The following is a 72,089-nucleotide window of genomic DNA, read 5'->3' as shown; positions in this document are numbered from 1 at the left end:
CAAAAGCGAACCCTTGTAATATGTCAATGAACGTCTCCTTCTTTTTCTAAAAACGTTCATCGGAAGATACCAAGACCTTGTTGATAAATATTCCGTCTTGAAGTATATATTCCAGGTACTGGCATTGTTTATCATCTTAATTACGTGTTATAGTGTTCTTTTATTTGTCTTTGTAAATTATCAACCATTAAAGTTTAGCCCATTTTTGGTAATATCCTTTTGGCGTGGCTCAGTACTTATACATCCCGCCATTGTGTTATTGTGCTATGGTAATATTTTGTATTCTTGTCTTTCAATTTTGCTTAATATGTGCTTTGTCTTTCTACCATTTTGTTTTTCTTTGTTGACATATTTGTTTGTTTTTCTAGTGATTAAGATTTTAACACAATGTTGACTGATGTACCCCTATTTTTGACATTTTGACATATTATATCTGTTTGTTTTATTCACACATTGTTCAAAATATAATGGAATCTTATGCGAGTGTCATACAAGTGAGAGGTTAACTAGTAGCTAGTTTTAAAACCAGGTCTAATCCACTATTTCATACATAAGGAAATCCTTGTACAAAGTCAGGAATATGACAGTTTGCTTTCCATTCGTTTGATGAGTTTGAGCTTTTGATTTTGCCATTTGAATTTTCCTTGGAGTTCGGTATTTTTGTTATTTTACTTTCCTTAAAGATAATCTTAAACAATTCTGATTTATGTCGCATCTTATATAATCCTGTTTGAATTTGAAAATATGATATGCCTATTGAATATATGACTTTCTCAATAAGGTATTTTTATACACTTCCATGTGAAATGTACTATTTCACCTTTCTTAGATCACACTAAATATGGCAAGGTATACAATAGGACATAATAATAGATCCGACTAATATTATGAAATATTAAAATCTAAGATCGAGAAAACATGACTTACGTGAGTGGAGGCATAGTCATAGGAAGTTGAAAAAATTAAGGTCAATCAAAAAATATTTTAGTAGATAATAAATACTCTGTTCAGGACTGCGAGAACAAGAAAATACTTCAGATGTAATTCATCAACTCATTTTTTTTTTGTAGGTATGCAATGTTTATAAACGGAAAGCAATCAATCTATTATGCGTCAATAAACTCATCATAGATACCAGGATTAAAACTTGGTGAGCCAGACGCTCGTTTCGTCTACAAAAGACTCATCAGTGACGCTCGAATTAAAAAAGTTAAACAGTCCAAATAATGTACGAAATTGAAGAGTATTGGAGACCAAAAATTCCGAAAGGTTTTGTCAAATACTGCTGATGTAATCTATTCCTAGGGTAGAATATCTTAAGTATTTCGAGAAATTCAAAGTTTTGAAAAAATTATGAGCATATCAATGATAATTCATGTCAGTACAAAAGTGCTGACTACTAGGCCGGTGATTCCCTCGGGGAGGAAACCTCAACTAACAGTGGCATCGACGCAGTGGTTGTAAATAAACTCATCATATATACATCCAGGATAAACAATTTGTACTCCAGACACGCATTCATCTACAAAAGACTCACCAGTGACGCTCAAATCAAAATAAATAAAAAGGTCGAATAAAGTACGAAGTTGAGGAGTATTGAAAACCCCAAATTCGGAGACGTTTTGCCAAATACAATATTTCTATTCTGAATAATTCCACAAACAAATAAATTTTGTTTTATTTGCATATCTACAAATTCTTTTACCTGAATGGTCCACCAGAATATTTCCCTTGGTTTTACATTTATATATAGACGATGTTGCCAAAACTACATTTCGTAAATTTTGTAAACATTATGTCGATTTTACATCCAAATGCGATGACACGAGTTGGGATACAAGAAAGTTGGAATTAAAAGAAAAAGTAATAAATGTGTTTTGTCTAGAATTATAAATATTATTCACATTTTGTCCTGATTATTTGTGTGTAAAATGTACACAGACACTTTACACAAAAGTTTAATTTTTTTAGCTAATTGTGTTTAATCTTAATACTTTAGACAGATGAAAGAAGCAACCACGGTAACAGAAAGTGTAATCCGTGTTTAAAACATTTTTTTTTCTTGTTTCGCTTGGACTAGGAAACTACTACAATTAACAATGATTGCATATTTGGTACATCCGCTACAACATGTTAAGAGAAGGTTAATTGGAGGCCAGTTTTGAGGCTATAGATTGTTACAAAACCCACCTTTACATATACTTTTATGATTGTAAATGTCCAATGTATTTTCATTTCTTGATCAATTTATTTCATCTGCGCTCTTGGAAAATGAAATTTATCTCAAAGGTCGCTATCAAACATTTTATTTTACCCCGTATCTAAAACAATAACCCAAACTAACAAATCAAAAAATACAACCAAAGACACAAACATAGATAAGGAAAAGTTCTGCCGGAACTCCTACCACCCCCAAAATAACCATCGGTTACATATCCTTCTCGTAACTGCATTGTTATGCAAATTTGGTTGATTGAACCTTATAGTAGTATCAATTAAATGGTAATGTGTACTTTTCAAAAATCATGTAAAAATCAATCATCTCATAAAATTTCGATACATGTATTCTGCATGCATAATGCAAATCCGCTTGTCAATTGTCTTCATATAGTTTAAATTGTGTACATGAATAAAACAAAACTCTATTGTAATTTTCCACTCATGAAAGTGTAATATTATTCAACTGAATATTTAAAAACATTGAACGTCTAGCAACGATATCTGGACTTGTATTTAGCATAAGGTATGTGTTTATAAATATAGATAAAGTCATATACATAACTTGCACAATTATTCACAATACCTGATTATCTTTCGATGACAGTTTTAACATTTACGATGATTATATTATCATAATAACTTTGTGGTAAAAACCATCCATGTCCGACTTGGGATATGAAAAATCTAAATTTACCCATGAAATATTTTGGAATAGTAATGCATCAACATTACTTCAGTTCCATTTTTTAAATCTTTAAATAAATATGATTTGTACCGGCAATTTTAAAATTGTTTCTTTTTCCCCAACATATAATATGTAATTTTGTATCTTTAAAAAAGCATAACTTTCCATTGCTTTTCATCATTGATCCATGACATTTAGCTACTCAGAGGAAACAGTAGAAGCCCGTCAAATTAAAAAAAAAATAATTGAAATCTAGCTCGTTCTTTGGCAAACGACGATAAATACTATCTCGAGAAAAATCTGGCAGCGAGTTATAGTTCTTAAATTGTAAGTGTAGAAGGCAGATAGGTTGATTTTCCTGTAGCGTTATGGGAAGTAACGTTTAAAACAGACAGCTTGGTCGTGTATCATAATAGATGACTTGTGTACTTATTGCCTTAGACCCCTTTTACTAGATTTCAAAATTAAATCCGGAAGGGGTTACCTGCAGCGTCTGTTGCTATTATCAAAATGTTATTTTTCCAACTACCCAACTCACCATATATTTCTCAAAATTCGTTCCCTTAATGTGTCCACCCCACTTCTGTTTTTATTTCGATATCATCTATGCTCTTTTCATGTTTTCCGTTCGATATAGCTAATCGGTACTGCTGATAGGGTTGATGTGTAATGATTTGTAAGAAGTGAATTAAAAGTGTGGACCGAAGCTCAATTTTTTTGAGGTCCTTGATACTAAAAATGTGCGCACGGTCAACATTACGTAACGTAACCAAAGAACCTTAAATGACTGCCATTTTTGATTGATGACAATCGATGCGGATTGTTCCACGTTCTCTGACACGTGAATTCAAAACTACAGTGTTAGGATTTTTTACATCCTAGACTTCTAGACTGATGAAAATGAGGTATTAGAAAAGCTAACCATTGGCAAGTCGATGTTAAAAATTAAAAAAAAAAAAACATTTTTGAACCATACATATGAGCTTTTGGGAACACAGTATTATATGCAAAGGATTTTGATAAGGTAGGGCACACGTTTTTACGCCGATGAAAGTAAAATATACATTCGTTAGTTTTAGTTTTATATTTCACTTACTATATTTGTTTATTCATAAGGCCGCTGACACTCACTACAAGTAAAAGTACTTAACGATTAAATAATGAATGTTCTAGACGCTTACACTTAACCAAATTTAAAATGTACAACAGAAAATCGTACATGCACTCCTAATATACTATTGAAAAAAATTATCAGATTTGATATTAACCAAACGTAAAATGAAGTCTTAGTAAGTCAGGATTTGATCAACTATTTCCTACATAAGGAATTGCCTGTACCAAGTCAGAAACATGACAGTTGTTTTCTATTTGTTAGATGTGTTAAGCTTTTTATTTTGTCATTTCATAAAGGACATTTCGTTTTGAATTTCACTTGGAATTTGGTATTTTTGATATTTTACTTTTCTCATGTTTATGGTAAGATTAAATCAGTTTTCATTGTCTGTAATAGTCTATTTGCTAATTTTATATTAGACCCTGTAGTAATGGACCAATCTGTTCCAGTTGTTTCCCTTAGAATCGACATACATTTATGTTGATAATGAAAATCTAGCAGAAAATTATATGTGTATAATGTGTACAGTCTGGAAGTAAATCAAGTCTTTTCAGTACATGTAAACTCCTTTTTTAACAGGACGAAGACGAAAACACAAATTGTAAAGATTTTTATTTTTATTTCCAGACTTTGCCCCTGAGAATGCACTGATTAGGAAATCTTTATGCGCGACTTTATTCTCAAGTGAAATTAAAACATTTTACAGTGTCTTGTCTTACTGTATTGTATTAAACACAATTCTAACGATTGACGATATATAGTGTTACTTCTTTATTGTTCAGAACAAACATTTTCTATTTGGTTGGCAGTCATGCTCTGTTCGTTTCAACATGGGATGTTCGTTTCAAAAGACAATTATTTCTAACAAACAAAGAAAAGAATTTAAACACTGTATTACACTGCATCTTTACTATAATTTATACAAAGTACTTATACACACTATAGTTATTTGTTTTTGTTAAATAATCAAATTTTTATTTGTAAAACAAAAACAACATCAGTTCACATGTAAAACTTAAATTATAATTATAAATCAAAAATATGAAACCAAAGATAAGAAGTCCGATATTTTTAACATTTTAAAAAGCTGTGAACCCTAAATAAATAAAAAAATAGTATTAACGATTTTTGAACGTAATTCTTTGTATTGAATTGTTACAGAAAGCCAGAGAATGAAATATGTGCAGGTTGTCTTAGGGAAGGTAAAAATAAAAGCGCGCAATCTTGGTGCAGTAATTGCGGTGAACCTGTTTGTTTGAAATGCGCAAGATCTCATAGAAAATTATTGTTTCCTCATAGAGTTGTACCAATCGAGAATGTACAAGGACTGAGTTCAGAGATCAACGATTTGTTACAAAGTTGCAACACACATACTAATGAGAAGTTTATCCTATTTTGATGCCAGCACGATAAAGTGATTTGCGAAACCTGCCTATCGGAATCACATCAAGAGTGCAAGTCTATAATGTCAATAGAAAAGGCATCGAACGGCGTAAGAGATAGCGATGTCATTTCAGATCTTCAGAAACGATTGTGTAACTTGATTGAGGTATCAGAGGGGGTATCAAGAAGTCAAACGAAGAATCAAGATTATGTGAAGGAAAGTAATGACGAAATGAAAATTGAGATATCTAAGATGAAGACAACATTGATAGAACACTTAAACAATTTGGAGGAAAGGTTGAATAAGAATTTAGATGTAAAATATAAAGAATGTCAAGAATCAATTGTAAAGGACAGATAAGATATTCATTCTACTTTAGAATCAGCAACTTCCTGCAAAAAAGATATAGATTCTCTTCTCCCTTATGGAAGTGAAATTGATTTGTTCAAGGCTGTAAAATATGTGGACGCTATAACTAACGAACTAGAACTGAAAATCCGTGATGTTCAATCCGCAGGTTTAGTAAGATTAGAATTGCATAAGCCTAAAGATGTGTCAAACATGGAAGCATTTTGCCCATCATAAGGCAAAATCACTGTTGAAAATCCGACGGTTCTAGCAACCGCTACATTAGATATCAACAAACAAGGCCAGGATATCGTCAGTTCTCAGGGTGAAAAAAAAGTTATCTCTAATTTCTTGTTTTATGGTAGATATATTTGGCAGAAATTTTAAAATATCTTATGGATGCTTGATTCCAGGAAAAGATTACTTCAGTCATTTGTTGACAAACAGATGCTTTCCATTTGCAACTTAGATGGATCAGATGTTAAATCAATCGAGTTAGACTATGAGCCCCATAGTTTAGCCTTGTATGACAACAATTTAGCTCTTATTATATCATGGGATGGATTATTTATTCAAACCATTAATTTGATATCACTAAAACCCGAAAAAAAGATTTATATAGGGAAGAACTGTTGAAGGATCACCTGTTCTGAGGGGAAAATATGGTTAAGTGCTTTTCAAGACTGTTTAATAATGACTAATCTCAATGGTGATATTTTGAAAAAGATAAATACAAAAGCGAACCCTTGTAATATGTCTATGAATAGAGCTGGAGACGTATTTTTTACCAGACACTAAACCGGGAACTTTTGGGTTTGAGGGGCAAACAGCAGGGACGTTTCTAATGTCACTTGGTTGCGTCATGTAAGTGGTATTGCAGTAGGTGATTCCAATTGCGTGTATGCGTCCCAAAAGGAACCAAGCAACATTTATAGAATAAATGAAGAATGTAATGATGATGGTGAAGACACTGAAAATCTGTTAAAAGAAGATAGCGTAATCGAGAACCCGTCTTCACTATCGTATGACATTGAAACAAAGAATCTAATGATAATCAATGAAAACGGAAAATCTGTTCTGATATATAAAATACATTGAGTTTGTTCACCAATTCGTTTTTCATTATTGCATCAGTTATTGACAAGTAAAAATAGCATGCTGGTATGTTTTTTTAAACATACGTATTGTTGATCGGTATCTTACCTTAACTCGAAACAATCAAATTGCTGCACACAATTAGAAGACACTGTTTATATCAACTGAAAGGGGCTGGCCTCGAAAAAAGAAACATTTAGAAGGAAACTTCATAATGTAACAAGCATGCACCATTTGTTTACTTTATCATGTGTATCTTCTAAATTATTCAGCCCTATACAAATAGTTAACACTGTTGCGGCAACTATTATCTCTAATTTTGTGCTTTTCTTACATTTCTTGAGCGACGTGAGAAAAATATTTCCCATCACCAGTGAAATATCTGTTCTCAACAAATGATTGGTATACATTTATTTATGACATTAAATTTTCTTGATTTGTTCTGAATTTCCTATTGTGGTGTCCTCAAATAAAGGCGATAACGCCTGATGACTTAACATATAAAGAACACAAATTTCTGCAAATCTTTGAAAAGGAAGGACAAAAATCATTAGAGAAACAGATTCTACCACTATAACTCGTCTATTACGATATTTCTCCACTCTCAACAGTTACAATTCAATTATTTAAAAAGCTCAGTGAGCCTCAGGCTTTAGATATTAAAATTCAACTGTCTCTAGTGGAGAAATACCGTAACATACTTGTTGCAGTGATGAAAATTTTATGTTACACTTTATCTGCCATTCTTACCTACGAGGTGTAAAACTGACAGTTGATGAACACTCACTAACGGAATAAAAGAAAAGGTGTACTAGTGAAAGGAGCATAAAAATGTGTTCGGTTCAACAGGGTGATAAGTTAGATAGCAACAAAGTTTGGTTGAATACAGACTTATAAATAATAATAAATAATAAATAAAAACGATAAAAAAACTTAATTGAAAGTTTCCATCAGAGAAATTATTATTGTTAGCATAACATATTGTGTCATATATTCCTGCATATTCTAGACGAGAACTATTTAAAATAATTCAAATTGGTTCAAGTAGGTTTCTAAAGTGGGTCGATTGGAAATTTTTCCCACGAGGGCGCTGGATCGTTACATGTACACAATAAATAAAATTATATAAACGCCTGAAAAGTGTACACAACAACACCAATAACAAAAAAAAAAGGAACTATAAATGTAATTATCTATAAATATTTCGGATAACAGATATCTTTCATCAGTAAATATGATTGTGATGTTGAATGAATCATATATCAGTCTACTTAGATTAAACTATAACAATCTTGAAATTTATACAACAAAAAAGTCAAAACGAACATCATTGCTCATTTTGATGACAATACAGCTTTCTGCTTCGTTGATTTACCGCTCTCAAGTGCCGTTTTTTTTTGTCTGTATTTGTGTTGTTTATTTTGGTCAGTCTTTTCATTATTACACTAATTGGTGTTGATTGCAATTTATTAGTGGTTGTAAAAACTGATAGCCTCATTGACTTTAATGGCATTAAAGCTCAGAATGCCGTGTAATGTATCATATCTGGTAATGTTTTTTTGTATGTCTTCGTGCGATTTCCACATTATTTCCAGGGGATCCGTTATTTTTCATATTGTTTAACTGTTTGCACTACAAGAACATCTGGGTTCACCTGTTTTTATACGGAGCCTCGTTTTTCTCAAATGCCGTTAGTTTGTAATGTAAATTTATGTTGTCTTTCTTTGTTTTTGTCTATGTGTGTTGATTTCCTTTCAGTTTTATTACGCTTCGGTATTATACCTTAAAACGTTTATATTTTGCGGCTGATGCGGAATTTCGTAAACTATTAATAAATGAAAACCAACTATTGTTATCAAAATGATTGAGTTGCTTTTTGTATTATTCCCTAATAAAAGCAGGCGGAAACCCAATTGAAATTAAACAAAAGAAATGGAACTCTTTGTTAGAAGGGTAAAAAAGGCGAAGTTGGTAAATTTGAATTGTTTACATTTACATTTACATCTGTTTCTATGGGCTTTAAAGGTTTAATTAATGTGCCTAATTTAGGATTTTATGCACGTTATGTATGTGTTTTTACTTAAATTATTGAATTGAGCTTCGAGATATTTGTAAACTTTTAAATTATAGACAGATTTTCACAAAACAGTCGATTGTGGTACAAATATAGGTGCAAATTCTCGTGGATCTTTTTAGTGCATAAGCATAAATTCCGCAGAAAAAAATTCCAAAGATTGATTTATCCTTTTAAAGCATCAATTTGCATCTCTGCCCCCGGTGACAGTTTTTTGGAAAAAAATCCCCAAAATGGGCAATGATTTCATCGAAAAGAGAAAGTCGAGTACACCTTTTTAGGTTCAGGCGTGTTTGAGTTAACTATTCTCTCTTGAAAATGTATAAAAGAAAAATATTTGATACATCATCTCGCTTCAGATTCTATTATTTTTATATATTTAGGCTGTAGGTTGATACAATAATATTAAAAATTTACCGTACTAAAAGGTGAAATATATGGGTCAAGTGAAATACCTTTCTAATGAGTCATAAAAACAGAGAAGGTGTGTTCGAATAACAAATTTTTACTAAAAGTACTTGACGACAAACTTTTCTGTTGGATCTTAAAAATGCATAAATTCAAAAAAATTTCAGTTTTTGTGTTAGTTATCCAAGGTAATTATTCTTCAACCTCTGAAAATGTTTAGTCTGCCCTTCCACGAAATATTTAATTAGAATTTTTTAATATATTTTTGAACTTTCGAAAATTCCCCCCGACAACCGATCAGACAATATTTTTAAGTTGAAAAAATGCATAAAATAAAAGTACATTAAATGATGCTCAAAAGCTAGTAGATACATTTGTCTTTTAAAATACAACTGGCATATAAGGATCGTATTGATACTATGTGGATAAATTTATCGGTTTTCTAGGGCTAAATTGACAGCGCGTCATCACTACAATGGCTTCCATTTTTACGATTATAAAAATTAGATGGCGTAATGGGGAGATACTTTTAACGAAGCAGTATTCAGAAATTAACGTGTTGGTACTCGTTACGCCGGAATCATAATTGTTTCTGTTTATGCCCACACCCACCGGAGGCGGCATTAAGATTTACCTTTGACCACCCGTTCGTCCGACCTGGTTTTGGTTTCCGCGCTTAAAACCGAAGTAAAAAGTCGAAGACGATTATGAAAAGTTTAAAAAGGGATAAATGCAGTAAAAAAATATTACTTAAGAAATAATTCCTTCATATCATGCTCTATGCTCATTTTAACATTGGTAGGCATTACATTTGATTATATTTTACACTGATCGTTATGTCGATTCTAATAGGACAAATACAGTATTTTTATTGGTCAAAGTGCACGAAAATACCCTAAAAATGTTTGGCTGTTCTCGTTCCTCCCCATGGATACTGTACATTACATTTTCATATTTAATTAGTTTAAAAACTAAAAGCAGGGTAAATATATGTTGTTTGATAAACAATATATAATAAAAGTTTATGTAAGCTGCTAAAATATATATACTGTATTAGAATAACAATGAAAATAACGAAAATATAAACAGTAAATGTGTGCGCATGTGTCAAACATATTTTGTGCAAATAGAACACGGCGTTGTTTCCAAAGCGTAATAAGGACGTCATATTAGAATGATAAATAATTTATGCTCTTTAAGTCCATTGGTCCATATGCACATCAACAAATAAAAGAAAGTTTTGTTTTATTCCTATATTATAAAATTGAGAATTGAAATGGGGAATATGTCAAAGAGACAACAACCAGACCAAAGAGCAAATAATAGCCGAAGGCACCCGGAATATGATAAAGACGCATTAATACAATAAACATATTAGAGCTGGGACGACTTTTAAACATATCCGTTTATTTGGAAAAATCAAAAGAAATAAATTTGTGAATGTAAACAAATGGCAATGCACTTGTGGGTAATAATGTAATAATAAGGATGGCTGGATCGTGATGGAGCTTCATCGAAAGAAAAGTCCATGAGCGCGGTAGCAGAACTCTAAACAACGGCTGATTTTCTTTCCACGCCGGCTTCGCTAGGCACTGCGAATTCTCTGTGACGTCAAGGAACAACGTCACAGCAGAAAACAATATCGGCTTTAGGCCGATCCTTGGCAGTCAAAGGTACTGTTTCTGCATCGGCCAAATCGGCCCTATGGCAGAAAGGAGGTTAAGCAGAGACATATATACACATATGTATATATGTCTCTGGTTTTAAGCCTATTATTATCCGGTCACTGTAAGAATACGCATCTACAGTATTGGACCCTTATTATAATCAAGGACATTAATGCACTAGAACGCGTCCAGAGACCAGCAGTGAGTTTCATTAGTGGGGAGTATACTAGTATAAGGAGACTTATGAACGAACTATAACTTCAAACACTTGAAAACAGACGTCGTCACAGTAGACTACTGTTCTCTACAAGATGACCGGGGAGTTGGTAGCAGCTGTCCCACAAGATTCAGTATTAGAAAACGTCAAGTAAAATCCAAACAATTTAGTGACTATAAAACAACAAACGTTGTAGACAAATTTATACAAAACAACAGCCGGTGTTTCAAAGTTCCACCTAGTAAATCTGACCAATATAAGCAGTTATTCTTTATAAGAACAATTTCCGATTGGAATAAACTACAAGATGTTCTCGTGTGGGTCAAGACAATAGAGAGCTTTAAAACTTCGGTTCCTCTCACATCGGTCAGAGACATATATACGCATATATGACTCTGCATCAGTGGACTAATTTTCCAGCGCCTCTCTTCCGTTGCCATTGATGCCATATACTGGTCGTGCAACGTGCCTATTCAGATTCAGAAGCGTTAACTTAAGTAAGGGCGTACATTTGTCCACATAAGATCATGATAAATCGCCTGCGATTGCAAGGCCTTCTTTCTATTTTTAAATGAAGGCGTCACGCAAAAAAAAAAAATGGCTGTATATCTATATATGTCTCTGTTGGACTTTAGGTCAGATCATGTGCAGATTCAGGATTTTGAAAAGGGAGGGGGCATATAAAAGAGAAATATAAAAAATAACACACCATGTCCATCAAAAACAGAGACGTGCCTATTGTACATATATAGAAACACGATACTTGACCTTCCAACAAATGACCCTGACTAAAGTTACAGCACTCAATCAAAACAAAAAACAACTCTTCTCTTATATAAAATCAATTAGAACTGACAACAGTGGCAAAATAATCAGTATATTGATGGTGGCCGCATAATGGTAGAAGTAGAAGTAGAACAGTGGAGTTGCTCCGCTAACAAAAGAGAGCTAATTAATAACCGATACTTAACAAAAGGCCAACATGTTAAATGAACAATTCCAATCAGGTATCACCACCGAAACTGAAAATGATGTACCTAATACAGGGGCGACCCCCCATCCAGTCATACCATCTCTTTCAATCACTACACCAGGCATAAAGAAACTTTTACACAATATTAATCCACACAACATCAGCGGCAGAATACTTAAACGAATACAAAACATAACAGCAACAATTCTTACCATCATTTTCCAGAAATCACTCCAAACTGGCTGTATACCATGATCAAATTGAAAACTGCAAATGTTGCACCAGCAAACAAAAAAGGTGAAAAATACAACGCAGTTATATAATTACAAACCAATCTCTCTCCGGCACTTGCATCAGTTGTAAACTAATGGAACATGTCATAAGAAATCACCTAATTAACCATCTAGAAAATAACAACTTACTACATGATCTCCAGCACGGCTTCAGACACTAGATCATGTGAAACACAACTACTGTCCATCGTACAAAAACTTGCTTCAAATTCAGACAATAACACTCAAACAGACTTAATAATTATGGACTTTGCCAAAGCCGTTGACAAAGTCCCACACCAAAAACTCTTATACAAACTTAATTGTTTATGGTATACCAAGGATTTATATAGTAAGCTCTGATATATAAATCCTTTGGTATACACAATGAAACATTAAACTTGATCTCCGCCTTTTTTATCAAATCGCACACAACCAGTAGTCCTGGATGGAGAGTTATCAGCTGTTGCTCCAGTTACTCCTGCATGGTGTCCCACAAGGAACAGTACTGGGTCCTGTTCTTTTTTCTGGTATATATAAATAACCTACCAGAATATTTGAAATCCAGTAAACTCAGACTGTTCGCAGACAACAGCTTCATATACAAAACTATCAAAAAGATTGTGATAGCCTTCAGGAAGATCTTGATGCTGCAAAGAAGACTGACTGATGGCTTTCCATCATGACAAATGTACAGTTCTCACTGCTTCAAACAAGAAAACTCCCATCAAACATAATTACATTCTTCACAGTCATACCTTTGAATCCGTCTACTCAGCAAAATATCCTGGCATTTCTCTTCAATCTGATTTGAAATGGACTCAACATACAAACAATATTATCGCAAATGCAAAATAATGGCCTTGGCTTTCTTAAAAGAAACCTCAAACTATCCATCACAAACATTAAGTCGTAGGCATGCAGAGCACTTGTCCGTCCAAAACTAAGAGTACACTTGCTCGGTTTGGAACCCTCATACTGCTGATGAACAATGCAATAAACTTGAGATGGTTTAGCATACAAACATATATATAAATGTTTAAATACAATCAAGACCATATTGTTTTACCATGTTTGAACATGTTAGAATTTAGTCATAACCATGATGATTTTTACTGAAGTTAAAATTCAGTGAATGCTATTTTTACTAATGTTACAATCCAGTTCTTAACATGCTTAATATAATATTGGAATCTAGTATGGTGTGTGATATTGTTTAGAATTCAATCAAATTTATTATTATACCCCCGCTTTAAAAAAGGGGGGTATACTGTTTTACCTCTGTCTGTCCGTCCGTCCGTCTAATGAATATTTGTTGTCGCATCTTTCTCAGGAACTACATTATAAGGATTTCTGAAATAAGGTTTCAGGGTTTATATATGTCAGCTATACCGTGTGATGCGTTTTCAGATTCATCACTCAACAACTTCCTGTTTACCGAACACTTACATATTTTTACACTATTAGAATTATCCAGTTGTGGCGGGGGTATCATTAGTGAGCAGTAGCTCACAGTTTCACTTGTTTTTTTATGGCAAAGATTGCATAAAATGAAGTAATAATCATTATGTCACTAAGGCTTGATAACAATATTTTCCAGGCCTCATATCTACCTTTGGGACTGCAATCAACACAATGCAGCAACTTAATGATCAGTGAAATTCATGCTCGTTTTCCTTATAAAGACATTTATATTTTATCCTTCAAGGTTGATTGTCATTGAAATGTTGGGAGACAATTACAACTATGCACAACACCATCTTAAGAATTACTATGGGTTCATTTATTTTGGTGGGTAACCAATTTTTTGTTGATTGAGGAAAAATTAAATTTTTGTGTATATTTTATTTCATGATTTTGCCAATTTCTTACTATGCAGGCCTTAAGCAATTTTTTTTTATATTTTTGAACATTTAAATTTGTGGTTTAACTATACCCATTGTTATTCCAAGAATAGTAATGATTCTACAGTACTTCTAGTTTTCTTAACAATGGTAGTTTACATATATTTAAAATGTTTTACATCACTTACATTTTCTGAATTACATTTTAGTTATGACTTATATTATGATTGTATAAGGCTGTTTTTAAATTATCTTAAAATTCAAAATGCCACAACGTGTTTTTTTATTTTGTAAAAACAACAATTAAAAGTGAATTATGTATGTGATTTGCCTTGCTATTCATAGCTTAGTATTTGAATTCGGTTTTTTTCTAAATGACCTGTTAAATGTTAACTTCTTCATTTAATTTGGTCTCTGGTGGAGTAATGTCTCATTTGCAACCACGTTTTTTATATTCACACCTCTGTTGTTTTTGAAATCAAAAGCTTTATAATTAGCAAGTTTTTTTTGCAGTTGTGTAAGGCTTTTAGCATGTTTAGCAGATTGAATGATTTGATGATGAATCTCAAAACATAAAAGTTTATGTTTATTACACCTCCTTTGAAAATACCATTTAAAGATCAATATCTTATAAAAGATTACAGAACTAGGATGATTTTAATATTTATTATTTGCTATCAGGGCCTCGGAGGGTGAGTAATCTAAGTAGTTCAACTTCTGTGTCACTAGCCTGTTAACACTGAGGTTGCGAGTTCCAATCCCGCACTTGGCAGGTGTGTTCCACTCCAATCTTAATTGACAAGGATTGTCAGTTTTCTTACCGAATGTGCGTGGTTCACTCGAGCACTCCTGAATCCTACACCAATAAAAACTGACCACCACAAAATAGCACAATAGTGCTGAAAGTGGCTTAAACACCAATCAAGTAATCAATTACTAGTTACCATGGTTATGTTTTGCAAAGATTACTCTTTTGTTGGAAAGCTTTTAGCAGATAAAATTGTTTGATGATGAATCTCAAAATATTGAATTTTATATCATTTACACCTGGTTTAAACATACCATCTACTCAAAGATAATTTTTAGAACATTGTTCCCTCGATTTTTTCAAGGTTGTATACTGTCTGTTATGATAAGGGCTATTCGATTAAAAAAATTATTGGAGGGTTGGAAGGGAATTTTTATGTTTCGACATAGGTCATAGTCGTTTATGGATGTCCTTTAATGTAAGCAAAATTGCACACACAAAAAGTATGTTGGTTGTGAGGAGATTTTGGAAGCCTCTTTTTACCCTCCCACATTTCTTTTAATGTAATTGTCCTAAAAAAAAATCCAGATGAAATTGATCTTTACAGAACATCTGTCAAACTTTGTTTTGTCAAGTATGCAGTCTATTATCTAATCTGTAAAAGATAATGGTAGTGTTTTTAAATGATTTGTAAACTACATGTAGAACAATCTGTTACCAGTTAATTTGTGTGTTTAAATTCTTGCCAAATTACACTACATTTGAAAATAATTTTGAAATTTCTAATTACAAATCAGCATATATGTTTGCACTATTGACAACTAATTACTTGGTAACATTGAATGGATTTCTATTATTGTAAATTCAGAAATTATTGCGATGTTTTTATTATTGCGAAAAATGCGACAGGGTTATATAATCGCAATAATCTTAACTCGCATTTTGAAAAATTTTTATATGAATTAAACAGTATTTTTCTCAATATCGCAAAATTTAAAATTGCATTTAAGTCTAAAATGACAAGATCACAATAATGAATGCACACAATAATTTCTGAATTTACAGTATTGTAATAGATCAGCAGATTTTTCTATCAACCTCAACATTTAAAAATAAAAATGTTTTCCATTCGTTTGATGTGTTTGAGCTTTTGATGTTGCCAATTGTTAAGGGACTTTCCGTTTTGAATTTTCCTTGGAGTTCGGTATTTTTGTTTTTTTCACTTTTTTTGTAACTAGGTAATGAATTTTCAGTTGTATTTTTGAATACTGTGTAAATTTAAGCTATAAATTTTTTTTTTCTCAATGTTGTATAAAATCAAAATATTATTTAGTTATCTTTCTTTTATATTTTCACATGTGCACTAAATATATTTTATAGTTTGCTTTTTTTTTCTCCACAGATAAGTGTTAAAAATTGGACACTGTCATGTCAGCACTATAATATTAAGTATATAGGAGTTTTAACTGTATGTAGTCAGCAGCAGTTTTACATGCTACATACTCTATGCCAAAAATATTGCCTTCGGAAACTGCCAACTTCAGATTTCATTGAAAGCCCTGTAGGTATAAATATATATTAAGTGACTTATAGGTCTAATGGGCTGGGTGTAACATTGACTATGTAAACGTTGTGATTGTGCTATATTTGATGAAACATGTTAACAAGTCAATTAATAATCAAAATTACTTACTTACTTTTTTATCTTTTTACCATTTTTAGAGACGGTGTTTAATAAAATATTATACAATGTATTTATACTCACAGGTGAGACATATCTCTGTATCAACAGTTTATATATGTATTATCAAAGAAAATGTGATAATCTGAAAACATATATTGGGTGATGTAATGTTTTGTCTTTAAGACATATTAGAAGATTAGGTGTATATCTAACATTGTTATCTACAATATTCAGAGTATGTATATAGCCTTTGTTTTCATGTTATATTTGTCAGTGCCAATTGTAACCCGAATAATTCAGTCCCTCCCCGTGATCGAGTCTCCCACTCGCGAGGGCCTGAATTCTTTATACAATAAAAACGCGTCACGAATCCAGCATTTTGATTGGTGCTCTCTGTGAGAGAGAGCCAATCAGCTAATAGCTTAATGTTATCGAGATAGGTAAATCCCGAGCTAATTCCGAATGAATATTTGACGATTTTTAATTGACAAGGCCTTCAGGCGTTAATGTAGCCATCGTAGAGCAGTGGAATATAACGACTGAATTATTCGGGTTATGCCAACTGAAGAGGAACATATGGTTTACAACAACCAAAGAAAGCTTTTTGAATTCTGACAAATGTTTAACTCTGTGTTACAATTTGAGCTTCCTAACAATGATGAAAATTTTCAAATTAGTTGTTCCAAAGAATAAATTGGACTTCAGTTGTAATAAAAACTAGGCAATTTTTCATGTCTGCTGATAATTCTATTTTTTCTCTGACTGAATAATATGAAATTTTTTGACAATGTCACTACTAAAACTAACACATCTCAATGTAAGCTCCCCTTTGATTTTTATGATTTTGATGATTTTCTGATTACTTATTCCAGAAATATTAAACTTTGATTTTCAGATTTATCATTCCAGAGTTGTGGGACTTTAATTTTCAGATTACTCATTTCAGAGTTATGGGATTTCAATCATAAAAAAACATAGGCAATTTTTCATATGTCTCAAGGCACAGGAAACTTGTAGGACAATCATCAAAATACTGTTCACGCCTTTAAAATTTATAAACCTAAAATGAATGTTTTCTAGTGGCACACTTTTGTCTAGTTTATTGCATGTGAACCCAGCAAGTTGCAGTTGCAAGCAAATTGCCATGTCTTGCACCTTACTGTGCCAAGTACAGTTAGGTTTTCTTTTTGTCCCCGCGTAACGCGTTGCGGGGGACATGGAAATACCTGGCGTCAATCCATGTGTTCCTCTGTACAGTCTTGTGAGCGCTCTCACAGGTACAATTCTTGCCAGATTTTTATAAAATTTATAGTATAGGTTAATATCAGCAATATCTCGGACAAGTTCTATAATAGTGGACGATTGACTTTTTTAAAAGAGTTATGCCCCTTGGAAATATTAAATTTATGGAAAATGGCCTCATTAGCGCTCTCACAGGTACAATTCTTGCCGGATTTTTATAAAACTTATACTATAGGTTAATATCAGCAATATCTCGGACAAGTTATATAATGGTGGACTATCGACTTTTTTAAAAAGAGTTATGCCCTTGGAAATTTTAAATTAATGGAAAATGGCCTCTTAAGCGCTCTCACGGTACAATTATTGCCAGATTAATATAAATTATACTATAGGTTAATATTAGCAATTTTTCGGACAATTTCTATAATGGTGGACAATCGACTTTTTTTAAAAGAGTTACCCCTTTGGAAATATAAAATATGTGCAAGGCGTGGGACATTGGAACTCTGTTCTTTTATTTTTCTCTTTTTTTAACAGTTTGGTTTTCAAACAATATTTTCATACAGTAAATTCACAATATAATATTATGTCTTTTTTTTATAATGTGAAAAGTTAAAAGGGTTTCAGATCACATTAACATTTGAATTTCAATTATGTATTTTTGCAATTAAAATATCTCTGATTTGTATTTATAAAAATGCACATTTCAGTCCACTTTTGTCAATTCAAAGTTTCTAGCATCAACTTCTGATTTTAAAATTATTTGTTAGTTTCCTTGTCAACCTGCTTCATGTTCTTAAGTTGTATATTGTGTGTCAGAGCTTTTTATTCTGATATGCAGAAAAGGGTCAAGACAGATTTTTTTTTAATGTTGAATCTTCCTGAATATGCATGAAATAAATGCCACTGAACATTAAACAAGCAACAATCAATCTGTTGTGCATCAAAGTTATATATTATGTGCACAATTGATGTCCATGCTTCATGTTTCAATTTTTATTAGTATTTTCATAATTGTATGTAAAGAAAAGTACTGGTGTTTTTTGTACATAAGATTTATTTAATATATTATTGTATTCAAGATCTATTCATTTTTAAATTCTAATAAATAGATTTGGGATATAAGCGACAAACGTGTTATGTTTGCAGCCTGCCCACTTTGACTGAATTAGTACAAATATGTATAAGATGTATAGTCAGCTATAAAAGGCCCCGAAATGACAAATGTAAAACAATTCAAACGAGAAAACTAACGGTCTAATTTATGTACAAAATAATGAACAAAAAACAAATATGTAACAAAGCAACAAACGACAACCACTGAATTACAGGTTCCTGACTTGGGACAGGCACATACAGAATGTGGCGGGGTTAAACTAGTTTGAAGGCGCCAACCCTCCCCCTAAACTGGGACAGTGGTGTAACAGTACAACATAAGAACGAACTATAAAAATCAGTTGAAAAAGGCTTAGATGGATACAAATAGAAATACATCTAACAAAAACACAAAGTGGACGTGGACGGATACTTGTACATCCAAACAACAAAAAGACACTTAGCACAGATCTGAGAGTACTCGCAGTTACTGACAGCTAGTTCAAAGCCAATAACAACTAATAAAAAAAATCATGCATCTAAGACTAAACTATCAATCAGTACACATCCAACATCCAATGGATTTAGTGTAAAGACGTCATAAACAGTCAGAGAAAAACATGACCTTGTGCAATGCCAAGATACAGGTATCGACAGATTGTAGAGCCATGAATGTGCATATGTATATAACAATAATATTTAGATTTTAATTTAATGATAACACAATCAATATTAACACCAATAAAAACAATATTCAAAGATCTAATTACAGTGTTGAATTGGTAACCTTTTCGAATAAGTTTATTTAAAGGATCGCTAAATTTACCCGGATTGTTTCTAAATTTCCGGGCTCGGAAAACAACATCTCCGTAAAAATGAGGATGTGCTATCCCGTTTGAAATAAGTTTTCTACAGGTACAACCAAACTTCAAAACCAATTTTATTATTTATTAAAAGTAAGTTCCTTTGGGTAAATTTCGGCAGTATATTTAGAAAATTCTTGATTAATTAACAAAAAATATCATCATGATATGGGTAAGTATTGTTGAATTTTTGAATTAAATGCAATTTAAACGGGTCTTTACTGAGTTTGGTCATAAACTGTGATTCATAACAGTACAAGAACAAGTCTGCTATTAAGTGGGCGCAATTGGTGCCCATAGGAATACCTACAACATGTCGATTAACTTTATTGCCGAAACGTACATAGATATTATCAAGGAGAAAATCAACAGCTTCAATCATCTCATCACACCTCCAGTGTTAGTATATCTAGCATATTTACCTTCCTCTTTTATAGAGAAGAAAAGGCTTTAAATGAGTTGCAGCAAATATATTTGCATTCAGATTTAACAAACGACCATTTAATTAAATAGGAAAACGTTTGTTTGATAAGATTGTGTGGAAGTGTAGTGTAAAGTGTAAAGTGTCAACAGAATCAAAAGGACCATCAAAAGCACGTAATTTATCTAAAACATCCAAAGAATTTTTTACACTCCAAAAATAGTTAATTCCACTATTTTCATATATTTTATGACAAAAGTTAATGATAAGTTCTTTGATAGTAGTTAAAGAACTAGTTAAAAGCACTAAAAGATTAGTTGTAGAACACTTACTAGAGGCCGAGATGAAACGATAATGTACTGATTTTTTGTGTAGTTTAGGTAACCAATACATAGTAGGGACCTTCAAATGTTCAGAAGAGGCCTTAAGCTATGATGTGGTTATGATAATATGTTTGTTTACTATATGACTCTCTGTGGAGCGCACAGTCTTGAATCATTTCTTAAGAACGTCCGTGTAGTATAAAGGGCATACCACCATCACATTGTTGGCTGCTTTGTCGGCTGTTACAAACACAAACCGCTTTGAAAGTACTTGAAGTTTGTTTCTTATTCTAGAAATAGGCGTATTATGTACTCTTTTATTTATTTCTAAATTATTTTCAAAATGTGCTATTCGAATATCCACAACATTCATGCATTTATTTAAATAAGAATCAAGAGATTTTTTATCAGATTTTTCCCTTTTACACCAATTTTTACAATATGATGAAAGAGCATCTTTTGTGACCTGACGACACTGTTTCCAATCTATTTTAGATGGAGGACGATATTTTGGTCCTTTTTTCAAAAAGTTTTTAACTTCTCAGTCTTGAACAATATTGAGGTCCCCCTTTATTACATGGTTTTCATTGGTGCCCATAGGAATACTTACAACCTGTTAATAAACTTTATTGCCGAAACGTACATAGATATTATCAAGGAGAAAACCAACAGCTTCAATCATCTCATCACACCTCCAGTATTAGTATATCTAGCATATTTACCTTTCTCATTAGAGAAGAAGGCTTTAAATGAGTTGCAGCAAATATATTTGCATTCAAATTTACCAAACGACCATTTAATGAAATAGGAAATCATGTTTTCATTATTACTAAAATTGAAATAGGTTAGGTTTCAAAATCATCAAAACTTATATTTTAAACATCTAAAGCATTATTTGTGTCCAGCATTTCTTGAAATTGCAATAATTCATTTCACATTTTTTTTCCATTGTTTAACAATACATAGCAAAAATAAGTGCACACAAAAATTTTTAAATTTACAGTAGTTGGTTCTCATTTGAAATATGCATGGAGAGTTGTCTCATTGGCACTTGTACCACATCTTCTTATATCTATGAACAAGTGGCCTTTCGACACTATAAATTCTGGTGAATTAAGAATGTCACGTTTTTCCTTCATATAAGTAAGCCATTTTGCAATACTTTCAATTTTTACCTGCATCGCCAAAGATGAAAGCAGGTCTGGTAACCGCTCCACTCCATCCAGCCGTCTGTTTAATAGTTCAAAGGAAAATTTTCGTCAATCTTTTCTTTACTAGTACTGAAGGGAATAATTCTTTGTTTTGTCTGCAGCTTGATTTTGTTCAGTTGTTACAAGTAATTAATTATGCAGCCACTTCCTGTTTGCCCATATTTACACTCATTAATTTGTACAAGGAAAATTTTCATGATCTGTTATACTTCAGTATACAATTGTTACCTCAATCAATTGCTGCAGCGACACAGGTCCAGACCCAGTATTTGTCTTGTTCTAGAAAAGGGAGGAGGAAGATACAAAAGGGATATTCAAACTCCCAAGTCAATGAAAAACTGACTATTCCAAGACCTTAAAAGAATAACGACCAAAAGACAAACAACAATATACAAAATACATCATAGAAAACTAAAGACGGTGCAACACCAACTCAACCAAAAATCTGAGGAGTGATCTCAGGTACTCTGGAAGGGTTTTAAATTTTTTGTTATCTTTCATTAATCTTCAAATGCTTAGCTAGGCCATACTGGTCAGTCTGTTTCTATAACATTTGGTAAATTACTTTAAAACTAGTGTCTGTGTCAACCATCTGCATCTTCAACAATGGATACTTTTTAGTAAAAATCATCATTAAAGGGGAATAACTCAAATAAGAGTGAACTGACAATTTAAGTCATGCTCACAAATTTGTAGATCTTATCCTGCTGATAATTTTTATGGCCCTGCAATAAAGTAGTCAGTGCCATATAGTTTTACCCTTGTCTGTCATTCCGTCATTCTGCAACAAACCATTATATGCAATTTTTTTCTAAAGGCCTATCACGTTTATGAGTTACAGATTAAGTTTAAGTTTAGTTCCGCTCTGCTAATTTTTGCAGAAATTAAGGACTTTGGACTTTGAAAAATTGTTGAAAATCACATATATACAGACTTTTTTTTCTATACGCCTTCAGATATTGGGCTGATTTTAGGTATGTGAGTAAACTATGATGAGTTACATATCAATTTAAAGTTTCGTTCCGCTCTGCTAATTTTTGCCGAAATTACAGAGTTTGGACTTTGAAAATTGTTGAAAATCACAGTTATACAGACTTTTTTCTATATGCCTTCAGATTTTGCGAGTCTACCATGATGATTACAGATCAAGTTTATGTTTCATTCTGCTGTGCTGATTTTCATGTCGTTTCAACACATCTTGTTAGATCTGCAGTACATCCACTTCTTGTTTGCTGATAGTTTGAAATTTAACTTCTCATTGATCAAGGAAATTTTTCATCAAACTAGTATTGGTCTTGAGAGCTCAGATACTATCCATGCATGTTTGTGTCCACATGTGTTGTTGAAATTGCAGATTTTTCAACTTTTTGAGACTGGGCCATTTGTGTCGTTCCGACATATCTAGTTTTTTTTTTTCTATTTGTCTATTATAGTTTTTTTAAGATAATTGGCAAAAAATGCCAAAAAATGTTAAAAATGATCATTAAAGAGCAATAACTCCAATAACGAGTCGACAGAAGATTTCGGCAATAATGGCTTATTTGTAGATCTTGTCTTGCTGATCATTTTTTAACAGTTTTGACGTTAATGGACAATATGTAGAGCTCAACATTTTCTTAGATAAGATTTTTGTAAAAGTTAACAGACGATGACAACAGACGCCAAGTAATATGAGAGCTCACTCCGCCTTTAAGCCAGGTGAGCTAAAAACTTTTCCATCAATTTCAAATTCATCTAGTTCAGCAGTTCCAAAACATTTTTGCACATGTCAGATTTTCTCTATTTGTAGAGGTTTTCAAAATAATAAGCAAAACTTGCATTGTTCTAGCTATAGCCATGTCGGCCATCTTGGTTGGCAGGAGGTCATTGGACACATTTTAAAACTAGATACCCCAATGATGATTGTTGCCAAGTTTGGTAAAATTTTAATAGCCTTGTAGTTTGAGAGATTTTTGTAAAAGTTAACGGAAAACGACAACTGATGACCGACAACAGATGCCAAGTGATGAGAAAAGCTCACTTAGCCTTTTGGCCAGGTGAGCTTAAAACTTAACTATCGTATTCAAATTCATCTAGTTCAGCAGTTCCAAAAAAGTAGAGTAACAACAGCCTTTTTGTGAGAAAAATGGGATTTATAGTAATTCTTGGTACAACAACTATGAAGTGTGTGTTAATTTTTGAAGTTTTTGATGAAGCTTGAGCTAAGTGACGGCAATAATCAGAGTTCTGGTGATAATAAAATTATTTAAGGGTTTGTCAGCTGAAATAGCAACATTAGACATTAAGCAATGTCGGATCATCATATATCATAATTGTGCAAATTAGCAGTTGTGTCTTTGTATGTATAGCCATGTGTTTTGTCTTAGCCTGGATTTTGATGAACATGTCTAAGGTTGCTGTCTTATTGAAACTCCACATCTACATTTATTCAGATGCATCATGTGTGCGCTATAAAAGAGTTAAAATATGCAATACATGTAATTTAGAAATTGGGAAATTCAAAATAAGAACCAATTGTTTTTTTTACCAATTCATAGATTCTAGAATACTTTTGGCAGAGATGGTAAGATTTGTGAAATAAGTTATATTCTGGGTTTCTATAAATATACAAATACAATGTACACATAAATATAAAAAATCAAGTTTATTTCTTATGTTCCATAATACATTTTAAATTAAGACAATGAAAATTCACAATGATTAAATAAATATTTTAACAAATGAACAACACAAAATACATGCATAAATATTGACCGTCAACTAATGGTTGGAAATTGAAAAATGACATAAAAAGTATGTCTTCTTACTAAAATATAAATACAAAAAAAGATTATATGAACAACATAAAAAAGATAAATAATACACAGTCATATAAACAAAAAATACAAACAAGAGGAAAAAAGCAAATTCTTGGATCTCTTCACTAAACTATATTGTATATCGAGTTACACCTTATTATCGCCATTGGTTTTGTGCACAGTTCGACTGTTTAGGCCTCAGATGGGACAGTAAGTATTTCACTGTGTTCATAATTCCCATTCCATTGCATTGTATAATGCATTGAAATGATAAGTAAATTTTGTGGTGAACTGCCTACTGTGAATACTATATGGTATATGAGGCCTAGGGTAACTATTTAAAAGAGATACAGTTAATATCAATAAAATAAAAAAAAAAATACCATAAAACAACCAAAACAAAAAAACAATACTATTTGCTTGACAGTGTTTAAGACTTTTTCATATATTCATAACTCTCACTCCAATCAGTTTTATGTATAATGGAAACCTTAATGCCCCTTATGATTATAGATTATTTTCATGTATGTTTGCCAGTGATAACTTTACCTTCCATCGTTTGTCATGCTGTGTACAAATAGGAGGAAATACCCCATTTGAAATGAAATATATTTTAAATTATCTTTCCCCTGGCGCACTATACGGGAGATCAATTATATGATTTATTTTTATTCATGGGGTATTTATGGCAAGCTGTTTTACTATTTATTCTAACTTTAAGATATCTCATACAATATATAAGATATCTTAAATAATCAAGTTTTTATAAGATATCTAATAAACTTTATAGATATCTTATAAATATTTTTTATATAAGATATCTTATATACTTTATATCTCATATATTTTATAAGTTATCTTATTTAGTTTATAAGATATCTCATATAGTTTATAAGATATCTCATATAGTTTATAAGATATCTTATATAATTTATAAGATATAAAGAAAACTATATGAGATATCTTATAAAGTTTATATATATCTTGATGTTACTATAAGTAGCCGTTTTCTTTTTTTGATTTTGTGGGTCAAGGTTAACCTGAAATTTAGTGTTCAACTTAGTGAAAATTTCCTAAACGTATTTACACAAAAATTTTCAAAATCATGAATTAAGGAGGTACATACCACTACAGGGAGATAACTCTGTAAAAATCAGCCGAACGTTTTAATCACATTCTATTGTTAAGAAAATATTAAGCTTCTCAATGATCAAAATAAGTGTTTGTCAAACTGCTATATATCCAATAAAATTTATCCGATAAAGTGTGTGGTTCAAGTTTTTTTTAAATTTTTATATTTTTGTCAAAGGGTCAAAGTAAATATTTTGTCAAAATTTTATGGAAATTAAAACAGCAAAATTAATTTTAGTAAAGGTGTTTGGTACCACCTCAAGTATTCACAAACTACAATTTTTCCTTTATCCACGAAAGCAGGTACCCAAAATATAAGAAATCCACACTTTACTTAGACCATGGATATTTTCAACTTGTGCTAGCCACAATCTCATGCACCACTCCTGAATTGTGAAATCACTCCATTTAGTTTTTGGGGTTGGCATCTTTTGGTCCTCTCATATTTTCCAAGCTGCTGGTATAGGTAGAGATGTTAATATTTACATAAAAGAAATTAATACGCTATACATCTGTCAGATAAAAAAATGTATTGGGCAAAAAAATCTAGTCTATGATTAAAAATGAAAAAAAAAAAAATTTTGTTTTTAATTCTAATGTTACGTTCTTCTTTTGCTTTGGCAACAAAGCCATGTTCTAATTCGAATAGAACATGGGCTGCATGTGATTGATATCACAATTGAAATTGCAACATCAGTTGTCTTTTTAACAATGCTGGAGATCAAAATTGTGTTGGTGTTGCTCACTAGGAAATCAAATAAAATCGTTCTAAAAGTAAGTTTACTCGATCTGTTCATTTTTTATTCTGAAACTGTTGATTTTACATATCGTTTCAGCTTCATCAAATCAAAATGGCTTCCTTTTCATCTGTCAGATAAAAAAATGTATTGGGCAAAAAAATCTAGTCTATGATTAAAAATGAAAAAAAAAAAAAAATTTTGTTTTTAATTCTAATGTTACGTTCTTCTTTTGCTTTGGCAACAAAGCCATGTTCTAATTCGAATAGAACATGGGCTGCATGTGATTGATATCACAATTGAAATTGCAACATCAGTTGTCTTTTTAACAATGCTGGAGATCAAAATTGTGTTGGTGTTGCTCACTAGGAAATCAAATAAAATCGTTCTAAAAGTAAGTTTACTCGATCTGTTCATTTTTTATTCTGAAACTGTTGATTTTACATATCGTTTCAGCTTCATCAAATCAAAATGGCTTCCTTTTGAATGTGTTAATAGGGTCCACTTGGAAGTACAAAAGTTCTAAATTTTCCTATTAGAATCGAAATAATTCTATCATGCCATGCTTTATTCTCATTTTAACATTGGTATGCATTATATTTACACCTCACTAACGCTCATTATAAAGATATTGACAAATATAATGCATAACGATGTTAAAATGAGCATAGAGCATGGCATGAAAGAATTATTTCTTAAATGAAAAACATTAATTTTGTTAGCATATCATCAGCTATATGTTATGTCTGGTTGACCATGTCTGGTTGACCACAATGACCCTAAAGCCAGTAGCAAAGGGCAGACAATTTATTAATTTTTTTCAAATTCAGATGAAAATCAGATGCAATATCTATTAAAATTTTTTTATACAAGGTTGGTGTAGGAAATGCCAAAAACAATAACCTCCATGGAACTTGATTTGAATGTAAGAAAAAATAAAAACAAAATAAAACTAATATGAAGAAGTCAGAGGATACCCAAGGGGCAGTCAACACTGCAAAAAAAAAATACATACAATACTGTGGTAAAAAATGAAAAGACTAGATATGTTCGGACTACATCACAACATGAATGGACCCATCTACAAAATGACAGAAAGGTGAAGTAATTTTGTGAAAATAAGACAGGACAAAATAAAAGACAAAAAAATAATAAATTAAAACATTTATATAGAATGAAAAGACAAAGTCATTACTGAAAACCAGGGGATGATTATCTGGTGTACAGTAAAGGTATACAATTAGACAGACTATACAATTAGACAGAACCAGAAATGAAATTCAGAGAGCACTTTTCATTTAACCAAATCATCCATAAAATTAAACAACCTTTTTAACTTTATCATCACAACTGGTTAATTATTACCTGGCAAATTTCAAATAAAGTGCCATGATTTTAACCAACAAAATAATTTCCAAATGTTTTTGGATTTGTTTGGTTATTATTACAAAAAAATATATACATAGTACATAAATATATAAATTGATGTTAATCAAAGTACATTTAAAAACAAGAGATTCTAAAGATTTAAAAACTAAAATATCTAAAAAAAAAGATTCCATTGTCTATCACTAACATTTTATAGTATTTGCAAGCATGAATTTGTAATGTTCTACAAATATCTAATATGTTTTTTTAGGATAATTGTTTCACAACAAATACTAAAAGAGCATGTATTTTCCCAGGATCCAATTTTTAAGGTGTTGTCTAATAATGAACAAATATGTGATAATTACTATTGCAATTTCAAGAATTGTTGCTTACAAATAATGCTAAGTTTTTATATATATATTAGTGAAACCTATCCTGTTTCAATTTTCAAAATTATTAAAAGACATCAGAAAAATTTCTGCATTTACCGTACAATGTATATATTAGACCATACAAAATAGTTCTTTAACTTCAATTCTCTAAGCAGTTAAAAAAAAAAAAAAAACGCAAAAGGAAATGCATTTTTTTAGATGTTTTAAGATCACAAGAATACACATTCAATGTTAACAGTTTGTAAATAATTGTCCACAGACATCAATTGATAAATAAAAGCATAATCTTTGGTGGTCTTGAGTACTGGTAAAGTCATTTAGAGCCTTTCTTCTATTGCACTCAGGTTTTATATGTTCCATATATATGTAGTACAAATGCAATTTTGTGAAAACAGATCTGCAAAAAAAATTAATAAATAATGAACAAGAAAGTATTTTTCCGTTTGAATTGTTTTACACTAGTAATTTTTTGGGTACTTTATAGCTTGCTGTTCGGTGTGAGCCAATGCTTCGTGTTGAAGGCCGTACCTTGACCTATAATGGTTTACTTTTATAAATTGTAACTTGGATGGAGAGTTGTCTCATTGGCACTCATACCACATCTTCCTATATCTATATACAATACTTTAAAAAATACCAAGGATTGGTGTAAAGATATATTGACAAATTTATAACCTACAAAGGCTACATAATAAAAAAAAAAAGAGCAAAGAGCATAATATGAAATGAGTATTTCTTAAACAGGGCTTGATATAACATTTGTGAATATAAACTTGTTGAATCATCCCATAAATTTTATATATAATATAATGCCACAAATTCTGATTTTTGTTCCTGTTTATCTATAAAAAAAAATTGTGATTGTTCATGTTGTTGTTCAATGGAAAAAATTGTAAAGATTATCATTGGAATTTCAGGATATTCTGTAAACATTTAAAATATTTTTTTTTTATTTTTGGCAAAACCCTATTTGATTTTCAATTTTCACAAAAATAAAAATTACACAAAACAATCTGTATCTTACAACAATCAACTGTCAGTGGTATTTTTAAACTCTGAGTTAATTGAAATGTTCCTTTGTCAAAAAGTTGTCTTTTACTTCATGGTATTTATTTACCTATATTTACAAAGATGTTTACCACTACAGATTTTTCCATATTTTACACAGATTTTAAATGCAAAATACAGATTGCAGTTTTTATTCACGAATGTACAGTTTCTGGTTCATTTCAGAAATTTTTTTTCACCAAAGTGCTTAAATGAATGGTGTTAGAGACCACATATAAAGCGTGATAGAAATTTCAGCGGCATTAGAACACCTCTCATTAATCATCTGTTTTACTGATCTTACAAAGTATGTAACGAAAGGTAATTTAAAATTATGAAAAGATGTCAGCAACAAATGCAGGATTTTGCATCTAATTTTTCAAAATGTATGAGGACTGAGGGCACGTCCCCAGACCCCCAGACCCCCTAGCAAGGTCACGCTGCACTACTCATTAACTGGAACTACTACTGAAAAATACTTTAATAAAATGCTTCGCAGAGCGCAGCCCGATACGACTGCAGTGGTCGAACCCTGAACAGTTGGGGCAAATTTGGACACAATATTCAAGCTTGATACTATCTGAATTTTGATTGTGATCAAATGTTTGCCATAATATAGGTTTCTGGTCAAAGATTTTACAAATCTAATGCGCAATACTGTGCAATTGAAGATTTCTTCTTGAAATTTTTCAAAAATTTGAAATTTAAAAATGTTGAAAAAAAATATGAACCGATTAAAAAATATTGGAACTCCCCCCCCCCCCCCCCCTCCCCTTTCAAACTCTTTGAATCCTCCTTGAAGCATTAACCATCAAACTCAATCCCAGTCTTTCCTTTGTAGTATGGAACCTTGTAGTACAATATTAGAGAGATCCATACACTTAAACATAAGTTATTGTCTGGAAATTTTAAAAATGTTTGTTTTGGCTTCTTTTTTGCACCTAATTCCTGCATGTTTGGGGCAATTACCCCCAAACTCAATCCCAGCCTTCCCTTAGTGATATGGAACCTTGATGTACAATGTCAGAGAGATCCATAGACTTACACACAAGCCATTGTCTGGAAGCTACAAAAATGCTTGTTTTAGGCCCCTTTTTGGCCCTTAATTCCTAATCTGTTGACACCATAACCCCCAAAATGAATCCCAACCTTGTACTTGTGGTATTAAACTTTGTGGTACAAATTCAGAGCAATTGAAATACTTACACTCAAGTTATTATCCTGAAAGTAGAAAAATGCTTGTTTTGTGTCCCTTTTGGGCTCCTAATTCATAAACGGTTGGGACAATCATCTGCCAAATAAATCCCAATCTTCCTTTTATGGTATTGAACCTTCTTAAAAATTTTTATAGAGATCCATTCACTTAAACTAAAGTTATTGTTCGGAAATCAAATGTGTTTTCAGTTGACGACAATGCAAACGATGACGACATCATAGCACTATATGAACCCATACTAAATTTTGCAGTCTTATATAAGTTGCTATTCAAAAGATAATGGAAAATTAAGCGCATATTTTAAATTTAAATTTGCTTTCAAAATTTCCAATGGACTTTGCAACCATAAAAGCCTATTTAAATACATCATAAAACTAGGCATGGGGCGAAATACATTGCAATGTAATGCATTATATTACAATTACTTTGACCAAACCATGCATTATATTACAATTACAATTACATGCATTTATCAAAGTAATGCATTATATTACAATTACTTTTGCAAAGTAATGCCTTGAATTACACATTACATTTGAAAATTTTATTAAGTGAATAGAAAAATTAAACATCTTGAAAAACAACTAAAAGTCACAAAAGATTCTAGCATATGCAGCAACTGTTCCATGAATTGAATATAAGTATACATGTAAAAAGTCTATTTAATTCGGCTTTTACAATTTTAATTTAATGTTGACTTTACTTTTATAAATATACTCTTTGTTTTTTATTTTATTTTAAATGAAATATTTAATTACTGTGAATTACTTCCCTAATTATAAAATAAACATAGACCTTAATTAATGAACAATTGTCTAAATAGTGAAAACATTGATTGTAAAACAAACTAATTAGTGTTTTATAACAAAGTTTAATTATCTTTTATTTAAGCAAGACAAGATATTCTTTGATCTTATGACAACAATACAGTTATTAGATATAAGAAGATGTGGTATGAGTGCCAATGAGACAACTCTCCATCCAAGTCAAAATTTATAAAAGTAAACCATTATAGGTCACAGTACGGTCTTCAACAGGGAGCCTTGGCTCACACCGAACAGTAAGCTATAAAGGGCCCCAAAAAATTACTAGTGTAAACCAATTCAAACAGGAAAACCAACGGTCTAATCTATATAAAAAACGAGAAACGAGAAACACTTATGAACCACATCAACAAACGACAACTACTGAACATCAGATTCCTGACTTAGGACAGGTGCAAACAAATGCAGCGGGTTTAAACGTTTTAATGGTACCAAACCTTCACCCTTTTTCTGAAACAATAGTGTAACATCACAACATAGAAAGACACACTATAAAATATCAACTGAAATAGCTTAACTCAATCAAAGGACATATTAACACCATTGAACATACACTGAACAAATAAATTTGACCTATGACACAATGTAAATACAAAATAAATAAACTAAGGGAAGAATAATAAAAGTAACATGTTATATCGGTAAGAAATGTTAAACAATTAAAGAAAAACAATATGCTGAAACAAAAATACCATCCATTTGCAATAACTTTAAACACAGGTAAATGAAAATAATTTTATTGTTAGGTATACGTGTTCAGTACCAATAGAGAAAGGAAATATTTTTACAAAATAAATAATTTTGATGTTCATAGTACGAATGCTTTTCAAATATCAATCTTTTTATGCAGGAAAATGTATGAAATAAGATGAAATAAAGAATATATTCTCATGATTAACATATTCTTAGTTAATCAAGAAATCTTAAATTTGGTTTAGTTAAAACTCCAACAATATGTTAAAGATGTGGTATGTGAAAAAAGAAATGACATGTAATGCCATGTAATGCATGAAATTACACAACTTTTTGCTAAAGTAATGCATTATATTACAATTACATGTAATGCGCAAATTGCTGCATTACACATTACATGCAATTACTTGGAAAAATGTAATGCATTACCATGCATTTACAAATTTGCATTACCCCATGCATGTATAATAAAAGTATAAAAATAGAAAATGACATCATAGTCATGACTAAAATTAGAAAACCTTGATCAGAAAAATTTAATAGTAATATCTAAAAATAAAATTCCTTTGTCAACATTAAATATAACTTCAAAAAATAAATGTACAGCTAATCACCTCAAGAGATTACAACATTTCTTTATAACAAAACCATTGTAAGGGAGGTAACTCTAATGCAAAAAATAAACCAAACCCATTTAAATACATTATTAAAGTATTAAATAAAAAATTTAAATACATCATTAAAGTATTAAATAGAAAATGACACCATAGTCATGGCTAAAAATAGAAAACCTTGATCAGCAAAATTTAATAGTAATATCTAAAAGATAAATTCCTTCATCAAACCAAACCCATTTAAGTACATCATAAAAATATTAAATAGAAAATGAAATCCTAGTCATGGCTAAAAAAAAAGAAAACCTTGATCAGCAAAATTTAATAGTAATATCTAAAAATAAATTCCTTCATCAGCATTTAATATAAGTTCTAAAAATAGATTGACAGCTAATCACCTCAAAAGAATACAACATTTCTTTATAACAAAACCATTGAGAACTTAGGATTGGTTATAGGATTTGAATTTATACTCAATATTTTGCTTTTGTGCAATACACTATGCTGTTGCCAATTGCAGCCTCCCAAAAATTAAAAAAAATACCCTCCCCCTTTTTTTTTGATTGTGTGCAATACACTATGCTGTTGCATATTGACCCCCTCCAAAATAAAAAATAAAAAAAAAATTTGTTTTACCCCCCCTAATTTAAAAAAAAAAATAAAATATGAAGAAATTTTCTTTTTAATTTCTGAAATGAGAAAAAATTGTCCCCCTCCCACAATTTCTTTTTTACCCCCCCCCCCTTTTTTTCACCTCCCCCACCCTTTTTCCAAACAACCCCCCCAAAAAAAACTCAAACAAAACAAATTTTACCCCCCCCTTTAAAAAAATGTGTATCCCCCTTTTTTTGCAAAAAAAAAATATATGAAGAAATTTTCTTTTTAATTTCTAAAATATGAAATGAGAAAAAATTATCGCCCTTCCACAATTTCTTTTTTACCACCCCTTTTTTCACCCCCCCCCCCCCCACCCTTTTTCCAAACAAAAAATTCTTTCCCTCAAGATAAGGTCATAATATCAATTCAAATTTCCATTGGAGTTTGCAACCATAATTACCCATTTAAATACATCATAAAAGTCTTAAAATAGAAAATGACATACATAACCATGGCTAAAATCAATATTCCTTTATCATCATAAATTTAATAATAACTTCTTAAATTAAATTTACAGCTAATCACCCCTCAAGACAAATACAACATTCCTTTATACATAATTTAAAACATTGTTTGTGTTTGGATTACCTCCCTTACACTGCTTTTAAATTGTTTTAATTGTACATTAACCAGGAAACCCTTGTTTTTCCCCTTTTTTTCCCCTAATTCCTAAATGGTTTGAGCCATAACCCCCCTAACCATCCCTTTGTGGTATAGAAACTTGTGTATAAATTGAGTGAGATCCATACACTTAAACACAAGTTATTGTCTGGAAACTAAATAGATGCTTATTTGGGCCTCTTCTTGGCCCCTAATTCCTAAACTGTTAGGACCATAACCCCCAAAATCAATCCCAACCTTCCTTTTGTGGTTATAAACCTTGTGTTTAAATTTCATACATTTCTATTTACTTACACTTAAGTTATTGTACGGAAACCAAGTGTCTTCAGACGACGTGATACCAATATATGACCACAAAAAATGGTTAATACAGTAGGCGTAAGGTCACAGTTCCAAATTTTCACCAAGTACCAAAATTGCACACATTTAGCAAAAATAGCTGCGAAATCTTTTTCATAGAGTCTATAAACAATTTGTATCTTTATGATTTGACACTATGCACGTCTTTCAACATAGCTAAATATATACAAATATACACAAAATGTTCACAGTATTTATATTTGATGAATTTTTCACTGGAAAAAGTAAAATCTACAGAAATGTCGTCATGCGATGCCCACAAAAAGTTAATTTTTAAAAATGAGCAATTAAAATATGTTACAGGCATCCATTTTAAAAAGAAATTAATAATAAGCATGGATTATTGTCAAATTGTAAATATTTGGAAAAATAAAATAAAAATTCAGTTATTTGATTTTACAGATGTCAATTTAGGTATGAATGCAATTTGGGTACCGGTACTCGTGAGACATTACAGAATCATTGATCATTTGGAGGTCGGTTCAAACTCATTTTTCTATGATTCAATAGGGATTTAAACTGATTTAGTTTAACTGTATACATGTAGTAAATAAATAAGGATACATCTACAAAACAAATACAGAATGGAAACTTTTGTCTGGATCATAAATAAACGTAGGTGAAAAAACCTTCAAAATAGGTGCAAATTGGGTACACTCACTTTAAACACCTCTGTATTCAGTGGCAAAAAAATTATACAAAAATCTGCCAATATACTAAAGCAAACTTGTTTTGACGTTTTCTTAATAATTTAAAGGGACAAACACCAGCTTAATAAAACATCTTATCTAAAAATAAACCTACCATGCCTTATATTTTCTGAATACATTTCATCCATGCCATTCTGAGTTTATTGCATCCCAAGCACACCTTATCTCTTCAACGTTATTTTGATCCTACAACATGAAATGAGGATATATATGGTAATTGTGTTGGCAAACATATCTACTGTGGAGTCAATTATTTTGGTGGGTACCAATTTTCCTGGATTGAGGAAAACTTTCATTTCCGTGGATATTTGATTTGGTGGTTTTGCCAAAGTCTGCATACATTCCCGTAAAAAATTTGTAATTCGTTGGACATTTGAATTCATGGTTTCCAGGTAACCATGAAACCCATGAAAATTGGTATCCAACAAATAATAATGAGTCCGCAGTAAGTCATTTAGTTTAAAGAAACCATCAACCAGCCAACTTTAATAGTCATCAAATAGTTGATACTAAACATACAGGAAAATATTAATCAAGTCTTACGATTTCTGCAATGATTATTGGTAAGATTAAATGATATTGTAATGAATGACAGATTCAGGTATTTATTGTGTTTCATTATAATAACCTCCCGTATGGAGCAGGTGCATTTGACTCCAATCTTAATTAACTAGGATAGTCAATTTTCCTACCGAAGGTCTGTGATTATGGCTTCCTCCACCAATAAAAACTGACCGACACGATATAGCACAATAGTGGTGAAAGTTGCGTTAAACACCAATCAATCAATCAATCAATCAATCAATAATAATAATCTGAATGATAGGGCAGACAACTTATTTCTCAATTGTAATAGGCACTTACATTGCTTACATCATCATCATTAGAACCTTGCATTGGTGGATAGCTATATATAGTTGATTCATTGACATTAAGGATGTTTGCTACTCTGTTTCAAAATAACAAGCCTTTTAAAAGACTGTTATAAAATGATAGTATATAAATAAAGGAACTAAAAAAGCAGAAAAAAATAAAGGGTCAGTGTGCTTATTTTCGAGATATAAGACACTGAAAATTTGGTGGGAAATGATTCTCTCTAGATTTTTCATAATTTTAACATTGTTCGCTTTTCTCTTTTAAAAACTATGAAAAAATAACAAGATTTTTGTAAGATTTTCAAATATGGCTTTTAAAACTATATGTAAAAAAAATTTGAAAAGAAAAGTAAGGGTTAGTGGACAAAATTTTTTAATTGCTAAACATGGATAAAATCAGAGGGTTCCGAAAAATCTGGCAAAAATTCAAAAACAAGAGGAGCGAACATCCTTAATACCACATATCTTTAATTTCATATTCCATTACAACACTGCTCAATCAAAAAATAATAATTCTAATAAGTTTTATCAAAATATGTTGTAATTTAATGAAACAGCTTTTCATTAGACATCAGTTAATTATAACCTTATGCACTGTAATTGGATGAAATTATGCTCTGTCCATATTCTATTAGCTTTGTAATCATTCTCTCAATCCATTATAAATCAATGGTTGTCAAAGATAGCTTTGTCTGTTGAATATATACCTAACTGGATAATGAAAAAAAACCCAACTAATTTCTATGAATTCTTTACATGAAAAAGGACAACAGATAAAAAATACTTGTTAGTGCAATTTTGAAACTCATTTAGAAAATTTGATAAAAAATATATCAAATGCTTGAAACTCTGGATGATTATAGCATTAACACATGCATTTTTTTACATGAAGATAATTCTTACAAGATAGTCCATGTCATCTTCACTCAAGGTCCAATCAAAAACTTGCATATTTTCTTTGATTCTGTTGAGTTTGGAAGACTTGGGAATGGTAATATATCCATGCTGAACACTCCATCGTATTAAAACCTGTGCAGGTGTTTTATTGTATCTATAAAGAATTTATGTATTAATAATAGTTTGACAAAAATTAACAAGATTATTATATTTCATTTAAAAATTAAATCATTTATCATTTACGTAAATAAAAAATAGGGTTGGTGGGTCATCTTTTTTTTTATGATATTCACCTTAAAATATTTTACAATTATAGCCTTTATATGAGGTCGATACGAGGTTATATATTCTAAGAGAAGCATATTAACTTAGGGCTAACTCTGTGGTTGATATGCTTCTCTAGGTCAATATAACATCATATTGACCTCAACCAAAGGCTACAATTGTCAGTGGCGGATCCAGAGGGGGGCGTAGAGGGCGTACGCCCCCCCTTTGCTTGCACTTTTTTTTTTTCTTTTTTTTTTGATAAAATGATTAATCAGACTTGACTTCGTGAACTTTGCCATTTCCCGTGTATTTAATTTTATGCGACAATTCTTTACTTATAAAGATATTTTTCTCTCGTATTTACTGTAATATATTATTGATAATGTCAAAATCATGTGATTCGCTACGGTGGAGTTGACCAGTGCGTCGAAAAAACGTCACTCAGTCATTTTGAAATTCAAATTACAGTAACACATTGCTTAGGCTGAGGATGACAAGCATGATACCTTCAAAGCGAGTAAGGATCGAGCATGAACGTATCGACTTCTATTTCACAATTCCATCAAACAGAAAGTAATACTCTATTACACTAGATGAAGATCATGAAAAAAAAAGTTCCACAGCAATATAATTTACCTACGACAACATGTTTAACCCCACACGCCCCAGCCCATTAATAACATTGCTGAATAATAATCCCTAGTCAGTAAGCTCTAGATAGATTTAAAATCTAAGGTACGGACCTTTTGATTTGAGGGGGCGTGTAGTCTCAGATATTTTAGAGAAAAAATTCTGACCCTGATTTTTGCCTTAAACAAAAATTCTGGCCGTATCTGGATTGAAAACAATACCGGTAATCTTGTCCACTTTTTTGCTGTTAGAAACAAAGATTTTCAACAGAATTATTAAGTATTAAATGAACATGATGAATGAAAAACGGGCGTAATTTTTTTGGGGCCGGGGGTTTGCATGTTGTAAATCCCATATTTGACCGGAATGTCTGTTTCTCCGAACTGATATGCTGAATACCTTTTTCAAGGCCCGACTTCAACCTGCCTGCTCGGTGTGGCCTTTATGTCTCCATTTGTCGACCGTCATTCACAACTTCGTTGTCATTTCACTCTCACTCGTAGCCTTTGGTTGATTTGGAACCCCTCACTTCTCTTGTTGGGTGAAACATTTCAACCAAACATTTGGATAAAAATTGCTAGTTTGTCTTTGTTCGTGTCTGTTGTATTGTAAATTTCATTGAATGGCCGTATATCTTGTTTTCAACAAGAAATCTGTGAGGTTATGCTAACTAACCTTACAACAAACGAGAATTTTCCATGTCGATGTCCATTTTTTACTGACAGATCCCACATTAAATATATTAGTACATAGCTTTGGATCCATTGAATCATTTTATAATAGACAATTAATAGGGAAAATACGGCATCAAAAATGTCCAACCCTTACACTTTAACTATAAAATATACATGCCCCATGTCAGGAACCGTTAAAAAAGTGCATTTTACACTTATTTTATGTTTTTAGCCAAAAATAGGTCCTAAAAAACTTTACATACTCCGCCCCCCCTTTCCAAAATCCTGCATCCGCCCCCGATTGTTATATTATTAATCAACAACTAACACATGAACAATGTAAAATTGGGGATTTCTAGAATGTATTTTTTGTGACATGCTGTATGCCCTGTGCAATATGACGTTTTAGACCCGTGAAAAGCTAAACACAACAGTATTGCGTGCAAACTGAGTAAATACAAATGTACATGAGATCAAGTTTTAAAGAATCAAAAATCCTTAGAAATAATCAATTACTAATATGATATCTTAGCGTATGATTCTTAATGATACTCGTTTCACTTTTTCCCAGATAGTAAGTATTCTTCGTATAAATTTAAATGACACTCCTATCTCCGATGTATGTTAGGATGAAACAATTTAATGACTACAAATTAAATAACCAGATACTGTGAATTCATTTCTTTTCGTGGGTATCTATTTTTCGTGGATTGAGGAAAACTTGTATTTTTCGTGGATATTTGATATTTTGGTTTAACCAATCTCTGCATACAAAACATATGAAAAGTTTGTAATTCATTGAACATTTGAATTTGTGGTTCACTAGGACCCACGCAACTCACGAAAATTGGTCTCGAACGAATAATAATGAATCCACAGTACTGTAAATACAGGAATTATTGCGTGCACTTATTATTGGGATTTTCTTAAAATGTAAGAAAGTGCAAGATTAATTATTGCGATTTCTGAAAAATCAGCATACCAATACATGTTTCAAATTCGGAATGCTAGTTATTATTTCGATACACATCAAGTGACATTATTCCTATTAATAAACACCTCACAATTAATGGTCATGATAAACATGCTTTTGAGCAAATTGTGAAGTCAAAACTAACGCTCATGTTTGACTTGGAAGTTCTTGAAATTTCATTTCTAAAAAAATTAAAATATCTAAACTTTCATGAATGACCAACATAATTTTGAATTTGACTGTAAATTAAAAAAAAAATTTATAAGAAAATTAAATGATATCAAATTTACTGAGTAGTACAAAAAATAGGGGAATTATTGAAAATTGCATGAATTTATTTCATATATTTTATATTGACAGCTTAAAGAAATTCAATACAAATAACATAGATGCAGAATAACTTACTTTTTGGCAAGATCACAGATTTGTTGGTTCTTCAACATTTTGCTTTTCACTAAAGGGGAATAACCCATTACAGTTATGTTATACTTTTTACAATAATCAGTTATCTCCTTTGGCTGAAGCCATGGGTGCAGTTCAATCTGATTAAGTGATGGGATTGGTAATCCTGCATTTCTGAGACCTTCTAAGTGATGAATATTGAAATTGGAAACCCCAACTGACCTACAAAAAAAAAAACTATAAATATGTAAATCATTGGTGTTGATGGCAGAACTTTTGATTGTATCTTTTAAATTTTCTTTTTGGTTGACTCAGGGTGATTTAGTGGTTGGCATTGTTCATTGCTGAAAATCCAGTGTTTTCCATTCGGCATTTAAACCGGGTGTGCAGACCACCTTCTTTTGAAAGCCGACCACCTTTCCATTTTAGGAGGTGGTCGGCTTTTTTTCAAATTCCGGATTTTTTTTGGTTCCGCACCGTAAAAGTTTAGATTTTAATCGCGCCTCGCTGATTCGTTTTCATTGACAAAATGGCCGATTGTCAAATTTCAATGTTTTCTTTTATTAATCGGGGAAGAGAAAGGCAGATGACGATGGTGTTAAGGAAAATTCTAGGCCAAATTAGTCAACTTAAACAAATAGTTGTACTGAAATTGTTGAAATTGAAAAAACAAAGCATCAAAACAACGGAAAAGGCACGCAAGCAAGGATAAATATGAACAGGACTTAAAATTGTTAATCGTCACAGAGGAAGAACATGACTGTTCTGTGTGCCAAAAATACAGCACTAAAGCGAAGAACTAGACAGAAACTTGGATCGAAAGGCCATGTATTCGCAGGAGGAGGAATCCTGCAAAAGCCATCTGCTATCAAAGATGCACAAAACTATTAAATTTGTCAAATGAAAGGCTAGCAGTGATAGCAGAAGAACAAGGACTTCTATTTATTTTTGTTCAAATCCATTAAAAGTGAATACAATAGTAATACTTCTTTTTGTGACCCCTACCCACAGTACAAAAAAAACCCGGTTGGAAATGTTGAAAAAAAAACCCGGTTGCAAGTGTTTTTTTCAAAACACCCACCTTACCTTAGTGAAAAAAGGAGAACACTGAAATCTTATGTTGTCCTCTAGATGTCTATAGGTTTTTTTACAATGTGTTGCTGTTTCATTGATCTTTTCACATCTTTTTTTATTCCCTTACACGTTGCTCTGCATCTGGCAACAACTATGATATAATACTGTCTCTTCTTATGGAGGTTATATGTAGTCCTCAACTTTGTTCATTATATTAGCCTGTGAATGTATTTGAATTAACTTTAAATGCACTGACTTATCAAATAATTGAAAATACCAGTCAGAATTTTATTTTCCAAGTTTGATGAAAATCTACCAAGAATTTCAGTTTTCACCTTTTTGTAAAGTTTTTGACACCCAACATCCCTTCATCATGACACACTCACTTGAAATTTAAAATCTGTTTTATTTTAAGAAAATCTTTTGGATTAATCTTTAAAAAAAAAAGTTTATTGTAGTTTACTACAAAGTTGTGGTCAGACAGAAGTTGAAATTTAGTAAACATGTTCATTACTACCGTAGAAAGGCTTGTATAGTCCGCGGTTTTTTACCCTGGGAATGAAATTGATGGAAGGGGTGCAGACTATGCAGTACTATAGGATTTCATGACATTTTTTTCCAGTGTTGGGATACAATATTGAATGAGGTTTGACCAACGTCCGACAAGTAAACAGAAATTTCATGTGTTGTCAATGTTATACTGTATCTTTGATTACTCTTTGTATAATAAAAAAATTAAATTAACAATCTAACAATGTTGACTTAGTAATTTGCATAAAATTCAGCCTTTGATAAATGTCTGGTATGTTTCGGATTTGGTAAAATTTGTGTCATTACATCTTAACTGTGTACCTGAATCCTGAATATCAATGAACGATGCAACCTTGAATCATAAAATCATAATAGTCAAGTTGAAACCAAGTTACAATCTTCCCAAGATCGATGATTTTGTTTAATGTTATTCGCATGTGTAACAAGTAAACCACGATGCGCCATTTTAAAAGTGTGGAAGTAAAGTATCAACAATTTTCGTATTCTGACTTTTTGTGTATAACTCGAACTTATCGGCGTAAATAAATCAAAAACTGATATTTTTTAATTGTAAATCGTAACCATAAATACTGAAAGTGTAAACCGGAAAGTAATGGAATTTTTCATACGAAACTATATTTCCAGGTGAAAGGTCATATTGTGCAGGTGTGTCGTCTTGCATGTATGAGTTTACGGGTTTGTGTGTAACGCAATTAAATAACCATGTCAACTTTTGACAAGTGATGCATGTAATACAATAACTTGGGGCAGTTCTTCAAATCAATAAAAAGAAATGATAAGATTAAAGAGTTAAAATATTTTAATGAGGTCTTATCAATTTTTTTAAACATCAAACATAACAATACAAAGGTATATCAGAATATGATGCACTATTAAAGTTTATAATAAGATCAGACAATTTGTAATATAATATAATGCACTATTAAAGTTATGATAATACAATCTAGCTTAATGTCACAATAGCACTAAAATGTTTTAATGATTAAAAACCATCAAAAGATTATTTGCCTTCGTCACGGAATATGGCAAAGATGTCTCTCAAGGCAGCCAGTGGCATGTCGTCATCTTCATCTTCATCATAGTAGTAGATGTCTCTGTCATCTTCTAGTTCTTCATCTTCTTCACCTTCATCTTCTGTTGGTGGAGTGGAAGCTTGGACGTGTTCTTCCCATACCATGTCGTCTTCGGATCCATCAAGGGCATTAGAAATTGTGCATTTCTTGAAAGATCTGATGATGATTTGAGGGTCAAGTTCCTCCCATGCCTCTACTATCCAGGAACAGATGACTGGCATTTCTGGCTTGCGCATTCTACCAGTGTTGGTGAATGAATGGTCATCTCAGCTGATCCAGGCATTCCATTTCTGTCGAAGTGCGACCTTCCTTGGCTTGTTGATGCTTACGTCAAGGGGTTGTAAAATACTTGTCATACCACGTATTTTACCCATCGTCTGGTAATGACAATTCGAAGGTATGATTGTTAAAATTTAACATTTCTTTATATACCAAAAGGGATAAGCTTGGTTTTTACAGTCTGAGTTGAATTCATTTTCGATCTTAAATGTTTGATCTTTAATTTTCTTTTGTTTAATAGCATACCAAATATTTATTTTTAGAATGTTGAAAAGTTTATTGGCTTGGGCAAGCTACGACTTACAATGATATCAAAAGTGATAAGCCGATAGTTAAATGTACATGATTGAATTAATCAACATTAATAACATGCATACAGTTCTTACTTTCATTGTTTGGGACTTTAAATCAATTAGTAAAGAATGATATTCTGAAAGAAGATTTAATTGAGCAAATAAACAAATCTTTTGAAGACTGTTAAAATAGATTAAATACATATCTTTAAAGTTCTCTTTCACAAACTTATCATAATTTTATATTAATTATCGATCTTTTAACAACAATGATTACTTTCTTGCCGGTCTTTAAAAAAGATTCAAAACATATCTTTAACGATCCCATTCAAAAACTATTCATAAGTTTATACTAACTATCGATCTTTTTAACAACAATACTTACTATCTTGCCGATCTCACCATAAACCAAAAAAAAAAAATATAAAAAAATACCGCAAATTCGGCAGTTTCCGTCATTGTTCTCGGACCCGATCTTGTCAAAAGTTGTGGGGACTATACAAGCGAACTAGACTTTTTCCGCGATATTTGGGGATGGAAAGGGGGTGCAGACTATACACAAATGCGGACAATACACGGCCGTATACGGTATATGAAATTTTTTTAAATATATGCCAAATTAGGTTTTCATGGAAGTGTGAGCACATATCCTTGTGTACTTATACCTATCTGTAAATATGATGTTTAGTTGATTTTTGAATGGGATATATTTACCCTGAAAAGGGACATAATTCCTTATAGAGATTGTAACTAAGGACCTCAGTCATTAAAAGATATATTAACCAGATTCTAGATATCCAATGTAAGAATTTCTGACATTTTGAATTTTCCAAGTGACAAATACACTGGCACTGGTCAGTCTCTACCTAAAATCATAAGTATTTCAAACAACAGATAACCTGACCAAACCTTGTTTCTTCAGTTCCAACATAGCTTTGTAAGTCTCTACATTCCTTCCCTCTCTTGGTCCATGAATCAGAAACAGGTCTATATAATCTATATCTAACCTGAAATTACAAATCCCAAATGTATAAAACATCACAAATAAAACTCTCAAAACACAGGCCATGATAAACTTGATGAAAAGTTCTCATTTTGGGTGCAAAATGTTGCAGGTAGGTTGATTTTATTACAAGTTCAATTGCTAATTGACTCACTTGGCATTTGACTTATATGCCGATACAACAAGTATACAACATGAAGCAAATTAAAGTAACTATATATCACCATACTGCCCTAAACAATGAGCAAAACCGATACCATATAGTCAACTATAAAAGGCCCCAACATGACAAAATGTGAAACAATATAAAAAAAAAAAACACAAAGGGATTGATTTATGACAAAACAAAAAACAAATAATTCAGCAACCAACAGAAACCACTAAAATACATTTTCCTGACGTCACTTGGGACAATCACATATAGAATGTAGTTAGTTAAACATGTTTGTGAGCACTCAACCCTCTACCTAACCTGGGACAGTGTTGTAAGAGCACAACATAAGATCAAGGTCATTTCGCAAAACACTTGGTGAATTTTCAGAGAATGATAGTGATTTCAGGCATTTCATTACAAACATCTCAATATAAAAATATGAAGATGTGGTATGATTGCCTATGGGACGACTCTCCAACAGAGACCAAATGACAGAATTTAACAACTATAGGTCACTGTACTGCCTTCAACAATGAGCAAAACCCATTCTGCATAGTAAGCTATAAAAGGCCCTGAAATGACAAAATTTAATGTAAAACAATTCAAACGAGAAAACTAATGGCATGATTAATGTACAAAACAAGGAATGTAAACAATTATGATATACAGCAGCAACGACAACCACTGAATTACAGGCTCCTGACTTGGGACAGGCACAAACAGAATATAGCTTTTAAAACATGTTTGCTATGTATATTTGATAAGTATACTGGTATTTCAGAAATGTTTGTGATTATTGCTTTAAAAGCACTGGGATAAGTTTCAGGAAAAAAACAAACTTCAAATATTGTGTGTTAAAAATACAGCATTTCCTGAATTGCAATAAAAAATCTCACATTTTTTAACCATTGTTTCTAAAATGGCAAAAATAAATGGAGGCAAACTTTCTGCATTAACAGAATATCACAGTTATTCATTCAACAATGGCAAGATAAATGCTTAATTCTGTTTCCTTTCATGTACTGTAACTTTATTTTTTTCGCAAGTTTTACTTAGATACAAACAAAAGAAGCTAAAACCCTTCCATGACGTATTATTTCACATAAGAATCCTCTCTGAAGGTCAAGTCTACAAGTGTTGCTTAGTTCCAATAAAGGACTATAACTCTGTCTATTCAACATTTTTTTCCCTCTATACTCAGGTTTACAAATGAATATAAACAAAGGAATATAACATGAATAAATCATTATAGCTCCCTTTAATATGTTTTACCTAACTAAACTTCTCTGTAAACCCTGAATACAGGCATCATGTCCATTCTGCCATTGTTTGGTTACTATAAATAGATCTTTCCTATCTTTACCGCTTATAGCTATGCCTTTACCAACATCTTCCTCGTTTCTGCAATACATAAGTATTTTCCTTTATTTCAAACTTAATGAATGAATATAATTTGGAAATATTAACACTATAATGAGTAGACAATATCTTGGAAGACCATAACTGTTATTCAAAGGGTATTTACAAACAAGATAATGCCCTCCATGTCATGCAAAGAATACAAATTTTCAACCAGTAAATGACTGCCCAGCAAATATAAAAATCCCAACACAGTACAAATCAACATTATAAAATTCCAGACCAAATATTCAAACATTTCTTAATACAGAAGCCAGTTTGTAATAAAATTTACAGAAAGACAATTGCAGTATACCTGTCCACCAATTATGTTTGGGACAGTATGATATTCTTAGACTATTAATTGCTAGTACTTGAATTAAAGTTTGAAATTACCATCATAATCTTAAATGCAATCTGAAATATCTGATCATAACAAATTTGATGTCTTTTTAAGATTTTAAGTGAATTTTTTAGAGATATTTCTCTGGCCATGAATTCATTATTGTTCTGATTCATAGCCAATGACCAATCCAGTACTGTTTAGTGACTTTCTAGACAATTTAAACGTATTTGTTGTTCTCCGCGGATATTAAATACTAAATAAACTAGAGGCTCCAAGGGTGCCTGTGTCGTTCACGTGATATTATTGTTTACAATTGATGCATGAAATAATGCAACCATTATACTTTTTGCTTTAGTTTCAGAGATATAAGACAAAAACTGCATTTTACCCCTATGTTCAATTTTTAGCCATGTCGGGCCATGTTGGTTGGCAGGCAGGGTCATCGGACACATTTTTTAAACTAGATACCCTAATGATGATTGTGGCCAAGTTTGGTTAAATTTGTCTCAGTAGTTTCAGAGGAGAAGTATTTTGTAAAAGATTACAAAAATTTACAAAAAATTGTTAAAAATTGACTTTAAAGGGCAATAACTCCTTAAGAGGTCAATCAACAATTTTGGTCACGTTGACTTATTTGTAGAACTTACTTTGCTGAACATTATTGTTGTTTACAGTTTATCTCTATCTATAATAATATTCAAGATAATAACCAATAAAATGCTTCGCTGGGCGCAGCTTGATACGACCACAGAGGTCGAACCCTGAACAGTTGGGGCAAGTATGGACACAACATTCAAGCTTGATACAGCTCTGAATTTGGATTGTGATTAAATATTTGACACAGCATAGGATTCTGACACAAAAAGAATGTGGTCTAAGAACTTGAATTTTTTTAATTTACCTATTATGGTCCAATGTCCAAAATCAAAATACATGGTAAGATTCAGCATATCAAAGAACCCCATATATTCAATTTTTGTTGAAATCAAACAAAGTTTAATTTTGGACCCCAACTTGGACAAACTTGAAAACTGGGTCCATAATCAAAAATCTAAACACATGTTTAGATTCAGCATATCAAAGAACCCCAAGAATTCAATTTTTGTTAAAATTAAACTAAGTTTAATTTTGGACCCTTTGGACCTTAATGTAGACCAATTTAAAAAATGCGACCAAAAATAAAAAATCTAAAAACACGGTTAGATTTGGCATATCAAAGAACCCCAATAATTCAATTTTTGATGAAATCAAACAAAGTTTAATTTTGGACCCTTTTGACCTCAATATGAACCAATTTGATAGCGGGCCCACAAATAAAAAATCTAAATACATGGTTAGATTCAGCATATCAAAGAAACCCATATATTCAATTTTTGTTGAAATCAAACAAAGTTTAATTTTGGACCCCAATTTGGACCAACTTGAAAACTGGGCCAAAAATCTAAAATCTAAATACATGTTTAGATTTAGCTTATCAAAGAACCCCATATATTCAATTTTTGTTGAAATCAAACAAAGTTTAATTTTGGACCCCAACTTGGACAAACTTGAAAACTGGGCCCATAATCAAAAATCTAAACACATGTTTAGATTCAGCATATCAAAGAACCCCAAGAATTCAATTTTTGTTAAAATCAAACTAAGTTTAATGTTGGATCCTTTGGACCTTAATGTAGACCAATTTAAAAAACAGGACCCAAAATTAAAAATCTAAATACACGGTTAGATTTGGCATATCAAAGAACCCCAAATAATTCAATTTCTGATGAAATCAAACAAAGTTTAATTTTGGACCCTTTTGACCTTAATATGAACCAATTTGATAGCGGGGTCCACAATTAAAAAATCTAAATACATGGTTAGATTCAGCATATCAAAGAACCCCATATATTCAATTTTTGTTGAAATCAAACAAAGTTTAATTTTGGACCCCAATTTGGACCAACTTGAAAACTGGGCCAAAAATCAAAAATCTAAATACATGTTTAGATTCAGCATATCAAAGAACCCCATATATTCAATTTTTGTTTAAATCAAACAAAGTTTAATTTTGGACTCTTTGGACCTTAATGTAGACCAATTTGAAAACTGGACCCAAAATAAAAAATCTAAATACACGGTTAGATTCGGCATAACAAATAAATAAATGTGGTCAAAGATTTTACAAATCTAATGCGCCATACTGTGCAAATAAAGATTACTTCTTGAAATTTTTCAATATTTGAAATTTGAAAAAAAAATAATATTTGAAGAATAATTCTTTTTAATTTCTGAAATCTGAAATAAGAAAAAAATGACCCCCCACAATTTCTTTTTACCCCCCCTCCCCTTTTTTTCCCCCAAAAAATTCTTTCCCTCAAGATATGGTCATAATCTCAATTCAAATTTCCAATGGAGTTTGCAACCATAATTACCCATTTAATTTTACCATAGTGCTAACTTAATCTATTTTATAATAGAATTTAAAATATAGTGTCAAATCTTTCATATGGATTTTTTTGTAAAAAAAAAGATGCAACATTTGCAGATATTTTTACTGGTCTTCCTTTATAAATATGCATTTCTTTAAACATAATTTAAAAGCAGTGTAAGGGAAGTAACCAAAACGTTGTATTTGGATTACCTCCCTTACACTGTTTTAAATTATCTTAATTGTTCATTAACCATTACTTTATACATAATTTAAAAGCAGTGTAAGGGAGATAATTTCAATGATGCATTTGATTTATCTCCCTTACACTGCTTTAAATTATGTTTTGTACTAAAGTATTTGTCCATTAACCAGGACAACCTTGTTTTTCCCCCTTTTTTGCCCCTAATTCCTAAACAGTTTGAGCCATAACCCCCCAAAGCAAATTCATACCATCCCTTTGTGGTATGGAAACTTGTAGTATAATTTCAGAGAGATCCATACACCGTTCCACAGTTATTGCCTGGAAACTAGAAAATGCTTATTTTTTGCCCCTTTTTGGTCCCTAATTCCTTAACTGTTGGTACCATAACCCCTAAAATCAATCCCCACCTTCCTTTTGTGGTATTGAACCTTATGGTAAAATTTCAGAGAGATCCATTCACTTAAACTAAAGTTAGAGTGCGAAAACCAATGTGTCTTCGGACGACGATACCGGACGACGACGACAACGACGACGCCAACGTCATACCAATATATGACCGCAAAAAATAATTTTTTGCGGTCTTATAAAAACTGCAAAATTTCCTTAAAATTACTAATTCAGGGGCAGCAACTCAACAACAGGTTGTCTGATTCATCTAAAAATTTCAGGGCAGATAGGTCTCAACCTGATGAACATTTTTACTTGCTGTCAGATTTACTCTAAATGCTTTAGTTTCAGAGATATAAGACAAAAACTGCATTTTACCCCTATGTTCTATTTTTAGCCATGGTCGCCATGTTGGTTGGCAGGCAGGGTCATCGGACACATTTTTTAAACTAGATACCCTAATGATGATTGTGGCCAAGTTTGGTTAAATTTGTCTCAGTAGTTTCAGAGGAGAAGATTTTTGTAAAAGATTACAAAAATTTACGAAAAATTGTTAAAAATTGACTTTAAAGGGCAATAACTCCTTAAGGGGTCAATCAACAATTTTGGTCATGTTGACTTATTTGTAGCACTTACTTTGCTGAACATTATTGTTGTTTACAGTTTATCTCTATCTATAATAATATTCAAGATAATAACCAAAAACTGCAAAATTTCCTTAAAATTACTAATTCAGGGGCAGCAACTCATGATCAACAACAGGTTGTCTTGATTCATCTGAAAATTTCAAGGCAGATAGGTCTCAACCTGATGAACATTTTTACCTGCTGTCAGATTTACTCTAAATGCTTTAGTTTCAGAGATATAAGCCAAAAACTGCATTTTACCCCTATGTTCTATTTTTAGCCATGGCGGCCATGTTGGTTGGCAGGTGGGGTTGTCGGACACCTTTTTTAAACTAAGTACCCCAATAATGATTTCGGCCAAGATTTACTCTAAATGCTTTAGTTTCAGTGATTTAAGCCAAAAACTGCATTTTACCCCTATGTTCTATTTTTAGCCATGGCCGCCATGTTGGTTGGCAGGCGGGGTTGTCGGACACATTTTTTAAACTAAATACCCCAATAATGATTTCAGCCAAGTTTGGTTAAATTTGGCCCAGTAGTTTCAGAGGAGAAGATTTTTGTAAAAGTTAGCGACGAAGGATGACGATGGCCAATGGACGACGGACAACGGACGCCAAGTGATCGGAAAAGCTCACTTGGCCTTTTAGGCCAGGTGAGCTAAAAATTATTTCTGATCTGTACTCAAGTTGCTGCAACAAATACATGCCAGAAAAAGTTAATATGACTTACTAATCTTTTAATTTGTTCAGTTTTGTATGATCAGTTCAAAGCAAAATGGCAGTTCTACTTCAAAAACTTGTTAAAAGTAATATAAGTAGTGAGATCTTGTCTTTTCAAGTTAAATAAAAAAAACATTAAAATTAATAGTGCTACCAAAAATGTGTATTATTTTGAATTTTGATATATTTTATCAGATGGTTTTTCTTTCAAGTAAGCTCAAACGTTTGTATTGCAATGCATCATTCCTTTAGGAAACTGCTTTATCCCAAATTATGTGAAAAAAAACTCTTCACTGAGGAATATTTCAGCAAAAAAGATGCCTGTTTCATCGGAATAGGAAAAGAGACATCAGTCGAACAGCAAAAAACATTTTTCTTAGGCATATCTCAATAGTTGTTCAATGCCTCAGAGGTCTTGTGGTATCGTGATTGCCTCGGGAGCAGACGGTCTTGGGTTGGAAACCAAGCAAGATCAAAACAAAGACTTCAAAATATAAATCTGACTCAGTGTGTAGGTCTTGTATAAAGTAGGGATTATATTCATATCACATTATCATGTTCTTGTCCTGAATATGCATTTGAAGCTAAACAACCATCCAGTCATCAAAAGTTGTTTAGTTTTTTTTTAAAAGAAAGGATACTCTATATGTTTTACCCATATCTCTGAGCAGTATCAATCATTCTGTATCCCTGTTCAATGGCATATGAAACTGCTTGTGAACACTCATTTGTCCATGCTGTTCCCAGACCAAGCAGAGGCATTGCAACTCCATCGTTTAAATTGATAATAGAGTCAATACTGGTTGCCATGGTAACCATTTCTTCCAAGCTGAATGTCTAAAATAAAGAAAAGACAAATTATAGGGGAGATAATTATACTTTCTGTAAGAATTTTCTTTCTTTTTTTCGTTGTACATTGTACTACCTTTTGTTTACTTTAATCTTGTTTTTTGTGATACTAATGCAATGCTATAACATTCTGTCTTTTTCAGTTGTCTCCATTTTCATGAATAATGGATATTATTTGATTATTTTCAAACTGGTTTGGTTAAAAAAAACTTGGCAGTCAGCATCATAAGAAGAGTAATGTGTTAAAACAAAGACAATGCAAAAAAAGTATAGCATCGGCTGAAAACATACACTTACATGACTTACTTACAGGTATTTCACTATGTCTTCCACAATTGCTAATTCTTTTGAATAGACATGGTTAAAATGAAATATATATGATAGCTGTCATATTATAGAATTGAAACAACTTCTTTTAGAGAACCGACTATTATATTTAATTTCTCCCCTTCCTGGAAAATATAAATGATCTACTGAAATATAGAGAAATGGTGAAAGACATAAAATTCCCTAGTAATTCTTAAGTAGAAATGTTATCTTATATTTGGATTTTGACACTACACATTGTCTTGTATTTAAGTATTTTTAGAACTACACCATTCCGAATAAATTCAACTATAATGCTGAAATTTTTTTTATATTAAAGCAATGAACAGTTTTTCTAATTTAAATTTCATCCACTGCTTTAATTAAAGTTACTACAATAAGTAATTTATACTACAAAGAAAGGTGAATAGCTGGTACAAAAAATGTACCAAATTATTGGTATGTTTATTTGACATATATATTTGAGTCAATAAATTCTGTTGAAAATGACTTTTGGGAAAGACCTAATTAGACTCTTCTATGAAGTTTGCATGAAAATGTAAAGTCTTTGACTTATTGATTGCACATTAATTCTTCTTCTTTTTAACTTTTTCTTGGGAATGCTTGTGTCAATCAGGAATGCGTTTAGTCATTTCAATATATTCGTGCTTTAATTGTTGACCATTTAGTTACTGTCTTGTTAGTTTTGTACATACACATATATATATATATATATATTATATGTGCATGATACTTTGTTCTATTTGTTTTGTACACATTATTATCATGTTAATATATTCAGTTAAAAGCTTGCCAGAGCTTATCGATGTTTCTATGTTTTATTCTATATACCATACAAAAAAAATACAAAAAAAAAGAATTTTGAAATAAACAGGTGTTACTTTGTTGCTGTCTCTATAACATATATCTATATAATGTATTCCTCACATCTCCTTTAATGAAAATTAGAAAAAAATAACACATCAAATAAGAAAAATTTTAAAACACATACTTTGGAGTACTTATTATACTGTGTGGTATTGCTCTGTACTATTCAGCTGATAAACATTCATCAACCTTTAATAATGCCATCAACATTCCAAGAGCCTTTCCCATTTCTGCAGGGAAAAAATAAAAAAGTAAAATATATTAACAATCTTTGTATTCTAACCAAAATGTTAAATATCACTCCTGCATTTTTAGATAGGAAATAAATGGAGAATGTGTGCATGGGACACAGATGATGCTCCTGCTTGCATATAATGTTATAAAGGGACATAACTCAACAACGGTAAAAGTGGTGCCACCCAAATTCAAACTTTATCTGAGTTTTGCGGTAATAAGCATTTCATTGAATTGTGTATAAGTTACATAACACGTGGTTGAGGCAAACTTAATTAAGTTAGATAACGGAAACGAAAAATACAGCAATTTTTCCATTTGTAAAGGGCATAACTCTAAAACGGTAAAAGTGACGCCATCCAAATTCATCCTTGATCTGTGTTTTGTGGAAATAAGCAGTATGTATAAGTTTCAGAACATTTGGATGAAGCAAACTAAAGTTAGAGAACCGAAACTAATTTTGGGACATATGTACATACAAGATGTACAGATGTACATACAGACAAGGATGACACTTAACGTCCCCTCCGCTGCAAAAACAAACAAAATAACAGTAGATAAAAGAGTGTCTTATTAATTTACATATGGTACAAATGGATATAGATAATAAAGATTCCTTATTATGACTAATATAAATGTATTTACTGTATATACCTGTATACTGTGTTCTATTACAATTTATTTATTCATTATTTTTATAAATAAAATATTGAAATATATATGCATTATGGTGGTCTCTTCAATCAAGAGCTTCTATGATATACATACACTTTTCAATTCTTTTTCAGAATTTGGGTTTATAATTTTGATAAAATTTTCATTCAAATTATTTGTATAATATATTTCTTCGATGTTACATGTATATTTAGATCCAATTTTGGTTTCTTGGAGACATTTGATCCAAAATGTACTAAACAAAAATTTTAGAAAATATCTCATTAGAAGGTAATCCATGGTTTTGTATATTTACCAGTTTATGGCAAATGAGTGTGCACTTATTCTTTTTTTTGGGGGGGGGGGGGGGGGGGGGGGGGTATTAAATTTTTTTTATATCCTTGTTGTTTAAAATAAAAGTTTCCCAGGTTGGCCATCTCTTGTTTTGGACAGTTCAAATTTCATTTTGATTTAGTAAAAATCTTCTTACTTATTTTTGAAATTAGTGTTTCAAAGATTATTCGATATTCCAATATTTTTTGATAACTCAGATGATATCAGTTTGTTAGACCATGAATTTTCTTTATTTGTGAGAGTTTTATCAATTTCATATGCAGCCCTGAGAATATCATGTAGATCACCAGACTGACTTCACCAGTCTCACTGAGACGAACATAGTATTTATACATAAGTTGATAACACTTTATGCTAGGATTAATGCACCCAATTCATATCGTACTGCTAATACATGTAAGTAGGACTTTCCATGAACCCCTTATAGATATAGGAAGGTGTGGTATGAGTGCCAATGAGACAACTCTCCATCCAAGTTACAATTTATAAAAGTAAACCATTATAGGTCAAGGTACGGCCTTCAACGCGGAGCATTGGCTCACACCGAACAGCAAGCTATAAAGGGCCCCAAAAAATTACTAGTGTAAAACCATTCAAACGGAAAAACCAACGGTCTAAGTATGTTTTTAAAATTGAGTTTTGTGTTTTTTCAAATTTACTTTTGTCTAGGTCTTCAAAATTTGATTTAATTCTGGAAATCCATACTTCTGATTCATAAGTTAAAATACGAATTACCATTGACACACACATGATTGAGTTGTATAACTGACATTCTTATTGTATGGAAGTTTAGACTTTAAGGCAAAATTTGCTTTTTAGTTTTATCTGAAAGATTTGACACTGCTGCTGTAAATTTTCCTGAACTATATATATGATGTTTTTAAGTATTTATAAATATCCACAATTACGTTTGCATTTAATTAAGCTATAATGAAAATCAAAATTTTCTTTATTTACTTTTTGTTTAGAAAAAACTAGACGTCTATGTCCTATAGAGTCAATGTTTCAGCTGTTTTATTGTGATCATATTGATAAAGAAATCTTAATTTAAAATTTAAGCCAGAAATAGGGGACAATATATTACAGGCAGGGGAAACATGGGTAATAACCTGTACAAATCATGTTTATTTACTTGAAGATCTAGATGTAGAATTGAGAATGGAAACGGGGAATATGTCAAAGAGACAAATATATACTTTACTTTGTAAGATTTTAATTCTTTTTTCATGCTTTTGATAATCTCCCCTAAATCTTCCTTAAAAATTGACTTAAACAAGTATTTTTTTTACAACCCCTTAATTCTCAACATTCATGACTTTCTGGAGGTCAAAATATGACTAAACATGAAATTTTTCGTGGTTTTCTAGTATTTTTTTAAATAGAGTTCAACCTATATAGCTATGATCTCAAGAACAAGGACATCTACTACACACAGTCATTTCAAGGTTAGGAATTTTTGTCAGATGTTCGGACTGCTTGGGTTTTTCCTACCATACAGGGTAGAATATTTTGCCTCATATCACTTTTCTTTTCCTAGAAGACTTCAATAGCTCATAAAAGGTCATTACCAAATTTAAAGCAGATTCTAGATTTCTTTTCCTACAATTTTAGACCTACAATGTAAATACAATGTAATTAAATGCCAATGCAAAATATAAGGAAAAAGTCTGAGTCAGCCTTTTCTCGTAATTTTTTTTTAATCAAATATATCTCGAAAAGGAGTTCCATCATACCTTTCAATATTTTAAGCTTTCAATATTTTAAGCGGTCCCCCAAACTAGACAAAATTTGTAGTGGAAGCGGTAAAAACTCTGGATTAACCATAAATGAATCTCCATACGGGGGGCCCAGGCATCCCCATAAATCTGCACCTGCACATTTCTTTAAATAATAACAACATGAACAATGAAACCTACCCAGAGGCTACATGTAGTTTTAATTGTAAACAAATCAACACAGTATGAACAGTCAGGGATATAACTCTATAAGGTTATTAGTGAAAAATAACACACACATATATATATATATATATTTGTTATTGTGGACTAAAAAATCAAAGAACGGTGATAACATATGTATGTTACATTTTTCAAAGGGCCAATATACATATCAGTTGTTTTGTTCAAATGTATACAAGCTCTATTGATATTATTATTGTATTTATGTATACTTAACTATAAAAAGATATAACAGTTCATAGTTTTTCAATCATGCATAGTACACCTATATTATTACAGAAAAAATATGCCTGTAATAACTAATAAAATGCTCCGCAGGGCGCAGCTTGATACGACCGCAGAGGTCGAACCCTGAACAGTTGGGGCAAGTATGGACACAACATTCAAGCTTGATACAGCTTTGCATTTGGATTGTGATTAAATATTTGACACAGCATAGGTTTCTGACACAGAATGAATGTGGTCTAAGAACTTAAAAATTTTAAATTGGACATTCACCTATTATGGTCCAATATCCAAAATCTAAATACATGGTTAGATTCAGCATATCAAAGAACCCCAAGAATTCAATTTTTGATGAAATCAAACAAAGTTTAATTTTGGACCCTCTTGACCTCAATGTGGACAAAGTTGATAACGGGGCCACAAAAACAAAAATCTAAATACATGGTTAGATTCAGCATATCAAAGAACCCCATATATTCAATTTTTGTTGAAATCAAACAAAGTTTAATTTTGGACCCCGATTTGGACCAACTTGAAAACTGAGCCCATAATCAAAAATCTAAATACATGTTTAGATTCAGCATATCAAAGAACCCTAAGAATTCAATTTTTGTTAAAATCAAACTAAGTTTAATTTTGGACCCTTTGGACCTTAATGTAGACCAATTTGAAAACGGAACCAAAAATTAAGAATCTAAATACACGGTTAGATTCGGCATATCAAAGAACCCCAATAATTCAATTTTTGATGAAATCAAACAAAGTTTAATTTTGGACCCTTTGGACCTCAATGTGGACCAATTCAAAAACGGGGCCCAAAATCCAAAAACTCAATACACGGTTAGATTCAGCATATTAAAGAACCCCAAGAATTCAAGAATAAAACCCCATTGAAATTGGTCAAGAAATAAGCAATTTATACGAAGTATCTTCTTTTGCACAATACTGTGCAATTAAATATTTCTTGCTATTGCGCAATACTGTACAATTGAAGATTTCTTGCTATTGCGCAATACTGTGCAATTGAAGATTTCTTGCTATTGTGCAATACTGTGCAATTGAAAATTTCTTGCTATTGCACAATACTTATTATATAATAATTTACACATCCTGTTTGGTGTGTATCTCCTACCATATCATTAATATTTGCTTTTAAATATAAATCAGAAATAACCAACTTAAAATGGAAAATTTTAAAAGAAAAAAAAGGGAAAAAAAGAAAAAAAAGGAAAAAAAAAAAATCCCCCCCAAATTTTTTTGAACCCCCTTATGATTCATCTCCCCAAAACTCAATCCCAGCCTTCCCTTTGTGGTATGGTACCTTGCAGTACAATTTCAGAGAGATCCATACACTTGAACACAAGTTATTGTCTGGAAACTAGAAAAATGTGTTTTTTGGCCCCTTTTTGGCCCCAAATTCCTAAACGTTTAGGGCAATTACCCCCAAACTCAAACCCAGCTTTCCAGTAGTGATATGGAACCTTGTAGTACAATTTCAGAAAGATCCATACACTTACACACAAGTTATTGTCCTGAAACTAGAAAAATGCTTGTTTTTTGCCCCTTTTGGGCCCCTAATTCCTAAAATTTTGAGGCAATTACCCCCATCATCAATCCCAGCCTTCCCTTTGTGGTATGGTACCTGGCAGTACAATTTCAGAGAGATCCATACACTTGAACACAAGTTATTGTCTGGAAACTAGAAAAATCCTTTTTTTTTGGCCCCTTTTTGGCCCCCAATTCCTAAACGTTTCGGCAATTACCCCCAAACTCAATTCCAGCTTTCTCTTTGTGATATGGAACCTTGTAGTACAATTTCAGAAAGATCCATACACTTACACACAAGTTATTGTCATGAAACTAGAAAAATGCATGTTTTTTGCCCCTTTTTTGGCCCCTAATTCTTAAAATTTTGAGGCAATTACCCCCAAAATCAATCCTAGCATTCTTTTTGTGATATGGAACCTTGTGGTACAATATCAGAGAGATCCATACACTAACACAGAAGTTATGTCTGGAAGTTACAAAAATGCTTATTTTTGGCCCCTTTTTCCTTTACTGTTGGTACCATAACCCCCAAAATCAATCCCAACCTTCCTTTTGTGGTATTGAACCTTGTGGTAAAATGTCATAGAGATCCATTCACTTAAACTAAAGTTAGAGTGCGAAAACCAATGTGTCTTCGGACGACGCCGGACGACGCCAGACGACGACGACGACGACGACGACAACGACGACGCCAACGTCATACCAATATACGACCACAAACATTTTTTTGCGGTCGTATAAAAAGTGTTATTACAGTTTCTCTACATCACTTCAAAGCCCGGCTCAAAATACATTAACCCCGCCGCAATTTTGCGCCTGTCCCAAGTCAGGAGCCTCTGGCCTTTGTTAGTCTTGTATCATTTTTAATTTTAGTTTCTTGTGTATAATTTGGAGTTTAGTATGACGTCCATTATCACTGAACTAGTATACATATTTGTTTAGGGGCCAGCTGAAGGACGCCTCCGGGTGAGGGAGTTTCTCGCTGCATTGAAGACCCATTGGTGGCCTTCGGCTGTTGTCTGCTCTATGGTCGAGTTGTTGTCTCTTTGACACATTCCCCATTTCCATTCTCAATTTTATCATGCTTAATCAGAATGTATTTTAATCTATAGTAAGAAATAATGTTTAGAGCATGTAATGAGGTTCTGTGCAAGCTTCCCAGTAATTCCCAAGTGTCTTATATATACAATAAGTTACATGCCTTTAATAACTAAGCCTTGTTATTAGAGCTAAGTTTATCCCTTAAACATATTAAAAGCCTTGTCTCATTGATTTACCATGGTTGATGAAAAATGTATTAATTTAATTTGAAAATTAGTTATCGAGGCTATGTATTTAGTTTCTGCGCAAAGTTTCAAGAATTCCCAAGTGCCCACTGAAAATTAAAATATTTATGATTTATTTAACAAATAATTACCATGATTACGTTAATTATATGCGGTCTGCATGGGAAATTGATGTATTTCTTGTTTATATTTTTTTTCACGGTTGTAATGGCGTCCGCTACTACGACGACACCTAGGAGTCATGTCACAAACTAAGGCAGATAATTAGAAAAACCTGTCTATAGACAAATGATAGATGTTCCTTCATTATATAAGTTCCAAAGGAAGAAATATTTTTTTCTTAACCATATTGAAAATTTTCCATAGATTTTTTCCCAAACCACTTGTACCTTCTATAGGGAGGGGGTATGGATTATATCTGGAATAGCTTATTGGAACATCTGTTATACGCAACAAATAAACGTTGACTACTCGAGTGATAATATTAAAAAAATCACGAAAAAAGTCTTTTACTTACAAAACATGATTAATTATGGGTGCCGAAATAACTATCTCGTGTGCTCAGGTTCCGATTTGACAAGGTTCCCATTTAACCAGGTGCCAAAATGACTAGAATTCGACTGTTTTAGGGTTTTATCTACGATGCAATCTGGTAAATCCGCCCAAATAAGGCTTTGATCGTATGTATTTCTGCTTAATTATATACAAATTTTATCAAATTTAATATAAATTGATTCACTGACAAATCAACTTTGAGCAGTTTATCTCATTTCCCCAAAAATATCTGAAATAAATTTTAAAATCAACAAAACAAGATGGTCATCCGTGTTTTTATCAGAATTGTATTTGTCTGGTAATTTCGTCCATGCGCAGTAAATATGTAGGGAAGGCCAATTTATCACAAATTTATGAAAGGAAAAGGTGATCTATTTCATGTATTTATTAATAGACCACTTATAAAGGGATTCCAGATAATAAAAAAAAAATTTCAAGTCAGAAATGAGTTTTGTAAGTAATAATATGATTATCGTTAGCTTTAGGAACTGTATTTTAATTTATAGTAAGAAATAATGATCAGAGCATGTAATGAGGTTCTTCGCAAGCTTCCCAGTAATTCCCAAGTGTCTCATATTATTAGTTACATAGTGTGCTAGTGACCTAATACAGTATATATGGGGTCAGTAAATTCCATATGGGGTGAGTCACTAGCACACTATGTAATGAATTTATCTTACCGACTATCTTAACGTGTGAAATTTAGACTAGTGACCTATCAAATGAGCAAGTCTTCAATACTGTTAGCATTAAGAAACTACTTCCATTGATCCTACAAAAACAGATACCAACAATAACAAATTGTTAGGTTTAAATGTGTTTTATGAATTAATTTCAATCTTAATCATCACTTTCTTCGTCTGTTGAAACCTTTACGATTGTTTCTCAGTACCGTTTTGTTTTTATAAAGGGACGTAACACCACTACTAACCGTGTATGAAAAATGCCCCGCCTCCCTACTACCTTATAAGGAATATAAAGGGACGCAACACTTATACTAACCGTGTATGAGATAATTATATCCCAGCTAACACAAAATATTTTCATGATATTATTGACTGGTTGTATATATGTTTATCAGAAATATTTTCACAAAAATATTTTAAAGACATTTTGTTTACATCAGAAATTAGGTGTGAATGATATTTTACTAATAACATTTCATCCCAATGTTTGATTGCAAATATAAAAACATTTTTTGTAAATATTTTTTTATAATAAATAAATAAATATTTTTTGCTGATGTTTTTTAAACGTTTAAAGGACAGTTTTATAAATGAGAACAGTTTTATGTCGACGAAATATTTCTTTACAATATTAAAACAATATCTGATGGACATTTTTATATTATAATTATAATATATATTTGTAAGATGTGTAAAAGAAATGTTTATAAAACATTTTTGATTAATATCTGCGTTAAGCATAGGTTTGATGTATAATAAAATATCTTTTTGATGTAACATCTTAATAATTTTCTTGTCCTAAATAAAAATATAAGCTGGTAATATCTAATGAATATTTAAATAACGTCTTAACAAAATATTTTTTCGATTTTATTTAGAAAATATTAGTTGAAGACCCTTTTATAAACATTTTAACATAATATGTCTTCTAGATATTTGTAAGATGTATGACAGAAATGTTTGTCAAATGTTTGTTAGTAATATTTGAGTGAAGCAAGTGTTAAATATTTTTTAGATATCACATTAACATGAATGACTCCTCATTTTTATAGAAGAGCTTTAATAATTCCAAAGAGGTTATATGAGATAATCTCCTTGATAATTTTAACCTTTGAGGAACATTTCAATCGTGTATTATTATAACTTTTTTCGTTCAACTTTAATTGATGAAACATAATAAACAAAAATATACGGAGTGATATTTGATACAACCATTCTGTTAATCAAACACATTCTGATAAGGTTAACCAGATGTTGGACACATTTCAAAGATAGTTGCTATGGTAATTAAGATTATAGAAAATCTAAATGTAATGGGATGGTCATTTTTGAGGTTATTTCCTGTCGTCTATTTCTAACTTCCGAAAGCAGTGAAAACAAAGAAAACTAAAAGAGAAAATCACAGTTCAAAGAGAAAAAACACGTAAGTTGTAATTTTAAAAAATCGTAATTGATATACGGACTCGACTGAATCTTGTTTTTTTGTCCTCGGCAAAACTTTGGCAACACAAAATCTGTATTTGAATAGTTTGTAGGAGTAAATATCACAAAAAGTTGAAGACGCTACTTCTTTAAATTATATGTATGCAGTGTTATAATTAAACATTAGGATATCATGGAAAAGTGAAAAAGATATATTTTAAACAAAACGAAATGGCATGTATATGTGAAAAAGGGGGTAAAATGTGAAAAAAATATCATACGGAAAAAGTCTATACAAATTTGCAGACAGATTCGTGTATAAATTACTTGAAGTAGAGTTCGTTTCTTTTTAATATACATTTTTACATTCTCGTATAAATTTATAGATCTGGTATTTGAGAACTACAGAAGACAAATTAAAGCAGAGTGCAAAAGGAATTTTAATAATCATTGAAAATATTATGGCTTCAAAATGCATGGAAATGGAGATGGGACAAAATGCATTCTACCATTTGATAGCCCAGAATGAATTACTTTAAGTAAGTAACATAATAGCCATCCTTTCTGCTACATCGGATTTGAAATTCGCAGATATATATGCATAACATGTTTAATATTACTGTCAATGCTAAGTGTCACTTTGATTTAGATTTGACTTTGTATTCTTTATTTAGTTAGAACGTTTTTGGATATAGTTCTGTTTCCTGAATCTATATCATAATCAAAATAACGGCATACCTGTAATCTAATTATTATAATACTATTTTTTTTTCATAATGTTTGACTTGATATCGGCTTAAAAGCTTAAATCTCAATTGAGTTTAAAGTATTATTTCTTCTTCAGAAGGCTAACAAGAAGAGGAGGCTCGCAGTAGAAGATGCAGACTCTGAATAATTAATAAAATGTTAAAATGCTATTCAGGAAAATTCAATATTCATTGACAGTCGTCCTGTCATATGAATATGCTATTCTATCAATGCTTTTGTGTTGGCAGTATACAATGTCATGCTTTGACTGCTCTTAATTGTTTGAAAGAGTTTGAAAAATATCAATCAAAAATTCAAATTTCCACAAGTCGGAGAAAAACAATCGCATTGCAAAACAAAAAAAAAATAAACAGTCTACATTACACTACATATAATGATAGAACAAGAAACAGGTGCCCTGGAGGAGAGCTGATAAATGTTAGTCTAAATATGCATGATATATTTGCAAGCTGAGAGTTGGCCTGAACATAAAACGTTTTTTGAATATTTATATAATGTTTTTTACAAACATTTAACCAAGATGTTTTAAGAATATTGGGAAGACATCCATAAAACATTGTTGAAATATTTAATTTACATTTTCAAGAGATATTTCTACCTAAACTTGCCTCTGATATTTTAAAACATTTGGTAGACATCCATAAAACATATTTTAGACATGAAAAGGATATTTTTGGATAACGTTTGATATATATCTTGTCTGGATATTTTCAATTGACACTGAATGATATCAAAGTTATGTTATTTAAATATAAAATCAAAATATTTAAAAAAAAATGTTCTTTAAACATTCAGAACAAATATCAGCTGAAAATATGCTATTCACATTAGTACAGCCATACATTTCACTTCAAAACAATATTTCTGAATGATATTTTTGTGACATTTTGCAATATATTTTAAAAATATCAATAAAATGTTTTTGTGCTACCTGCACAAAACACCACTACTAACCGTGTATGAAATAAGCCCCGCCTCCCTACTACCTTATAAGGAATATAAAGGGACGCAACACTTATACTAACCGTGTATGAGATAAGCCCGCCTCCTTACTAACCTAATATGAAATATACACAGTCTCCACGAGGGCGCTTTTAACCAATCACATTCCTAGAAATGTATAGGAGGTAAGATAAAATAAGTTACATGCCTTTAATAACTAAGCGTTGTTATTACAGCTAAGTTTATCCCTTAAAAGCCTTGTCTTATTGATTTACCATGGTTGATGAAAAATGTATTAATTTAATTTGAAAATTAGTTAACAAGGCTATGTATTTAGTTTCTGCGCAAAGTTTCAAGAATTCCCAAGTGCCCACTAAAAATTAAAATATGTATGATTTATTTAACAAATAACAAACATATGTTACTACAGATTTAGAAAATTTAAGGAATAAAGAGTAGACAACTCATAAAAGTATCTGTTATAACAAATGCAAGATATTTTCCCTGGGCGTGTTTTATTGGTCTCTTCGGTACATCTCCAGAATGTCTTCTGGTGAAGAGTCCAAAAAAATGAATCTGGACCTCTTCTGGAGATATTCTATGGAAGATCAATAAAATAAAAATGCAATTTGCCGTCGAATATAGCAGGTTTCTGTTATGTTGGATGATATAAATTAAGTTTACGATTTTTTTAGAAAATGAATATACGTCCAGTAGACATGACTGTAAAAGTGTTCTCTTGTTCGTTGCAATTTTCTTTATGCTTTCCTTTAACTCAATTTTGCTAAACAAATCAGGCTTAACCCCCACTATTTGATTTTTAAGAATAATCTTAAACTGCACAAGAATTCGTCAATGTTTGTCTGGAATATGACTGATCAAAAAGGAAATCTTAGTCTTTCCATTTTTTTTTAAAGTAACCGAACTGGATTAACAAGATATCAGAAAGTTCGAAAAAATCGTTTTTCTCTGGCGGTCCTTGAAGAAAATCTTCTGATCCTAACTATTATTTCTAATGCAAAATTTCGATGGTCAAAACCTTCGGACTACCACTTTTCAATTTTTTTTACTGTATATGGATCTAGATGTAATAAAATTGAAAATGGAAATGGGGAATGTGTCAAAGACACAACAACCCGACCAAAGAGCAGACAACAGCCGAAGGCCACCAATGTATTTACAACGTATAACAGACGTTTCTTAGACTATTATTTAATAAATCAGTTGGTTGTGTACTGATTGATACTTAAGTCTTGGAGAACAAGATTTATTTCAGTACTAGTTGCAACTAGCTTTGAACAAACTTCTAGTAATTGCAAATACTCTTAGTTCGATGCTTTGAGTCTATTGTCTTAATGTTATATTAGTTGGCCGGTTTCTTTTGTGTGTCCCGTACCGATCTTTTGAGTTAATCTAATTGCAACTGATTTGCGCAGGTTGTTCTTATATTGAACTGCTACACTACTGTTTCAGCTTCGGGGAGGATTGAGCGCTCACAAACAAGTTGTTGTACTGTTACATCGCTGTCCCAGGTAGGGGATGGTTGGGATCCTGCTAACATGTTTAACGCCGCCACATTCTGTATGTATGTGCCTGTCCCAAGTCAGGAGCCTGTAAGTCAGTGGTTGTCGTTTGTTGCTATGTTACTTATTTGTTTTTCGTTCACTTTATTTTGTACATTAGTTAGGCCGTTAGTTTTTACCATTGAATTGTTTTACATTTGCGATTTCGGGGCTTTTTATAGCTCACTATGTGGTATGGGCTTTGTTTATTGTTGAAAGCCGTATTGTGACATATGGCTGGTAATTTCTGTAGCAATTGGTCTCTTGTGGAGAGTTGTCTCATTGGAAATCATACCACATCTTCGTTTTTATATAAAACCCTGCCATATTCTTTATGAACCTGTCCACAAAGTCAGGAGCCTGTAGTTTAGTGGTTGTCGTTGGTTCATGTCTCAACTCATATTTGATATTTTGTAAATTGTTTTGTTTTGTATAATTAGGCCGTTAGTTTTATCGTTTGAATTGTTTCACACTTTTAATGGCCTTTTATAAACGGCTTTACAGCATCGGGTTTCGTCAGTGTTGAAGGCCTTAAGGTTGCCTATAATTGCTTACATCCACTTCATATTAGGATAGTTGCATCATTAGCAATCATATCACATCTCTTCGTTTTTATATAATTTATCCGACCTTTTTTTATCTCGTGTTTTCCTGAACATGCATGAAATATTTGTCACTGGGCGTTAAAAATTAGCATGATCAATTTAAACTTGTGTTTAATAAGAGAAAACCATTTGATATTTATTTATTTTTTGGGATGGGGGACAGTAGGATTTCGTATATGAATATTGTTGCCTGGTAAGAGCTAAAAAATAGGCATGATTAGCGAAAAATTAAAATGAATAATAATGCCCTCTTTCCTTCTTCATTAATTCCTCATCTATTGATTTAAACTGACTACTACTGAGCCCAATCATGAGTGTTGAAAGTAGCGTAAAACACCAATGAATCAAAATCCCTTCCCTAGGGATTTCAAATAGTTGTCCCTTAACTGTTATTGTCCGTGTAGTTCTTATATTCACCCAGCTTATCGTCCTACAGAGATGTCCTACTAAGGCTGTCATACCATAAAAACGTTTATAACACAGCTCACATTCTAATATATCTTCAATCACGAATTTATTAATGTCATTTAGACTAAACGACGCCATGTTTGTTTTGTGCCTCTGCCGTCTAAACCACCTATTTAAAAAGAAGAGGTGGAAGAGAGCCAGAAGATCTTCCTAATTCAAAAAAATAGAAATGGACCTCTTCTGGCTCACTACCGAAGAACAAAAAAACACGCCCCCTTATAACCCTATAGAGTTATCTCTCTTGACTGATGAAGAGACGAGCTTTTTCATTCATGACGACTATCTTTATATGCTGCAAATTGGACAGACATTCCGACAACATCAACTCAGACACAAATATATTTAACAGAGGAGTAAGGAGTTCAAAATTAAATAAAAGGGGGGAGCCACGTCAGCGTATAGAAATATTATGAATGACAGTGACGCCCTATTTAAAAATTTTAATACTTATATATGTAACTAATTTTCTTTCCTTTAGTGGAATTAAAAACTACACAAATTTAATTTTCAACTATACGATATTGCAGATCAGCTGTTGTAAAATATTTTATTTCTGGGTGCCAGTTCTTGCTGAAAACCCTAAAGGTTTTACAAAAAGCTGCATGCATAGACAAATCCCGGCAAAACTTACTATTAAGGGCCCTTCCCTATAAGCCTTGTCTTAATTGTCCGTATATGTAGGCCTGGGTATCGGGTCCGTTCGCCCTAATTACATGTTCGCCCTAATTTAAAAAAAAAATATTTATGGTATAATTTAAGGTTTTATAATCTTATTCAGATAATTAAATGGTTAATATTAAAAAAAAAATATATCTCTCCAAATTCATGAATAAACATGGAAGTTAATAAAAAAAAAAAAGGTTTTTTTTTTGGAGCATAAATCAGGCTGATTGGCTTCATTGTTACAATTGTTTTTATTCAGAATTACTTTTAACATAGATATAATAGCCTTTTAATGGCTTGATTATAAATAAGCTCATTTATAATAAATCTATACCAGGATTGAAATTTTGTACGCCAGAGTCCAGACAAAAGTTTACGTTTCGTCTTCAAAACACTCTTCAGCTAGTGACGCTAGAATCAAAAAGGTTAATAAAGAAATTGTTTTTTTTTAAATAAACAAGTCAGCTTGGAATGAGTTAAAACAATGATGTAAGAATTGTAAGACATTAAAGGGAAATTTTTTTCGCCGCTTGGCTTCTTTGATCTCATGGTGTTGAGTGAGTTGGAATTTGTTATACCTGTTTGGATTGTTTTGAAATTGTTACACGGTTTCAAAAAAGATAAATCCATACAGATAACTTGGTCTCCAGTTTCTGAAAACTTTTCTTCTTCTTCAAAATACTGCCCACATTTGACATGATGAATATATTCTGTCAAGAATATTTAATGCAAATCAAAAGAAAAATAATTATCTGGTAGCACCAATACAACATAAATATTCGTCGAAATTTTCAACACACTTTAACATAATTAATGCAAATAATTTATACTATACAAGACGACAAAATAAAATAGAAATCAGGGCGAATGGACTCAGTGCGAACAGGAATTAGGGCGAACGGACACAGGGCGAACAGGTACTAGGGGGAATGTAAATCAGGTCGAACGGACCCGGATTCGTAGGCCTGTGTGCTTAAAATATATATTCACGTACTTTCTTTATACGATGTATACAATAACTTCTGTTGAAATATGATTTGAACTTTCCTCAGTAGATTATTCTGTGCATGAATTATAAAATTTTACACATTAGAAAGGATTTTTCAAAGGTCTTGGTATTCAAATAGTTTACTAGAACCTATATAATCCGCCAAACCGAAATTCCGACAATTCAGTAGTCCGACGGTCCGATATACATCATGTACATCCCTAATGTAATACTGTAATACTGTATTTCACTGTATTATATATACATCAGGGACTTATAAAAGAGTCTAATACAGATTCAGGATGAAAATATATGAGACCTCTGTTTTGGGGTGGTGGGGAGAGGAGTTGGCAAAACACTAAATGACACTTGTAAAACAACTTATCATCGCTTTGAATTTACACGTTGGAGTCTTTTGTGGTTAAATGACATTCATTTATTCTAAAAAAATGGGCTGGAGCATGATGTTATACTATGCATACCAGTAGTTTTATGTCGAGTAATTTTCTACAAAAGAAATTGGAATCGAACACCTAATAACTATATGATTACATGGGACGTGAAAGTTCAAAACTTCTTCAGCCCATTTTAATCGCAAAGTTAATAGATATAAGAAGATGTGGTATGAGTGCCAATGAGACAACTCTCCATCCAAGTCAAAATTTAAAAAAGTAAACCATTCTAGATCACAGTACGGTCATCAACATGGAGCCTTGGCTCACACCGAACAGTAATTGCTATAAAGGGCCCCAAAAATTACTAGACAAGTGTAAAACCATTCAAACGGGAAAACCAACGGTCTAATCTATATAAAAAACGAGAAACACTTATGAACCACATCAACAAATGACAACTACTGAACATCAGATTCCTAACTTAGGACAGGTGCAAACAAATGCAGCGGGTTTAAACGTTTTAATGGTACCAAACCTTCACCTATGGCCTGACGCATCAATACCATATAGCGCAATTCATGCGGAAACAAAAGTAATACGAAAACGTCACTCAATTTTGAGCAGTATATGTGAGTCGAACCACGCACAAAACTATCGTCTCTGTGAAAAAGTTTATCATCAAACTGTATATGTCTATAGGTATATTTTTTTCATCAGAGACATGTAACTGCGCGTCAGGGCAAACGGGCTCTCAAACTATTGGACCGTCGGATTAGAGATTGTTGAATTTTAGGACTGTCTCATTTTAGGTCTGTCCACACAAATTTCTATGATTTGATAAAATTGCACCTGGTTTTTCTGATATATCACATTCGACCTGGCAAGACAACTTAGTTTTATTTATGTATGTGTTATAATGATTAATATTATGATTACCAAATGATTATAATCGATATGTAACCTGGGATTAGTATTCGTATATATTATGTCCCGGGTGTAGTGTATCAAATACATTTATATTTTAAGGACACAACACCTGGCCTGCAATACACTTATAATTTTAATGTCCATTCCTTATCTTATTACTTTATTATTTATAGCATTTATAATTTTGCCGCGGTCAAGTACGCCTTCTTATTCTTGTGTTTTCGTAAATTAAATGGGGTCTGGGAAATAGATAAAATTGAGAATGGAAATGGGGAATATGTCAAAGAGACAACAACCCGACCAAAGACAGACAACAGCCGAAGGCCACCAATTGGTCTTCAACGCAGCAAGAAAATCCTGCACCCGGAGGTGGTCCTCAGCTGGCCCCTAAATAAAATTGTGTACTAGTTCAGTGAAAATGGACGTCACACTAAACTCCAAAACATATAAATGAACTAAAATTAAAAAACATACAAGACTAACAAAGGCCAGAGGCTCCTTACTTGGGACAGGCGCAAAAATGCGTCGGGGTTAAACATGTTTTGTGAGATCTCAACCCTCCCCCTAAACCTCTAGCCAATGTAGAATAAAGAAACACATACATGTAGCAATATGCACAGTAAAAATTCAGTTCAAAAGAAGTCCGAGTCCGATGTCAGAATAGGTAACAAAAGAAACAAAGCAAAATGACAATGATACATAAATGAACAAAGGACTACTAGCACTTACTGACATGCCAGCTCCAGATCTCAATTAAACTGATTGATAGATAATGTCTTCATCATATGAAAATCAAGTACAATCCCTCCCGTTAGGGGTTTAGTATCATACCATCATAAAATATATGAGAAGAACAAAACCTGTATAGATGTACAGTATATCTTGTTTATATTTTTTTTCACGGTTGTAATGGCGTCCGCTACTAAGACAACGCCTAGGAGTCACGTCACAAACTAAGGCAGATGATTGGAAAAACCTGTCTATAGAAGTTCCTTCATAATATATATAAGTTCCAAAGGAAGAAATATTTTTTTCTTAACCATATCGAAAATTTTCCATAATTTTTTTCCCAAACCACTTGTACCTTCTATAGGGAGGGGGGTATGGATTATATCTGGAATAGCCTATTAGAACATCTGCTATGCGCAACAAATAAACGTTGACTACTCGAGTGAAAATATTAAAAAAATCACGAAAAAAGTCTTTTACTTACAAAACATGATTATTCATTGGTGCCGAAATTACTATCTCGTGTGCTCACGATCCGATTTGACAAGGTGCCGATTCAACCAGGTGCCAAAATCATTAAATGACTAGAAATCGACTGTTTTAGGGTTTTATCTACGATGCAATCCGGTAAATCCGCCCAAATAAGGCTTTGATCGTATGTATTTCTGCTTAATTATATACAAATTTTATCAAATTTAATATAAATCGATTCACTGACAAATCAACTTTGAGCAGTTTATCTCATTTCCCAAAAAATATCTGAAACAAATTTTAAAATCAACAAAACAAGAGGGTCATCCGTGTTTTTATCAGAAATGTGTTTGTCCGATAATTCTGTGCATGCGCAGTAAATATGTAGGGAAGGCCAATTTATCACAAATTTATGAAAGGAAAAGGTGATCTATTTATTAATAGACCACTTAAAAAGGGATTCCAGATAATCAAAAAATAAAATTTCAAGTCAGAAATGAGTTTTGTAAGCAATAATATGATTATCGTTAGCTTTAGGAACTGTATTATATCACTAGATATTTTCGTAATAAAATGAATAAAGGATTTTTCTTTGAAATTTGACATGCAGTGATGATAAGCCGGTACAGTTCTAAAGAATAAAATAGCAGACAAAATATTCACGGAAGTGACAATTACGGAAGTATATGGGAGTAGGCGGGTTTACCGAACGGGCGAAATTACCGGACACTATTGTAGTCCTTAATAATTATGAAGTCTTGTAAGACTATTTTAATTTTTTTCTGTGATGCCTTAGACTTGAAAGGCTATTTTATTTTTTCTGGGACGCCTTCCGAGCCTTTCAAGACGTGATAATACACCTTATTGCTATTTGTCCGCCATTACTGGATATCACACTGTGTGTTCCCGCCTGTCCTAAATAGAAGGGCGGCCCGCCCTTGGTACCCTTACCCCCGCCCTTGGTGCCCTTACCCCCGCCCTTATGCCCTCCAAAATAAAAGAATGCCCCCCTCTGCCTTTTCAAAAAAATAAAATTTCCAAATTTCATGCCTTCCTTTCAGACAACTAGCACCCTTCTGCCCCGAGATTCAAGCTGGAACACTGCAAAGGTTCCCGTAAAATTTTGACGTCATAAAACAAAATATCTGACGCCACAATGGAAAAGTGATTGTTATTGACGTCAAAAGTTCAAGCGGCCGGGTCAGCCGGGAATAGCGATAAGGTGTATTATTTTGACTAGGTCTTATCGAAAACCGTAGTTTGTGATACGATGTGTTTGTTTGAATTTTCACATACCATCCAAGTAATGGTTAACAATCACCGATTTCATCCGGAAAATTAGCGGTGGTTACCTGAGCGTTTTTTTATCAGTTAGGCGCTTGTATGTAATGTAAATGTATGGCGGTCTCTAACGTCCTGACGTAATAACAAGATGCCAACAAGATGTTGTGTCTCAGGATGTTCTATGAGTGGTGGTCATAAAATTCCCTTCAAATCCCGAGCTGTGTCTAAAGTGGAGGGTTGCACTAAAAAGATCTGACCCTACCAAAGGTCTATGGAAACCGGGAAAACACGACATTGTTTGTCATCAACATTTTACAGCAAATGATTACAAGGAGACATTATTAGGTAAATTTTGTATGATCTAAGTGTAGTTTATTCGTATTCTATTACTTTTAAAATTATCGGCATGCATTATAATGTCAGAAGTTGGATTTTTAGTGACCAGAAAGGGGGTTTTTAGGGGGTGGAAGGTAAACATTAAATAAACAAAATATATCATTTTTTTCTGTAAAACTAACACTGTAGCAGCATACATGTAAGTAGCTTTGTATTGATATCAAGTTATACCAACTGTTCAAGCTTGTGTTTTACCTTTTCTAATATAACAATGTGTATTTTTTTATAAATAGTATTTCAAAACACCTGTAAATGTTCAAGTATCACATGTATTGGGCACAATCATTATCACAGCTGACTGACATTGTTTCTAAAAAAATTGTTATTGTTTTAGCATGAATTTGTGTTTTTAAGTTTGTGTTGCTTTGTGGTTTCGTTTTACATTTTCAGGAAGACTACAAGTAAAGAGAATGTGAGTATGGCATTATTTAATAGATAGAAAAGAAAAAAGAATTCCTTATTTTTTTTAATAATAATATGATCATAACAATGGAAAATTGGGGTCAAAATAATTTAACAATTTAATAGATAAATCAAAAAAAAAAATTTAACTTTCATCTCCTACTTTAAGTTAACATGTATCATAGTTCATTCGACTTTCTGTTGTAAAAAGTGTGAGGTATCTACACA

General features: G+C 32.0%; 1 protein-coding gene and 1 long non-coding RNA gene across 2 annotated transcripts; one reads left to right on the top strand and one right to left on the bottom strand.

The window, feature by feature from the left end:
- Nucleotides 1-28,624: 28,624 nt before the first annotated feature.
- On the bottom strand, nt 28,625-51,124 carry LOC127718735 (glyoxal reductase-like). The gene is made up of 7 exons (XM_052224790.1): nt 50,952-51,124; nt 45,478-45,606; nt 43,948-44,055; nt 39,781-39,999; nt 36,838-36,985; nt 35,154-35,245; nt 28,625-28,714 (listed from the first exon to the last, which is right to left on the bottom strand). The coding sequence occupies exons 1-6, from the start codon at nt 51,113-51,115 to the stop codon at nt 35,180-35,182; spliced, it is 834 nt and encodes a 277-aa protein (XP_052080750.1). The 5' UTR covers nt 51,116-51,124; the 3' UTR covers nt 28,625-28,714; nt 35,154-35,179.
- A 10,516-nt stretch (nt 51,125-61,640) lies between these two features.
- On the top strand, nt 61,641-62,178 carry LOC127718087 (uncharacterized). Its single transcript, XR_007989556.1, has 2 exons — nt 61,641-61,800; nt 62,106-62,178. It is a non-coding gene; the product is annotated as an uncharacterized LOC127718087 (long non-coding RNA).
- The last annotated feature ends 9,911 nt before the right edge of the window (nt 62,179-72,089 follow it).

Source organism: Mytilus californianus, unplaced genomic scaffold (assembly GCF_021869535.1).
Source record: "Mytilus californianus isolate M0D057914Y unplaced genomic scaffold, xbMytCali1.0.p SCAF_10, whole genome shotgun sequence".
NCBI classification, from domain to species: domain Eukaryota; kingdom Metazoa; phylum Mollusca; class Bivalvia; order Mytilida; family Mytilidae; genus Mytilus; species Mytilus californianus.
The sequence above is the reverse complement of the archived record's forward strand: the minus strand, read 5'-3'. Positions and strand labels throughout refer to the sequence as shown.

Excerpts from the sequence above, each read along its gene's own strand:
- LOC127718735 (XM_052224790.1), bottom strand. The coding sequence starts at position 51,115 with ATGGTTACCATGGCAACCAGTATTGACTCTATTATCAATTTAAACGAT. Across the intron at positions 44,056-45,477 it reads TTACAGAGAAGTTTAGTTAG|GTTAGATATAGATTATATAG; the intron begins GTAAAACATATT and ends TTGTAATTTCAG. Across the intron at positions 36,986-39,780 it reads ATCTGTGATCTTGCCAAAAA|ATACAATAAAACACCTGCAC; the intron begins GTAAGTTATTCT and ends AATTCTTTATAG.